This window comes from Carica papaya, chromosome 3, assembly GCF_054855325.1.
Source record: "Carica papaya isolate Zhongbai chromosome 3, ASM5485532v1, whole genome shotgun sequence".
Taxonomy (NCBI): domain Eukaryota; kingdom Viridiplantae; phylum Streptophyta; class Magnoliopsida; order Brassicales; family Caricaceae; genus Carica; species Carica papaya.
In genome coordinates, this window is record NC_142311.1 from 14,198,180 (window position 1) to 14,267,802 (window position 69,623).

Genomic DNA, 69,623 nt, shown 5'->3' on the forward strand with positions numbered 1-69,623 from the left:
TCAGCACCCAGGCAGGTTACTTCAACCATTACCGATCACAGAGTGGAAGTGGGAACATATCACCATGGACTTCGTGACAGGGTTACCTAAGGCACGCTCAGGACATGATGTCATATGGGTAATTGTTGACCGGCTTACCAAGTCTTCCCACTTCTTGACCATCAAGATGACCGATCCCTTGTACAAGTTAGCAAGAATATACATTCGAAAAATAGTCAGATTGCATGGAGTCTCAGTGACAATGGTGTCCGACAGGGACCCCAAGTTCACTTCTCGTTTTGGAGTAGCTTTTAGCAAGCCATGGGAGCGAAGTTGTCCCTCAGTACTACCTTCCACCCTCAGACTGATGGACAGTCAGAAAGGACAATCCGTACACTTGAGGATATGCTCCGAGCTTGTGTCCTTAACTCCGGGGGCCATTGGGACGACCGTCTACCCCTGATAGAGTTCGCCTACAACAACAGTTACCAAAGGAGTATTGGCATAGCTCCGTATGAGGCATTATATGAGTGCCCATGCAGATCGCCGATTTGGGAAGAAGTGGGCGATAGAAAATTATTCGGCCCGGAGCTGGTAAAGAAGACTACGTTTAAAATAGTTAAGATCAAGAAGAATATTCAGACGACTCAGAGCAGACAAAAGAGTTATGCGGACACTCATAGGAGAGATTTAACGTTTGAGGAAGACGACCGGGTGTTCCTTACGGTCACTTCTTTTAAGGGAATCAGTAGGTTTGGCAAGAGGGAGAAATTGAACCCCCGATTTATTGGACCATTTGAAGTCTTAGACATGATTAGTACTATCACCTACAGACTAGCACTGCCTCTAGAGCTTTTTAAGGTCCACAATGTGTTTCATGTGTCCATGCTACGCAAGTACAACCTGAACCCCTCTCATGTCTTGGCTCACGAACCTCTTCCACTCAAGGAGGATTTATCCTACGAGGAAATACCAGTCGACATTGCGGATTGAAAGAGCAGATTACTCCGCAACTGGGAGATATCCTTTGTGAAGGTCATATGACAAAACCACACACCAAAGGAGGCCACATGGGAGGTAGAATCAGACTTTAGAGCCCAGTACCCTCAATTGTTCGATCGAGAGTAAGAGGCAAATTTGAGGGACCAAATTTCTTTTAAGGGGGGGAGAGTTGTAACACCCAACATTTAATTATTTTTATTTTTATTTAATTATTATTTTTTTATATAAATATAATTATTATTTATATGATTTAAATTTACATTATTTTATTTTAATTTGATTTAATAAAAATAATAACAATAATAATAATAAAAAGGGTAAAAAAATTGGTTAGAGATTTAATTGAAAACAATTTTGGGAAAAAGGGGTGAAAATTTGAGTTATGGGGGTATTTTTTAAAGAAAAATCAGAAACCAGGGGGTCAAAACGTAATTTAAAAAAGTTACATCACGTCAGCTGCCCGGTCAGCAACTCCGACCAACCAGGACACGCCAGGTGGCAGAGGCGCTGACGCGAGAGGCCACGTGGGGGAGCCACGTAGGCGATCCGTGTGCACGCGATCGAACGGCTGAGATCCGTTCCCGTGCGCACGAATGACCCAGATTGAATCGCGATGAACGATCCAGATTCACTCCCTATTTAATTGTGATCGGACGGTTCAGATTAAAAATGATGGACGACCTAGATCAAAAGTGGATGGGTATAAATAAACCAATCCGCACCCAAACCCTAACCCTAGTCGCCAGAGCCCCTCGCCGGAGAAGATAGTCCAGTCACCGGGGAGCCGACCGCCGCCACCCACCGCCATACCGGAGCCATTTTCGACCGCCAAACGAGGTAAAAAATTTTTTTCTTGCACGAAATTCAATTTTAAACCCGCCCATGGCCAAATCGGAGTGAAAGAATCGGTCGATTGGCTGAAAAATACCGCCACAGAGTGTTTCAAAAAATGCCTCCGATGAGGCCCTTTCCGATTCACGTTCGATGTGATTTTTCCACCATTGTGACCATCGTTTCCTTCTTTACAGGTTGACCGAAGTAAAACACCCAACCGCAACGTGAGCTGGAGGAGCCGCCGTACCGGAGAGCCCTACCGCTAGTGAGTTTCAGTTTTTTTTCATTTTTTGGGCCCACCGAAGACCTTAAGTGTGTTTTATCGCAGGAACCGGTGCAAGTTCGGCTGAATTCGGTCGAAAACAACCAACTTGAGGCGGATCGCCGCCGTGCTGGAATTCCGAAATTGGTCGAGTAGGCCTTGGGTCTAATTTTTGGGTTTATTTAGGACACTTGTAGGTACCATAAGTGCATTTTAGTTTCTGAAGAAAAATTCAGGGAACCTAGGGACCGCTCGTAGGCGCAGTAACCATCTAGTTTTTGGCGTTGAATCAAGTAAGGACCCCTCACCCTATTTTCTATCATGGAATTAAAGTTCAAATAAATAATAATACGGTTCTTTGTACAAATTAAATAGATGTGCTTGATTAATTACGGATTGCGAATAGAGCCCAAGTCGGACATTGTTTTCTGTCGATTACTGTTGATTTATTGTATAGTCTAAAAGCATGATGATATCTTATTTATATATTGTATGGTCTAAATACATGTATTACTGTCTTACTTGACTACTGTTTGATTTTGAGAATCTAAAATATGATTGCATTATTGGATGCATGTTGCTTGTTTATGTATTTATGTTTTATTTGGTGACGAAGACTAAGGACAAATAGGAATGGGATGTGATTTGATAAATGGATAAGGTGACAACCTCACTAGATATCCTGAGAGATGGTGGACGGATCAGGTTCATAGGGAACCCTACCGTGAACGTTGTCTTATACCGGACGGGATATGGAGACTTGGTCATTTGGCGTTCATACTGGACGGGGAATGGGGGCGGCCTGCTTCACCCTCATACCGGACGGGGTATTGAGGTTTAATGTCTTGGTACTCATACCGGACGGGTATGGGAACGGAATTGGAATCAAGATTGTTAAGGAAAATGGTTCACGTGTAGCAGGGACACCTCTATGGATCCCTATGGATACTAGTAGGCTAGTGAAACGAGAAGTGGTGATGATTAATTATTGTTAATGAATACGAATTTATGTTATATTCTATGTTACTGATTATGCATGAAATTGTGATTCGTATGATATTATTGCTTCTATAAATTGTTTTTATAAATTTCCTAATTGTAAGAAAAAGAGTAAATGGTTTTATTTTAAATAAATGTATTGGTTTAAATCTACTGCTTCATTAGTTGTTTTAATTTTCTACCAACCTTTACTTCTGTGACGGCGATAGTGTGATGTCCTTATTGGGATAGTGTAGCTCACCCTTTATTTAACCATTTCAGATCAGGAGGATCCGGTTCCCGAACATGATCCGTAAGAAGGCTACGAGTAGATACTAGATACTTTTTTTTTTTTAATTTTTTTTATTTTTCGTATTTCTTTCAGAGAATTTGTTCTGTGATATTTATTAGTACTTTTGAGTTATCGTGTAAGGGATGTTAACCTTAACCTTTATTTCGCTTCTGCATTCAAATTATTATAATTTCTGGGATCTTTACATGGATATTGAGTATAAATAAAGAGGTTATATTAACATGTGTTTGTCTGGTGACAATTGATTTTAAAAAATAATATAATTAAATAATGAATAGAACTTAAGAGTGATTATTGTTGAGAATGTGTAATGATAGTCGATTTTGGCAAGTTACAATATATATATATATATATTCATATTAACAACCCTTATTAAATTTTTTTTATATAGAACTTCCTATTTTATATGTTTATATTGACACATTGAATTAAATGTGCTGTTAATAGATTTAATTGATAATATATGATGCGTATGCTGATAAATAATTTCAAAATCATATATCTATATAATGTTATGCAGGTAAATGATAAATATTTATTTGAACAAAATTTAAAAATACATATTACATTAAATTAAAAAATAATGCATGAACGACTTGAATAATTTTATATAGTATAATAGTTTAGGAGTATATATCCCGAAATAAGATTATATTATTTTTATTTAAAAAGATTAGCACACATTATTTATTTAAGTATATTATTTTTTAAATAGTATTTTTATTTAAATAATGCATACTTTAAAAAATTTATATAAATTAATAGCTTAGTTAAGGAGTAAATCTATTTCCTCAGTCATTATATGCCTTTGTTTTTTAATTTATTTTTGTGCCAACTTCTGTAGTAGTTTCACTTTATCTCCTCCCGCAACCATCCCTTGGTTTTTATTTATAACCTTATTTTCTATAATATTTATATCTTACTACTACTATTACTAATAATAATAATATAATTTCCTATAATAATAACAATAATAAATGTAAAATCAACTTGAGCTTCTTGGTCCAATAATAATAGACATTAAAATATATTTTTTGGGATAAAGATTATGTTATAATTTGCAAATCACTATGAAAGTATAATTAGGCCCAGATTACTTGACAAATTATATACTTTGTATAGTTTTCTAAAAAAAATATATATATATACACACAGTATGTATAGTAGTAACATAATAATTCTCTTAAAATGAAGTTTTACAGAAAAAAAAAAAAAAAAGAGAAAAATGAAGTTAAACTTTTCTGTGTTTGATTCGTTCAACATTAAAAAATATTTTTTTGGATAAATATTATATTATAGTTTGAAAATCAGATTATTAAATTAAATTTTATTATATATAATAATATGCATATGAAGAAAAGGTCTGATAGTGATAGGGCACAAATGGCTAAACCAAAAGTGATAACTCGCTGAGAAAAATCATAAATAACATCAATCAAACAGGTACCATGCAAATTTATTTCATTTGATTCGATTTGCAGTGAGATTGCATTCATTAATTTTCCTCTCTTCATCATTTTCAATCTTTTTGTTGCTCGAATAAAAATTTTTATCTGCAAGGCTCTGACATTCAGACGACAGAAGCTGCCATCCAAAATATACCGACTGTAAATTTACCAAATCAACGTCCAAAAAGGCGAAGCAGTATGTGAACAAGATAGAATATCCATGCCGGCAGATTTTAATCCATAACAAATGATGCATATGCTTTATTTCTGTGTAAACTGCTTATTGTTTTATCCACACATTGTTATTTGTACGTGAATCGCGTCAAAGTTTAGTTGCTTGCTCGCTTGCTTTCCCCCTCAACACTGATGCTTTTTTTTTCTTTAATCTCATCCTCATATGTGTGACGCCATTGTTACTCATCCTTTGAAAACTAAGCTTTCTCAGCTGCCCAGGAACAACGGAAAGTGGATATATAACAGAAACTGGAAGGCGCCGATCCCTGTGTGGAATCTGAAAAGTGAACGTTTAAGATGGCTATGGATTCAACCAACTCTCAACGTCGCCTAAAGGCCATTAGCGGCCACCTCATCCCTGGCGTTAGTCGTCCCTCTCTCCTCCATACAAACCCAACTGCTGGCGAGTTCCTTCTTGGTACTCTCTCTCTCTCTCTCTCTCTATATATATATATATTATTTTTTTGTGTGTATGTGTGTAGATGTAAATCCTTATCTAGTGTAGTTTTTCTTTTTTGGTCGTCAATTCTTCTTTACATAATCTCGTCCGCGGAAATGGATTATGACACTTGTTACCATTTCTTTTGCAATGGAGATCTCTCATTTCTCCTTTCCTTGGTCTGTTGCGTTCAGGTGTTAGAGCTTTTCTTTTCTACAGAATGTAACTAGAATATTCCGCTGAAGGTCTTTAGTTGGAACTTATTGTCAACGTAATTTGAATGGCCTTTTCCTTTTGTGGCTTATTTGCTCTTCGGTGTATTAATTGTTGGTTGTTTCCTATTGGTAATAATCGGATAACCGCAAGCTCTAGTTTATTTAATTCTACTGGATGTCAAATGATTGATGACATTAAAAACGCGTCTTCGTTGGTTTTTCCATGATATGGTTTCTTGGTATTCTGGACTAGTAAAGCTATCGAGACTTGGCTTTTACATGCGTATATATATGCATGGAGCCCTTCGGCTGTTTTTTTTTTTCTGAGAAACAGGAAGCTAATGTTTCTGGGATCTGTTTTATCCTTCTTTTTCTTGGAATTTTTAACTTGATAAAGAGGACGCAGAAGCTGATACTTCGCTCACTGGTCTCATCCCATCAGGGTAGTAAATGAAACTGTTGCTACTCCTTGAGAACCAGAGGGCTCTCATTATCTGATAGAAAAAGGGCGAACTTTAAGAGGGAATTCGTGTAGGCAGTGGATTTGTCAAGCATATCTTAATGAGGAAGTGTTTATCAAGGGCAAAATAGCCTTAAGTTATGTTTCAGGTTAAACTAAAACTTACTTGGCTTATTTTGTAGGTTACTTCTTCTTTGAAGGTCAATTCTCTAATTAGTGTCAAAATTATCTATTCATTTTGTATGACTAGAGAAGTGGAACTCACAAACGAGGGATAGATCTTCTTCTCAATGGATTGGATGAAAATGCAGTTTATTCTCTCTATTTTTCTTTTTTTTTTTAATTTTTTTGTTCTTTAAACAGTCATCTGGTTCATACCTCTTATACTGGTCAAAAGCAAGAAGCAATATGTTCTGGGATAGTTTGGTAAAGAAATATGATATCTAATGGGATTTACTTGTTTTATTTTCCTTTTCGCCTTATGCTCCTTGCATAGGGATGGATAGATTTTGGACCATATAAATGAGGCTTATTTGTTTATTATCTATCTGAACAGAGCAGGGATACAGTGTTGTGCTTCCGGAGAAACTGCAGACAGGAAAGTGGGATGTATGCAGGTAGGTGGCAACCAATGTTTTGTTGATTGCTCGAAAATTCCCTATCAATATTTTAAGATTATTTCCCTGCGTTCATGATGCAGATCTGCTCGTTCTCCATTGAAGCTTGTTAGTAGATTTCCTGACTCTCCTGATATTGGTACGCTGCATGATAATTTTGTGTGAGTATCTCACTAGTTTTTGGCTAGATTGTACATAAGGTTTATAGTTTATGCATCCATATAATGTTATTTTTCATGTTCATAAGTATTTGAAATGATTCCTCTATTTTCATGAATGTCAGGCGCTCAACTGAAATTTTTAGGGGTTACAAATATCTTGGAACAAGAATTCAGGCTGATGGAACAGTTGGAGAGTAAGTTTCTATTTGTATAGAAAAAATTAATAATTTGTCGAATTTACCTACTCTTACCTTTTGTATCTGACCCTTAAAGGTACAAATGGATGACTTATGGAGAAGCAGGTATAGCTCGAAAGGCCATAGGTTCAGGCCTCATGTATCATGGGGTGCCAAAGGTGATAATTTGAAAACAAATTAAAATTTTGAATATTTTGATGCTTCAGTAAACCTTTTCCAAGGACTGGTGTATTTTCTGATTAATATTAGCTTTGGTTTGTCTGTAACAGGGATCTTGTGTTGGATTGTACTTCATCAACAGACCAGAATGGATCATTGTTGATCATGCCTGTTCGGCATATTCTTATATTTCTGTTCCCTTATATGACACACTTGGTCTCTCTCTGGTCTAGCATTGAACCTCTAACAGTGTTTATCTAAGCTTGGCTTCTAGATTTTTAAGTGGAACTTTGTGTTTCTTCAGGTCCTGATGCTGTTAAGTACATTGTAAATCATGCCTCCCTGCAAGCAATATTTTGTGTGCCACAAACATTGAATCCTGTAAGTTCAACCTTTTTGCTTTTTGGCTGCGCTTGCTGAAATGATGTAAGCTTAGGAGAAGATTACCTTCCCAGTGTCTGAACTTCTTATTCAACCTTATGGACTAGTAGTTCCATGTTAATTCTTACAGTTCTGTTAATGCCTTCGTAATTTTCGGATATTAGAGTCTGGTAACTGTGAGGTTATGTGTGTAAAGCATGGTTCAGACGCTTTTAAAAAAAGTGCATTGAATTATCAGTTCATTGGCACAATGTTTGGAACAAATAAATCCTTCAAAGAAATGGAGACTTCATTTACAAATATAATATCTTTGTCGTTAGAATATAGATAAAGATATAGATTTATAAATAAATTCCACACTTTTTATGAAATTCATTTATATTCCAAACATAGCCCGAATGTGGATGGGACTGAAAATCATCAATCCATAAGGTGGCTGGAAATCCACATGATGTTCTCTATAGCAAAATTATTTCATCTTATTTTGCTTGAAGAAGAATGCGATCTTATATTCAGAAGTCTTGGAGAAAAAACATATAATTTTTTACTGATATCTAAGCATACAGAAAAAAATATCAATTTTAAGATTTGATCTTAAAGTTCATAGTCTTTATTTTTTTTATTTTTTAATTTTTTTTTCTAAGAAGGTCATATTATTTATTGAATTAGTTTTCATCCATCCCTTTTTCCAGCTCTCTTTCTCAACCTTATGGCTTCTCCTTCCATTTTGTGCTTAAATCAGGAGTCAGATGGTTAACTTGCACAAATAGTTTACTGGAAGGTGGAGAAATATTTGAGCTGTGCATGTCATAGCAATATCTTCCCTAGTTATGCTTGCAGTGACTCTGATGCCTTTTTGTTTTCTTGAGAATGTTTTGTTGTTTCTTCTTTCCTTTGGAGTGTGTAAAGTTTCCTCAAGTTTTTTTAACAAAGTCAAGGGTTTAAAATTTTGATGGTCCAGAACATAAAATGTCGATGTTTCTCACACAGTAACATGTTCTTTTCTTGTTCTTTTTCTTTTTTCCTTCTTCATCTAAAAAACATTTACCTATAATTGTATTATCCTGCATTCTGGTGGGTAATAATTGTAATTCCTTCTTTCACTTTTCAGTTGGGAAAACCAAAATGATTTAATCTTCTTGTGAAACATGGTATTTGGATGCTTACAGTATATGTTATGAAAAGCCAGTTCACTTTTTCAGTGACATTTAGACCATAGTATAAATATTTATATCATTTTAAAAATTTTTAGTTAATCTATTGAAATTTAATTGTCTGATAGAAATGATACCTGCTATGTTATCTCTTGGAATTTACAGTTGCTAAGCTTCTTGTCTGATATTCCAACTGCACGCCTAATTGTGGTATGCTTAACTGCCTGATCTTTTTTATCTGAATATTTTATTTGGGACGAAAATTGCAGCTTTGACTGAATCCTCCATTTTATCAAAATTATCTCTATTTCCTTTGTTTGAACAGGTTGTTGGAGGGGTAAATGACCATTTGCCTTCACTTCCAACATCAATAGAAGTCAAGGTTGTAACATATTCAAAGTTCCTTAGTCAGGTATTACAAATGCTTCTATATCGTGTCACTTAACTTCTACAGCAGAATCAAGGTTTTAGTGCTTAGGAAGGCACTAGATATATGATTTTGCCTGGATAACTGGAATGGGATTATTGTTGTGGATGTTCGTGGTAGTCAATGCTGAATATGCCGGATTTCATCTCCACTTCCTCTCTGCAATTTTTGCTGTTGTTGTGCATTTGATTGCATATGTAATTATAGAAGAATAATTTTATTAGTGATGCTACAAGCTTCTGTCTTAGATTCCTGCATTCATTTAACCTTCGTTTTAGCAACATCCTGGTTGACATTAAACACTTGCAGACACGTTCTTATTCACGTTGTTATGCTCCTGCTCTGGAATCTAGACTTTGTTTTCTACAAGTTGAGGTCAACATAAAATTATGTAGTGATGTCATAGAATGCATTTTTAACTGAGTGAAATTGGTTCTTCCTCATTTGAGTGGTTTCTTTGTAGGGTCGCAGTAGTCTTCAGCCTTTTATCCCACCAAAGCCTGATGATGTTGCAACGATTTGCTACACAAGTGGTACAACTGGTATACCAAAGGTATCACTTAACGACTAGAAATTCCTAATGTTAGAGCCATAATATGATTTCTGCAATTTCCTTTCCATAATTTTGTTAAAATAATTTCGGCTTGTTTAGTGATAACTCAAGGATCAAGAACATTGTCTGATCTTCTCCATCTACTTTTTTCCACCATTAAAACTTTATAAAAGTTACAAATTATAGATCAAATATAACAAATAATTTCAATAATTAGAGAAAAGCTAAGATAACTAACTCAGATGGAAACTGACATAACTGAAGATTTAAATTTAAAATAAAACTGAAACAAAATTAATTAAAAGAAAACTGAAACAAATTTATTATTATAATCGTGTAGGCATACTAAAATTTTTGGTAAGTGTAGCTAGTAATTGGAGTTAGAAGCCTCAATCAGCATCCACAAACGCTGTTGCCAACTGCATCACTGCCTGCTTTGTAAATTTTGAATATTTGGGAACCATAGGACTTACACTAGCTTGATCATTTATCCAGCTTCTGGTTGCATGCTATGTCTTTCCCTACTAGAACTACCTTCTTCTCTCTCTCCTTTTTATACGCACTGACGCCTGAAAACTTTATGGACATCATGTTCCACCTTTGCTGTTATTCTTAATGTTTTGCCTTGAAAACCACATGATCTTGCTCCTTTTCTAGTCTATTTTGTGTCAATTCTCCCAGCGCAAGTTGAGAAAAGTCTGAAATTCTTCTTGGAGCAAACTTATCAGGACTGTTCAACATCCCCACGATCTATATATCAAATTCTTCGAACTGGTTTTTTGGTGCGGTTTCACTTGGATTCATTTTAGTTCTTGGTCCAGATCTCTAAAATTAAGGATCCAAAATCAAGAACTTGGACAAGTTGGTATAGTAGGATACTAAAGATAGTGAGGGGTAAAAGGAATGGAAGGAGAGAGTGAAAAGTATATATTCTAATAAAATTTCTTTCAAAATTGAGATTAGTTACAGGATTCAGAAAAAATGGAAGAGGTAGGGTGTCCAAGTGAAGAATAAGAGTCTATCAAGCGCAGTTTCGTCTTTGGAACTTAAAATATATTGATTGTCTTCTTTAAAAACTGTTGGTTGTGTGTTATTGGCTGCTGGCTGTGTGTTTGGAAGAACAGAAACTGTTGAGAACAAAAAGCAACACAGAAGCTGGAAAAACCAGACAAACAGAGAGCAAAGAAAACAGTAGAAGAAGAAAATTTAGGCTTGAATCTGCTGCTTCTTCATTGAAAACACCTTAACTATCTATTTCTGAACTTTAGAATTGGGACATTGTCTATTTATGGTCCTTAATTTCTTACATTCGTTATGTATCATACCTCTTTACAATTTTTTTGCTCATTATAGTCTATAACATCTGGAGGACGTCATTCCCTCATTTCTTTGTACTTTTTCTTCTCTTTATCATAATAAATCTTCTTCTATCAAACAAGGAATGAAGCAATACCAAGAGTATCATGGCCGCTTAGAGGAGAAGCAGCACAGGCTTGCCACTCTAATTGAAAGCATCTCTTAAGAACTGCTGACCACAATAAAGGAGAGTGCTGATACTAGCAGCTTTCGAAAAAAAATGACAAGAAGCTGGCCGACTTTAGCAACTCTACAGAAGGGGGAAGTATGATGCTCAGTTGACGACTTTAGATTTTCTTAGATATGATTACTTAGCCGATCTGCTGGGGTGGATTAACATGTGTGAACATTTTCTCTGATACTAGAGGACAACTGAAGAAGATAACATGGATTTAGCCTCTTTTCGCCTTGAAGACGATGCACAACTATGATTTGTAAAGTTTCTATTGAAAAAACTATGGTTCTTGAAGTTAGAGCAAGAGTAACCAGAGTTCTCTTGGGAAGAACTTAAATCTTATTGCAAATTTAGTTTCGATATGTCAATGTGCAAAAATAATTTAGGAGAACCGGTTAAGTTGAAGCAGGAGGAAATGGTTAGTGAGTACCAGCAGCGCTTTGAGTAGCTTCCTACACCTGTATAAGCCCTCACTCCGAGCAAGAAGTTGAGATCTTCATTAATGGCCATCATGAATATATCGTTATTAAAGTCAAGCTGCTACAACCACTTGATATCACTGCTGCTATGATTTTGGCAAGGCTATATGAAAGGAGGGGCAGTCGAAGGAAATTAGAGGACAACAACAACAAACGAGCATCTAACTTGCCCCAGTTTATCAAGAAATTGAGCAGGGACGAGATGGAAGACGAGGAAGAAGGGCCTCTATTTCAACTATGAATGAACCATTTGTTTAAGAGCACGTTTGTGCAAAGCAATTTTAGTTGGAATTTTAGAACCATGAGATTAGAGATAAGAAGGATGCAAGGGTTATGAGTTAAGATGATCAAAAGTTCCACTTTGGCACTTATGGGAAATGCTTCAATTTGAGGAGGGGAAAAATGTTGCAATTGCTAAAAAAGGAGGTATGGGACACATGGAAGCAGCAAAAGGAAGGAGATTAAGTCTATAGTTAGGCAGGAGGTTGGTTTCTTTAAGAAACTAATAAGAGCTAGAATTCTTTAGTAATTTCATTTAGAATCCTTTAATAATTTCTATCTAGTATTTAGATGTAGATTTAAATTTAGATTAGGAAATTGAGATAAAACTAGGACTATGTGATAGGTCTCAATCGATGCCTCTTATTGCTGCAAATGAGTGTTTAAATACATAAATTTCTAACTGAATCTGCCGATAACTAGCGAAAAGAATTCAAAAAAATAAAGATAAGCTTAAAGATAAGATTGAGCTGATTCCGGCTAACATATTTCTACACGTTTTCTTCCTCTTCTTCTGCACGTTCTGCACATGTGCTTTTACTCAGTCCAAATACCGTTTGGGTTTGATGGTGGGGCGTTGTGGCCTTTAAGGTTTATCATTATCTCCCCCTTTTTTTGGAACCTTGTCCGCAAGGTTGAGGTTGCCAAAGTGTTCTTGCAGTGCTTCAGCATTTTTCCATGTTGCATCTTCTTTTGGCAGTTGTTTTCATTGGACCAAGTTTTCTTCTATAATGCGGGAGCCATGCTTTGCCCAACGAGCATCAAGGATGGCATCTGGCTGTAAAATGAGGTCCCCTTCATCTGTCATTGCTGGTAGTGCATCAGGCCAACTGGGGGAGTTTCCTATTTTCTTTTTGAGCATAGAAACATGGAAGATTGGGTGTTTCGGGCCTCAAAAGGTAGTTGTAATTTGTATGCGACTGGTCCAATCTTTTGTATGATTTTGTAGGGTCCATAGAAGCAACAGACCAATTTTTGAAAAGCCCGCTTGAAGGCTGACTGCTGTATGTGGGATTGTAGCTTAAGAAATATCCAGTCCCCTTCTTCGAATTGAAAATTGCGTCTCTTAGATTTGGAGAACTGTTGTATTCTGTTTTGTGCTGTTTGCAGATTGGCCTTGAGTTGTCTGAGTAGCTCATCTCTAGCAGTTAGCTGAACATCAACTTCGACAGCAGAGGTTGCACCTGGTTGGTACTTGGGAATGACTGGTGGTAGGCAACCGTAAAGAGCCTGAAATGAGGACATTCCAATGGCTGAGTGATAGGTAGTGTTGTACATGTTGTACCAAAATTCTGCCGATGGAAGTATTGTGCTCCATTTGCGAGGTTATTGGGGACTAAAGCAGCGTAAGTATTATTCTAGCAATCGGTTGACTATTTTCGGATTGTCCTTCACGAGTGATAAGATAAACTCATCTTTAGCTGAGTTCCTGAGAGTTGAAGAACTCTTACCAGAAATGACTAATAAATACTGGGTCTCGGTCGCTTACAATAAATCTCGGCATTCCATGCAATTTTACTACACTATCCACAAATCTTTCTGCTACAGTCTTGGCTGAGAATGGATAAGATAGAGCAACAAAATGAGCTGACTTACTGAGGTGGTTGACTACCACAAATATGACAGTTCTCCCATTGAAAGGGGGGAGTCCTTCAATAAAATTCATGGTGATGTCATCCCATACCTGACACGGAATTGGCAGAGGCTGAAGAAGACCTGCCCGGGAGAGAGTTTCCACTTTTGTTCTTTGGCAGGTGTCACAGGCCGAAATATAATGGTGAACTGTTTTGCGCATTGCGGGCTAGTAAAATTGTTGGGCTAGACGTTTGTAAGTTATGAGTACACCTGAATGACCTCTTAATGGAGAGTTATGAAATTATTGGAGTAACTGTTTACTAATATCGGTATCTGGGGGTACCACTACCCAACTCTTATAGTAGACCAGCCCATTTTTCTTGGTGTACGATTGCCCTGGATTATCGGATGCTAATTTCTTAAGTTTCTACATATAAAGATGCTCGAGTGCTGCCTTCTGAATGTTGTCCTAGATATTATAGTGAGAAGCGGATAGGTGATGCAAGATGGGACTTCCTTCTTTACGAGAGGGCATCTGCAGCAGAGTTTTCTTTTCCTGGTTTGTAGAGAATTTCATAATTATATCCGAAGAGCTTGGACATCTATTTCTATTGTTCTGGGGTAGTGATGTGCTGCCCTATAAGATACTTGAGACTTCTCTGATCTATCTTGATAAAAGATGTATGGCCAAGAAGGTAAGGTCTCCAAAATCGTACAGCAACGACTATTGCTAACATTTCTTTTACATAGTCGAACCAAGACTACTTTGATATTCCGAGAGTCCCGCTCATGTTGAGTGAGGACAACCCCAGTTCCCTCTCCTGAAGCATCTGTCTCAATAGTAAATGGCTCTTTGAAATTAGGTAAAGCCAAGGTTGGTGTAGTGGTCATAGCTTTCTTCAAGTTCTCAAATACTTTCCCTGCTTTTGATGTCCATTCAAAAATTTCCTTTTTTAACAGGTTGGTCAGTGGCCTGGCTAAGAGTCCATAATTGCACGCAAACCTTCTATAGTACCCGGTTAAACCCAAGAAGCCTCTGAGTTCGGTGGTGTTGATTGGTGGAGGCCAGTGAGTCAGTCTGAATCTTTTTCTGATCAACTTTTATCTCGCCAGAGGTGACAATGTACCCCAGATACTCAATCTTTTGTAGCCGAAACTCACACTTCTTTAGCTTGAGAAAGAATTGATTCTGTGTTAAGACTTCTAGTACCTGTCTTACATGATCAAAGTGGAGGGTCCAAGTAGTACTGTAAACCAAAATATCATCAAAAAATACTAGAACAAATTTACGGAGGTCGGAACATGTTATTCATAAGAGCCTGAAATGTGGAGAGGGCGTTATATAGGCCAAAGGGCATCACCAAATATTCATAATGGCTACTGTGAGTTCGGAAGGCCATCTTGTACACATCAGGAGGATATACTCTGACTTGGTGGTACCCAGCTGTAAGATCCAATTTAGTGAAAAAGGCGGCACCATGTAACTCGTCGAACATGCCATCCATGGTTGGGATAGGGAAGCGATCTTTGATGGTAACCGCATTGAGAGCCCTATAATCGGTGCAGAATCACCAAGGCCATCTTTCTTCCGTACTAGTAATACTGAGGATGAAAAGGGGCTGGTGCGATATTGTATGAGGCCGGTCTTGAGCATTGCATCCACCTGTTTCTCTATTTCAGCCTTCTAAAAGTAGGCGTACCGGTGTGGGTGGACATTCACCGGTTCAGCCCCTTCGCGAAGGTTGATGTGGTAGTCAATTTTTCTGGCTAGTGGTAGTGAATCAGGTGTGCGGAAGATTGCTTGGAATTCATCGAAAACAGCTTGCATATCAGGCCTGACTTCGGCAGTGGGTGTGGTGGAGGCGTCGGTCTTCACACAGAGGGCAAACAGAGAGGGTAGTTTGCTGAGTTCTCTGGCCATGGTGTTGCTGGAAGTGGATTGTATTGGTTCGGTCTGCATGCCTTGCAAGCGGTGGAGCCGGCGGTCTCTGGTGAACTCCATCGTCCCAGCTTTCCAATCACAACAGACCGGACCCAAGCTTTCCAGCCACTATATGCCTAGAACCAAATCCAACCCGATTAATGGTAAAGCAAAGAGAGTGAGTCAGAAGGGAATACTGTTTAGTGGCACCGAGATATCCTCAAAGCAGCTCGGCATCTTATCAGGTCGCCATTTGCGACCTTGACCAGGAAGGGAGGTGTCGGCACCACTAGGAGCTGCAGAGAGTTGACGAGTCGCTCACTGATGAAGTTGTGAGTTGATCTGTTGTCGATGAGGGCAATAGATTCTTGTTTTTGAATGGCAGCGCGACCTTCATGGTTTTTGGAGTCGACCACCTCGTGAGGGCATGGAGGGAGATTTCTGGCTTCTCGGGCCTTGCTTCCTCTTCGTCTTCTTCATTCCCGCATTCAAGGAGCAAGAGTTGCGGCCGTTTGCACCGGTGGCCTGCGGTGAACTTCTCGTCACAATGGTAGCACAAACCCTGTGCACAGCAGCATTGAGCCTCCTTCTACGAGAGTCATCAGGGTGGAACGTTTGTAGCAGTTAGGGTTTCTAGTTGACCGGTCGGGTTTCGGGGAACCCGGATCAACCTCCTCTACCGGTTCAGCTGTTCCTCCCTCATGCGGGCCAGGCTTTCAGTGTTTTGGGCCTGAACATGTGGATACCTTCCACGATTTCGGGCTTAAACCCGCCGATGAAAGTGCCCACCAGCGCTTTCTGGGTCCAGCTCTGCACTCGATTGCCCAACTTCTCAAACTCCTTCTGGTATTTGCATAATGGGCCAGACTGCTTCACACGGGATGGGGCCTTATCAAAATCTTCGCACACCGTCGGCCCAAATCGGGCCCAAAGCTCCTCCTAAAAGCTCATGTGACCTCTTTCCCTTCTTCTCTGTATGTGCGGCGAAGCCACTGCCACCGCTGGTTGGCTTCGCCCGTCAGATAGAAGGCGGCTAAAGAGACCTTCTAGCCGTTGGCGATGTTCTGGAAGTCGAAGAATTGCTCGGCTCAGTTACACCATTCGGTCGGATCGTCTCCGTCGAAGGTGGGAAAGTCCAACTTTGTGATTTTAGACCTGAACAGCGGTCGGCCCCCTTCGGTCCGTTCGGGAACTTCTTCGCGAGGCGGATGCGATTGCCCGGGATGGTCGGTGGTGTTGCTGCTAGCACCCTCCCTATTGAGCATCAGGGAGTCAGTGAGTCGTCGGACGGTATGCTCGAGCTGAAGCTGAAGCATGCGGTCGACCAGGTCGACCTCCATTCGGCTTAGATGGTCTTGCATTCCGCCCACACTGTTTTCCAGGTTTTCTATTCTTTCTTTGTTGGTGGGCATGACTCTGATACCAATTGATAGGTTCCAATCAAAAGCTTGTTTAATTGATAAGCAAATTTTTCTCGTTTGGGTGAGAAGAACCACAATTTATTTGCAATTTTTCGATGCCTCTTATTGCTGCAAATGAGTGTTTAAAAATATAAATTTCTAACTGAACCTACTGATAACTAGGGAAAAGAATTCAAAAAAATAAAGATTAGCTTGAAGATAAGATTGAGCTGATTCCGGCTAACATATTTCTGCACTTTTTCTTCTTCTTCTTCTGCACGTTCTGCACATGTGCTTTTACTCGGTCCAAATACCGTTTGGGTTTGATGGTGGGGCATTGTGGGCTTTGCGGTTTGTCACTATGATTCATTGAGTTATAATTAGATTTGAATTAGGAATTAGAATCAAAGAGAAATTGTGATTCCTAGAATTATTATAGGAATGTAATTCAATTAGCTTTTCCATATATACGGAGATTAATATGAATGAAAGCATTAACAATTAATCCAAAGGATTTTTCTCGGTCAGAGGTTCTCTTAGATGAGCCTCATCATAGGCCAAGAAGGCTGGAAAGCTAGGAAGCAAATAGTTTACTTACTTTGGGACTTCATGTTAAAAGGCCCTGAGATCATATGCAGACCGTGACAGCTAGATTTTTATAGACAGTAGTTTGAATCTGAAAATTGTTTGCCGAATAGTTATTGTGCTCCTGAAATGTTGAAATGTTACACTTTGTCTACCTTTTATAGAGATTGGCTAACTACATGTGCTGAGCTTTGCTGGATTTTCTCCTTTAATCCAAAGGATTTTTGGATGGTATCTAATTCTCCATAAGTTGTAGTTCTCTTTCTCAGTCTATAGTATTTCTTTCCTAGAGAAAAAGAAACAAGAAAAACTATCTCAAGTTCCTATAACCAACAACTCTAATGCTATAATAAGTTAACAGGTTTAGGGTCTGTTTATGATTTGGAAATTGAGAAATCATAAAGAGGATTTGCAAAATGTTATTTTTGCGACTTCCTTCCTACTTCGCAACTTCCTTTCTATTCCCCACTAACACTTCATGTAGTTATTATAGATAAGTAAGAAAGTTTTTAGATTGCAGTCTTTTTAGGGCAAAATAAAGTTTTTAGATTGCATTTTTTTTAGGGCAAAATATGCTTAAAGCAAAATTTTTTTATAAAAAATATCATAACATAGTAATTTCTTAACATACAAAAAATGCTAAAAAATTCAAGCCCAAGAACCTCCTAGGACCATTTTTTTTGTTAGGGAACTTTTAGCAAGTTGCGTTAAACATGGCCAATATATTCATTTCCGAAATACTAAATTTCAATCTAACATAAAAAAAGATCATTCTTCTGTCTTCTTCACTGTTACTCAATAAAAAGTATTAGGGGATAAAAAAAAATTGGGCTGCCACCACTGCAACCCCCAAATTAAAAGAAAAATAGGGGGCTGCACAGCCAGTGATTTTTTAGTTTTTCTTTAAAGTTTCTTTTATTATAAATAAAATTGATTTATTGAAAAGTTAATTAAATATTAGTAAATTCATTTAAATATCTTTATAATATAATTAAGAAAATTAAAACTCTTAAATGGATAAAAATAGAATTGTTTTTAAGTTTTTATGATATAAAGATACTAAAACATAATTTTTCTAATAAAAAAGATAACTAGTTGTTATTTTTTGTCATATAATTAAAATTTTAGATTAGAACTCATTAATTTGCTTATCATTTTTTAACTTTTTAACTCTGATAGTCAGAAAAATAAGTCAGTAATCTAAATATTTTTCAAACTTAAACTATGTTTAAACTAAAAGCTATATGAGCTTAAAGCGCCAATTAGAAACAACTGTCAAAAATTTATTAGAAAGATCTGACATAAACAAACTTAAAATAAAACTAAAACAAAAGAATAGTATTTGCTGATTATTAAGAGATTAGCATATACGTTGTAATTATCCACTTAATTATTAGGATCATTACATATCAGTTCACTTGTTATAGAAACTAAACTCTTTTTCACTCTTCTGGCAAACAATTTGCAAGGGTGCTATATTGACCCATGGAAACTTGATTGCAAGTGTTGCGGGCGCAACTCTTACTACTAAATTCTACCCTTCAGATGTGTAAGTGCTAGTGCTTTCATTTCTTGGAAGTGTATTCTCATAATTTATTATTGCATTTGTTGCCTGTTTCTATTTAGTGTTATTGAAATTACATAGTATCTTTTCAGTTACATATCATATCTTCCTTTGGCACACATTTATGAACGCGCAAACCAAGTCATGGTAGTTCATTACGGTGTCGCTACTGGATTCTACCAGGGGGTAAGAGTATGAACCTTCTAACGTTCTCCTCTCATATCTTTGAAACAGCATCAGCATTACTATTTTATTTAGATTGGAAAAGAAATGGTTTGACCTTTGTTCCTACCTTTGTTACTATCTTACTGATGTTCCATTGGACGCTGCTTCACTTTAAAATTAAAATTATTTGCATTCTTCCTGATTGTGTGTATTGTTCTGCATTATGATGGATTTACTAAATATGCTATCTATTTCAAGGTTAATGTTCGTATTTATATTGCAACTGATCTCTAATTGTTATTAATATATATTATCCTCTACATTTTGTTTTGAAGATTATTAATGGCTCTAATTTAATCATGTAGTTTGCAGATATTTGTAAACTAGTAGCTTTTGATATCCTATTATGCTCTCTAGGATACAAGGAAAAGTTTGTTCTTTGTCCTTGAGGGTAATCCTTATATTTTTTTAAAAAAATCTATGTCCAGGATAATATGAAACTGATGGATGATTTGGCTGTTCTAAGGCCCACCATATTCTGCAGCGTTCCTCGACTTTACAATAGAATATATGCTGGGTAAATGCAACCTTTTTTTGTTTTTGAAATTAATTATTTGATTGCTAACCAGTCTTTTGGGAAACCATCTATTTAAATGTTGTTTCTGCAGGATCACAAATGCTGTGAAGTCTTCTGGTGCTGTCAAGGAGAGGCTATTCAAGGCAGCCTACAATGCTAAGAAGCAAGCGCTGTTGAGCGGTAAAGAAATCATTTAAATGCCTCTGATACATAATGCATGGAAAATTTCAAGTGCAAAGTCTATTTCTACCTTATATACATGAATTTAAGTTGTTATTGGTGGCGGCGGTGTATGACTTTGTTACATGACAGTTTAATGTAGTAATGTCTTGCATCATATTTGACATTTCAAAAATATTAGAGTAAGGTACACTTTCATATTCTATGATTTGAACTTTTCAGTTTTAGCAGATTCAATATTTGTAATCTGATCTTTAATTAGTTAATGTAATAATGTTAGTTTTAACGCGTAGATAATTTATATTTGCAAAAATTTGACATGTGGATAACTCATATAAGACTATCCAAGAAAAAAAAGCCACTAAAAGTTTTAGTAGCATGATATACAAAAACGTTCTGAGTGCTCCTCTAGTTTGATTTTTCTTTTTTTCTGTACTGGAAGTTTTTGTTTAGCTATAATTTTTAAAATCTGTTTAAATTTTAGTTTATTTAGTAGATAACTGTAAAGCATGCCAATGTAGTTGAGTGGAGTTGAATCCTGAATTGCAAAAGTTTGCTAATTACAAATGTAATATTTTTGAGCGAGTTAAATGACATGTATGGACCAGAGCCAAATACTGTGATTCGATGACTAGTATCAGTGCAGGATCATTGGACAAGAAAGATGGTTTAGAGGTGAGTAGAGAACCGAAGAATTTAAAATTCTACATGGTTTTGCATTAGGATGTGAGTCTAATTGTATTGACAGAGAAAACAATACATCTGTATCATGCTCTGCACATGCCAAGAAATAGTGTGGTGTAGGATAGATAGGGTTTGAAACTAACTTATCATATGGAATTGGGGGAAATTTACTGGAGAAAACAGAAAGTAAGAGAAAGACACAAAGAAATAGATGATTAAGGTGAAAAATCCAAGGATGAGAGAGATTGAACAAAGTAGGCTAAAGAGAACAAGAACTATAGGAGAGAACATGAAGGAGAAAATACTGTAAATTTATGTCAGGGTTAATAATGTAAAAGCAAAAAAGAATTCTGGGGCTAAAATCATTGTAGTTTTGGCTTAGATTTCTTTTAAAAATTATTTAGAGATAAGAAAGTTGAGTTATTTAGTAATAAAATAAAATAGTAAGTTGAGCTATTAAGGAATAAAATAGAATAAGAAATTTGGCTGCAATAATGTATGGAATGAAATTAATACATCCTGAATGTGATTAAAGTAAAGTAACTTGGTAGAGTGAGTTAGCCTTTAAAATTTTGGAACATACATCGAAGATTTGTATATGGTAGGAAGGGTGTTATATTACGAATGTATCGTTGCAATTTTCACTTCACAGGAGAACTTCTAAATCTAATTATGTGAGTGCATTTGGTACGTGTACCTTAAGTTTTAGCTATTGCTCTTTTACAGGTTGGTTGCGTTTTAAAATGAACTTCAACTGCATCTAATAATTTTCTGTCTTTGAAGTAACCTTATTGTATTGCTGTTTATTTTTCTTGTATTTTTCAGGAAAGAGTGCATCTCCTATGTGGGACAAGTTGGTATTCAATAAGATAAAAGACAGACTTGGAGGACGTGTTCGTTTTATGACTTCTGGTGCTTCACCTTTGTCTCCTGATGTCCTGGAGTTTTTGAAAATGTAAGCTGATTTCTCATTGCAGGTTCTATACCTCTTTCTCACTCTACCAACAATTATTTTTTACTCATTTGCAGCTGCTTTGGAGGACAAGTCCTGGAAGGATATGGAATGACTGAGACTTCATGTGTTATAAGCACCATGGATGAGGGTGACAACCTTTGTGGTCATGTTGGCTCTCCTAGTCCAGCTTGCGGTGAGCTACTTTGTTTTTTATCAAAGTGATAGAGTCACTACTAAGGATTGGGGGTGGTGAACATAATCACTTAAATTCTAGAATGCTTTTGTGTTCTTTTACCTTTACCTGTTTTGGATAATCTTTTAAGTGCTTGGTGAGAGAGAATACTTTGATTATTGAATAAGGAACTACTCTGTTACGAACCTGATACATGGTTTGGATTTAGGAGGAAAGTATTTTCGGGTTTATGAGAGACAGAGAGAGAGAGAGAAGAAGAGAGAATGAACCACATATTTGAGTATATTTTCATTATCTCCCACATATTTTCTTCTTTTTCTCTCTCCGTTTTCTTCCTTTTCCTCTCGACAGTCTGCTGGGAACTAGCAATCTCTCTTTCTGGACTTTCTGTGAGTTCCCAGCAGACTGTCGAGAGGAAGAGGAAGAAAACGGAGAGAGAAAAAGAAGAAAATATGTGGGAGATAATGAAAATATACTCAAATATGTGGTTGTATATAAAGAAGAGAGGCTAAAATGCTTTGAATCTACCTCATTTGGCCAGAAACTTGAGAGTCATGTTCAGAGGAATTTCGAGTGGCTGCAACGCATCCGTTGGGTACTAGAAAATCCTAATCTTAATCTATCTTAAGTACCCCTGCAGATCTAATGGCCAAGATCTTCTCCTCAAGCGACACAAACGCGTGTCATCTTTGGTCGGAAAGTGCCATGCATCCTACTTTCTCCCCAATTACACTACGTGTTTTAATCTTCTAGAATATTCCTTGGTACGGTTTAATTCCCTGCAGATGCTTTCACCGTTTTCCTCATGCACCATTCGCGACTCTCCGTTCTACTGCTCATTTTCTTGTGTGTGCAACCGGTTCTCAATTATGACATTCATAAAGTATTAGATAGAAAAATGTGATGGTGGAAGAGTTTCAATATTTGAAAAATTAAAATGAGATTGTCCTTGGTTCTACAAGGTTTATGTGAGACAATTGAAGAAAGATATCGTGAGGGTATGAGAGAGTCAAAAAAGACAAATCTTCATAATAGAACCTTATGTGAGATTTTTATGAGAGTGGATGATAATGTTTTGCGAGAAATTGCTGAAGAGAATTCAACTTCAATTATGTGAAAGAAACTGTATGTAACGCCTCGTTTTTTTTCTTTATTTCTAATGGCGTAATTTACAACAAATTCATGATCAAATACGAAAATTTCTTTTCAAATCAGTCATGCACATAGAAACACTATCACAATCTATTGTTTAAAGTCAAGATAGACCTGCAATCATACATGTAGCATCACGTGAAATACAACCGTATACTCTATCAACAGACACACTATCTACTCTACTACCAATTTTTATACATTCAATTCTGCCAATAAAGATCCTTATTCTGTTGCTCTATACATTAGGTTCGGAAACCAGCAACTTCGATCCCGACTTCATTTCTACATCATCTGTGAATAATAGAGAGTGAGTTCATATAACTCAGTACAGTGAAAATTAAATTACAAATATGATATGCACAAATATAAAACCTAGTATTTCTATATGTGCTCCATCACCCAACCTAAGTCCTACCTTATTATCACTATGGGACTACGCAGGATTAAAACTTACCCCAGTACCTTAAATATCATGCATACCATGTGTGACCGTCCCCCAACGTCACCCCAAGCGTACAAATATTCTCACTCATCACCAGTATCGGTGACCACCAATAAACCGCCTATCTCTCGACCTCTATAGGCCACACACACACACACAGATACCATCATTTTCCGTCACCAATATCGGCGACCAAACCCCTTCCGACCATCACCACTATCGGCGATCAACTTGCTTTTTCTAGGTAGCGACAACCAACATTGGCGTCTCCCAATGCTACCAACTCAAACACAATATCATCCTGTCCTTACCCCTCCACCTTATCTTGAAGCTTTCTTATAACTTTAACCTGTATACCTAAACTACACGCGTCTCCCCATAAGACACGCACTAACACTTAACACACTCACACCTGTAACATTCCCTTGCCAACTACCAAATTTACAGCAGCTATACCAACCTATATACAACCCATACCCTCACACCACACAGCTACACCACTCATCCCCTCGCCCTACACAGAGACACCCCCACACCTCTATTCCGACACTTCATTCCCACACTCTACGGCCTCTCTTTCCTCCTCCCAAATTTTCTACATCCACGCACACTACTTCCTCCCTTACACACATCCATCTCACTCACCAAATCCCTTCTTCTCTCTCTCTTCACGGCCTACTCTAGATACTCCACTCTCAAATCCCGAAATCACCTCTCTCTCCTCCCGTGGTCCCCTCTGTAAACCTCCATTCGTACTCACACAACATCTCCTCCCTCTCACGAACCTCACTCACACACTGCACATCTTCCTCCCGCGGCCCCCTCCATACGCCTCCATTCACGCTCACACAAGATCTTCTCCCCCTCACGAACCTGACTCACACCACGCACTCCTTCTTTTCTCTCCTTCGCGGCCTAGCCTCCTCCATACGCCCCTGTTCACACACAACATCTCCTCTCCCTCAGACCGCACTCACACACACCGCACTCCTTCCTTTCTCTCCTCCCGCGGCCTAGCCTCCTCCATACCCCCCCGCTCACAAACTACATCTCCTCTCCCTCACAGACCGCACTCCTTCCTTTCTCTCCTCCCACGGCCTAACCTCCTCCATACGCCCCGCTCATACTCGACATCACCTCTCCCTCACAGACCTCTCTCCCACGCCACATTTCTTCTTCTCTCTCCTTCCGCGGTCTCCTCCACACACTTTCACTCACACTCACACTCACACAAACTCCTCCACCAACGGCAAATTTTCAAATCCACATCAACTAACGCATGAAACTTAAAATTACTGTACCTCTCATTTCTATCTTCCTTCCTCCCGCTTCTCGCACCGTCACCGTCTTCTTTCTTCTTCTCTCTCACTTCTCGTTCCTCTCCGCTCTGGCTCCTCTCTCTCTCTTTTTCGAACCTTCTTTTCCCCCCCGCCTCTCAGTTTTCTCTGTTTTCTCTTTTTTTTTTCTTCCCTCCCTTTTTTCCTCTTTTCTCTTTTCTTTTCTTTTCCTTTTTTTTTTCTTTCCCTTCTCCTATTTATACCACACCTGCCTCTCAGAACGACGTCGTTTCCTTTTTTTATTTTTTTTTTATTTTTTTTATTTTATTTTTTTTTCAATTACTACATATACTTCTCCCCTAAAAAAAAAATTTGGTCCCTCAAATTTTGTTATCTTACCTCCGAACAGTTTCGGATAATTTCGTCTCATCTCGTCCTCCTATTCCCATGTTGCCTCTTCATTCGCGTGATGTCTCTATTGTATCTTCATCATAGGTATCACCCTACTTCTCAACTTCCTTTCCTGTCGCTCGAGAACTCGGATTGGTTCCTCTTCATAAGACAAGTCCTTCTCCAATGGTAACGATTCATGCATTATAATATGATTCGGATCCAGGTGATATTTCCGTAGTAGGGATATGTGGAATACATTGTGAACCCCACTATACCGAGGAGGAGGCACTACCCTGTACGCAACCACTCCCACCTTCTCCAGAATCTCAAACGGCCCTATGAAACGGGGACTTAACTTCTCTTTCTTCCCAAACCTCAATAAACCCTTCATGGGAGATACTTTCAGGAACACATGATCCCCTACTTCAAAGCTTAAATCTCTTCTGCGATTGTCTGCGTACCCTTTCTGTCTACTTTGGGCAGCTTGTAAATTCTGCTGTATCACCAGCACCTTAGCCGTGGTTTCCTCTACCATTTCCAGTCCCAACAACTATCTTTCTTCCACTTTACTTCAACACACCGGTGACCTACAGGGTCTACCATACAGAGCTTTATAAGGAGTCATTCCGATGCTAGTGTGATAACTATTATTGTATGTAAATTCTATTAAAGGCAGTATATTCTCCCAATCTCCCCCCATGTCGATGGCACAGGCTCTCAACATATCCTCCAATACCTGTATCATCCTCTCTGTCTGCCCATCCGTTTGTGGGTAAAAAGCTATGCTAAAACTCAATTTAGTACCCAAAGCTTGTTGTAAACCTCTCCAAAATCTGGAGGTGAATCGGGAATCCCGATCGAAAACAATCGATACGGGAATGCCATGTAACCTTACTACCTCCTTGACATACAGTCTAGTCAAATGCTCCACTGAATCAGTCACCTTCATTGATAAGAAATGAGAAGATTTAGTTAGACGATCAACTACCACCCGAATACTATCATGTTTCTTGCGGTTACTTAGCAACCCGATCAGAAAATCCATGGAGACATGTTCCCACTTCCACTCGGGTATGGGTAAGGGCTGTACCAAACCCCCAGACCTCTGATGTTCCGCTTTCACTTGCTGGTATATCAAACACCTTGACATATACTCGGCCATATCTCTCTTCATGCCTCTCCACCAGAAACTTTTCTGTAAGTTTTTATACATCTTAATACTTCCCGGGTGTATGAAAAATTTGGTGTCATGTGCCTCATTGAGTTTTTCTTCTCGTATCGTACAATCATTGGGAACGCACATTCTGGTTTGAAATATGAGTATCCCACCATCTTTCACCTCAAAATCTCTCACTGTCCCCTGTTCTACCCCCTTCCGAATCCTCTGCATCTCGGTGTCCACCAACTGCCCCTCTCTGATTTTCTGAACCAAGGTAGGTTGTGCCCTCAAACTAGCCACATACCTTCCATTGCCCCCTTCCTGAATACATAATTGTTGCATGGCTTCCCGTAAACACCACTCAGATACCATCAAATGAGCTAGCACCCCAGTACTCTTACGACTGAGGGCATCTGCCACCACATTTCCCCGTCCGGGGTGATACCTGATTCTACAGTCGAAATCTTTCAACAGGTCCATCCATCTCCTCTGCCGCATGTTCAATTCCCGCTGTGTGAACAAATACTGTAAACTTTTATGGTCTGTGTAAATTTCAAAGGTTTCCCCATATAAATAATATTGCCACAGCTTTAAGGCATAGACCACTGCAGCCAGCTCAAAATCATGGGTTGGATAGTTCCTTTCGTGTTTCCTTAACTATCGAGACCCATATGCTATAACCTTCCCCTGTTGCATTAATACACAACCCAATCCAACATGAGATGCATCGCTATACACTGCAAAACCACCTTCTCCCGACGGAATGGCCAATATTGGTGTAGTTGTCAGTTTGCGTTTCAATTCTTAGAAGCTACCCTCACACTTCTCATCCCATTCAAACTTCACATTCTTTTTTGTCAACCTAGTAAGAGGTGTCGCAATACTCGAAATCCCTTGCACAAACCGACGGTAATACCCCGCCAACCCTAAAAAACTTCTGATCTCTGTTATAGTGTTTGGCCTTTCCCACTTTACCACCGCTTCTACTTTCGCTGGGTCCACTGATACCCCATCTCTCGACACAATATGACCCAAGAATGCTATCTGATCCAACCAGAACTCACATTTACTGAGCTTTGCATACAGTTTGGCTTTCCGAAGCATCCCTAGCACAATTGTCAGATGTTCCGCATGTTCCATCGAATCCCTTGAATAAATCAATATGTCGTCTATAAAGACAATGACATAGCGATCCAGTAGGGGTCTGAACACCCGATTCATCAAATCCATAAACACTCCAGGAGCATTCGTTAACCCAAAAAGTATCACCAGAAATTCATAATGCCCATACCTGGTGCGGAACGCCGTCTTAACGATGTCTTCTGCTCTAACCCGTAGCTAATGATGTCCCGAATGCAAATCTATTTTTGAAAATACATGTGTCCCTTGCAACTGATCAAACAAGTCGTCGATCCTGGATAACGGATACTTATTTTTTATTGTTACTTGATTCAGTTCCCTATAATCAATGCACATTCTCATAGTCTCATCATTTTTCTTAACAAACAGTACCAGGGCCCCCCATGGTGACACACTCAGCCGAATAAATTTCTTATCCAGTAGCTCTCGTAACTGTTTACTTAACTCCATTAGTTCTGACCTCGCCATCCTTTATGGAACCTTAGAGATTGGCTGGGTGTCGGTTGGAGTTCTATAGTGAATTCGACCTCTCTATTGGGTGGCAGTCCCCGAAGGTCGTCCGGAAATACTTTTAGAAAATCTCTTACCACTGGTATCTCCTGGAGTGTAAGCTTCGTACCCTCGTTCCCTATCAAAGACATAGATAACGTTGTAATTAATGCATATATTCTTTCTAACACATTATTTTAACGTAAAACTTATTTATTCATTGATTTTTCCCATACAGAAAAATGTTATTCATTAGGAATCTTAAACACTACCATCTTGCAGAAATAGTCTACATGAGCATGTTGGGCAGCAAGTCAATTCATTCCCAGTATTACATCAAAGTCTTTAATGTTTAGTAAAATTAAATCTCCCTTTAATTTTCTCCCCTCTATTTCTACTCTATAGGAATTAAACATTAGATCAGTACATAAAGCGCTATTAGTTGGCGTAGATATTACCAATACCCGGTCTAACACCCGAGGTTTTATCCCTATCCTAGATGTAAACCTAGGCGATACAAATGAATGTGTGGCACCGGGGTCAATTAGTACTCTAGCAGGAATATTTGAAATGTAAAGTATACTTTGTATTACTTCTGAAGTAGCGGCTGACTCCGGAACTGTTGTGGCAAACACTCGTCCTTGAACCAACGGTCTACCAGGCTCTCTCGGCAGGGGGCAATCCCGTACGAAGTGTTGAGTATTCCCACACCGATAGCAGCCCCGACCGCCACTCATACATGGCCGATCCCCATGGTTTTTACCGCACCGCTTACAAATCGAGTTACTCAGAGCCATCTGACGATTTGGGGCTGCATCTTGTGTCATTCTCTGCCTCTTCTCTGTTTGGCCGGATGATGGTGGTGGTCGTCTATAACTGGAAAGTCTTTTATTATTGTCAACATGTTCCTTATACAGTGCCTCTACTAACTGTGCCTTTTTCAATACCATCTGATATGTAGGTAATGCAAACATAGCAATCTGGTGATACAATTCCGACCGCAACCCCTTCTCGAACCTTCTGGCCTTCGTGGTCTCATTCATCATAACCTCGGGCGCAAACCGGCCCAAATCTATATATTTCTCGACATATTCCACCACAGAAAATCTTCCTTGTCTAAGTACTCCACATTGAAAGCTTCTAGAAACACCTCCCAAGTGATTGGGGAGAGCAGAGCTCCTCTTTTCAATTTCTACCAGCGCTCAGCAGATCCTCTTAACATGAATGCAGCCAGTTGTACCTTCTGTTCCGTGGTCACGGTTATCACTTCAAATAATTTTTATGTTTCCTTTATCCAATCTTCCGCCACCAACGGGTCAGAACCCCCATTGAAGGCAGGGGGTTTAGCCTTCGGCAGTTGTCAATGTTGCTTGTATCCACTACACCTAGGTGAATTCCCTGTTGTGGCACCGATGCTGACTCCGACCGTAATTCTCTATCTCGGATCATAGTAGGTAGGCTCTCAACTACTCTGCATAGCCCGTTAAAGTCCTCTTGTTGCACGCTGGACTGCCCCGCATGGGTTGCAAATGGACCAGTAGCGGATCTCGGCTATGCGGTAGGGGGCACGGCGTGGCACGGGAGCGGCCCTTGAAATGCAGCGAGTGGCACCTGGGGAAACCCCGATGCTCGTCGTGGAACCCCTGGTGAGCCCTGCGCCCCCGGAGCAGATTCATGACGGGGTCGGCCCCTTCCCTTCTTCGTCACCTCCCTTGGTTTACCTGCAGAATAGTGACACCCGTTAATAGTATTCTTAATTTGCTCTGATATCAACTGTAACACCCCTTTTTTTCTATTTATTTCTAATGGTGTAGTTTACAACAAATGCATAATCAAATACGAAAATTTTGTTTCAAATCAGTCATGTACATATAAATACCATCACAATCTATTGTTCAGAGTCAAGACAGACCTACAATCATACATGTAACATCACGTGAAATACAACTGTATACTCTATCAACAGACACACTATCTAGTTTACTACCAATTTTTACACATTCAATTCTGCCAATAAAGATCTTTATTCTGTTGCTCTATACGTTAGGCTCGGAAACCAGCAACTTCGATCCCGACTCCATTCCTACATCATCTGTGAATAATAGAGAGTGAGTTCATATAACTCAGTACAGTAAAAATTAAGTTACAAATATAATATACATAAATATGAAACTCAGTATTTCTATATGTACCCCATCATCCAATCTAAGTCCTACTTTGTTGTCACTATGGGACTATGCAGGACTAAAACTTACTCCGGTACCTTAAATATCATGCATACCATGTGTGACCATCCCCCAACGTCACCTCAAGCGTACAAATATTCTTACCCGTCACCAGTATCGGCGACCACCAATAAACCACCTATCTCTCGACCTCTAATAGGCCACACACAAACACAGATATCATCATTTTTCGTCACCAATATCGGTGACTGAACCCCTTCCCGTTGGAGTCTCCCGACCATCACCACTATCGGCGATCAACTTACTTTTTCTAGGTAGCGACAACCAACATCGGCGTCTCCCAATGCTACCAACTCAAATACAATATCATCCTGTCCTTACTCCCCCACCTTATCTTGAAGCTTTCTTATACCTTTAACCTGTATACTTAAACTACGCGCGTCTCCCCATAAGACACGCACTAACACTTAACACACTCACACCTCTAATGTTCCCTTGCCAACTACCAAATTTACAGCAGCTATACCAACCTATATATAACCCATACCCTCACACCATACAGCTACACCACTCATCCCCTCACCCTACACAGAGACACCCCCACACCTCTATTCCGACACTTCATTCCCACGCTCTACGGCCTCTCTTTCCTCCTCCCAAATTTTCTACATCCACACACACTACTTCCTCCCTTACACAAATCCACCTCACTCACCAAATCCCTTCTTCTCTCTCTCTCCACGGCCTACTCTAGATACTCCATTCTCAAATCCCGAAATCACCTCTCTCTCCTCCCGTGGTCCCCTCCGTAAACCTCCATTCGTACTCACACAACATCTCCTCCCTCTCACGAACCTCATTCACACACTACACATCTTCCTTTCTCTCCTCCCGCAGCCCCCTCCATACGCCTCCAGTCACGCTCACTCAAGATCTTCTCCCTCTCACGAACCGCACTCACACCACGCACTCTTTCTTTTCTCTCCTCTCGTGGCCTAGCTCCTCCATACGCCCCCGTTCACACACATCTCCTCTCCCTCACAGACCGCACTCACACACACCGCACTCCTTCTTTTCTATCCTCCCACGGCCTAGCCTCCTCCATACGCCCCTGCTCACACACAACATCTCCTCTCCCTCACACACCGCACTCACACACCGCACTCCTTCCTTTCTCTCCTCCCGCGACCTAGCCTCCTCCATACGCCCCCCTCATACTCGACATCACCTCTCCCTCACAGACCTCTCTCCCATGCCACATTTCTTCTTCTCTCTCCTTCCGCGGTCTCCTTCACACACCTCCACTCACACTCACACAAACTCCTCCACCTACGGCAAATTTTCAAATCCACATCAACTAACGCATGAAACTTAAAATTACCGTAACTCCCATTTCCATCTTCCTTCCTCCCGCTGCTCGCACCGTCACCGGCCTCTTTCTTCTTCTCTCTCCCTTCTTGTTCCTCTCCGCTCCGGCTCCTTTCTTTCTCTTTCTCGAACCTTCTTCCCCCCCCCCCCCCCCGCTCTCTCTCTTCTCTGTTTTCTCTTTTCTTTTTCTTTCCTCCCTTTTTTTCTCTCTTCTTTTCTTTTCCTCTTTTTTTTTTCTTTCCCTTCTCCTATTTATACCTCATCTGCCTCTCAAAACGACGTCGCTTCTTTTTTTTTATTTTTTTATTTTTTTTTATTTTTTCAGTTACTACACTGTAAGAGTTATACTCTGTAAAATTATTAATGAACCGCCTTTATCTAAAGAAAAGACTGGACAATCTGAGAATAAGTAAAGATACACTCATGAAACAAAATCTTAATGAGTTTAATTCTTTAATTATGGACTTGAATGATATAGATATTAAGATTGAAAATGATTGATTGTATTGTGTTCATTACCATCTTCTTGTAAGACTTTTGTTGATATTCTACATATTGGAAAACTAGTATTTCACTATATGATTTTAGCAATGCACTAAAATCAAAAGAGTTGAAAAAGAACTTAACAGAGTATAGAACAAAAAGAGAAGGTTTGGTAAGCAGGGGAAGAGCACAGAGAAAGGGCATATCAAAATCTTGAAATAAAAAGGAAATTTGTTTTAAGCATGGGGAGAATGGTCACTTTAGGAGAGATTGTCCTAAACTTAATAAAAGAAAAAAATATGAGAATTCTGCTCATATAATCGACATAGATAATTCTGATGATAGTGATAGCAGTATTAGGGTAGTTCTATCCGTGAATTCATAAAAAAAAATTCATGAATTCTTGATTCTGGTAGTACATTCCACATGTGTCCACATAGGCATTAGTTTGCTACTTACAGGTAGATGAGTGGTACTATGTATATAGAAGATGACAGTTTGTTATCTGTAACTGAAATTGGTATGATCATATTAAGAATGTTTGATGGTGTCATCAAAAATGATTGATTATTGGTCTATTTCTCATATGAAGAGGAATTTAATTTCTCTTTCTACATTGATGTCTCAGGGTTATAAATATCATAGAAAGGTACTCTTAAAGTGTGTAAATGCTCCAAGGTACTCATGAAGGGCAATTTGGAATCGAACTTGTATGTTTTTCAAGGAAATGTAGTTTTAGGAGAAATTGTTGTAACATCATGGAGTAGTAATAAAAATCAGTTGTGTTATCTGCGTTTGGGTCATATGAGTGACAATAGGTTATCTGTTTTAAGCAGGTAGCGTTTGTTGAATGGGTATAAAGAAGAAGTCATGTGTTTTTATGAACATTGTTTGTTTGAGAAGTATACCAGAGTAAAATTCAATAAGAAGGTAGTGCACAAAACTAGAGATAAGTTAGATTATGCTAATTCTGACTTATGAGGTCCATACAGAGTTCCCTCTAAGAATGATGCCAGATATTTCATGATATTGATTGATGACTCTAGAAAGGTATAGATGTATTTTCTAAAGTTCAAGGAAGAGATATTTTCAACATTTGTCAGATGGAAGGCCATGATTAAAAAGCAGAGAGAGAGGAAGATCAAGTGTTTTACGACTGACAATGAGTTTGAAATTTTGCAATAATGTGTTTGATGATTTCTACAATACAGAAGAAATAGTGAGACATCACACTTGTGTTGGGACACCACAACAGAATGGTATTGCAGAATGTATGAATAAGGTGCTTTGTGATAAGACACGAAAGATGTTGTCTGATTTAGGTTTAGGACAGGAATTTTGGGCTGAGGCTATGAATACTGCTAGTTTCTTGATAAATAGATCTCAATCCATAGCTATTAAAGGTAAAACTCTTTTTGAGGTATGGTCTGGTTCACTTGCTAATTACTATGAGTTGAGAATATTTGGTTTTCCTGTTTATACTCATGTTAGAGACGGTAAACTTGAGTCGAAGGTAAAAAAATGCATATTTGTAGGGTATACATATTGAGTGAAAGGTTACAGGTTATGGTGAAGTGATTCCAAATCTCTAGAGTTGATTATCAATATATATGTGAAATTTAATTAGTCTGTTTCACTAGACAGTCAGAAGGGGAAAGTAATAGCTGAATCTGATCACAGTATCAAAGAACAAGCAAAGTTAGAAGTTTAGTCCAATAGTTCGGGGAATGAAGTGCAGGATCTTAATAAAAAAGGTGATCGTGTACTTGATCAACAAGAACCATATAGTATTACAACAGACAGGGAGAGAAGACAAATTAGACAAGCACATAAATATGAGAATTTGGATGCATATAACTTGTTAGTTACAGGAATAGTTGATTTGCAGGAACTAGTGAGTACAGATGCAGATCAGATAATTGGTGTTGTGTGTGAAGAACTTGATGACATCTGTCACTTTATTTAGGGATCATATAGCAAGTTTAGGCGCGGTCTATACTTGGATGGAGTATGTGATACTCAATAGCATCCCAGTGGGGACATTTGGCAAGATGGTGCGATAAGACAGTCAGTTGCTTTGATGATAGAGGGAATTCAAGTCAAGGGGAAGATTGATTAATGTGTCTTGAATTTTGGTGATATTTATCTATATTCTAGAGGATAGTTTATGTTTATTATACCGAGATATTTTTGTATTTATTTTAAAAAATATTTGATATATATTTTAGAGAGCTTTTATTTGAGAAAAACTATATTAGTCTTTTTATAAATAAGTTTGCTAATCTATTGATGATGTACTTTCAAATTATCATAGTAGAAAATTTTCTTGTTGGTCTTGTTCGTGAATGTAGGCACACTGTTTAACCACATAAAAAATTTGTGTAATTTTTTTTTATATTTTTATTTTGGTGTGATTGTGCATGCTTTATGAATTTATTTCTCCAACACAACATTTGGCCATATTGATGTGAAACCTTGACATGTGCTCAAACATCCTCATAAATGCGTTAGATATTAATTTATTATTTTGTAGGAGAAAAGAAAATTTTTGTGTGATCCATAAATGAAGGTGAGACACCTCCAATTCTATCCTTACCAATCATAAACCAATCTTGGGCCTTGTTATTCATAATGACTTCAAACGAGATCGAAGATAGGCAAGGTCGTGTAATTAACACTTGGGCTGATATTATTAACCGTGCTAACCTTGGTATGGAAGTTATATATGAACGTAATGCTCACAACTTCCCTCTAGACCTAGCGGCTGTTGAAGCTCCATCTACAAATGGATAAGACTTTTGTTTTAGTGGAGACCGACGCGTTTTTGAAATAACTAAATAAAGGAGCAATAATCAAGAAAGTTGATCATTGCTCCTTTATTTAGTTATTTATTATTATTTAATAATTTTTTCTATTTTCTATTTATAGAATAAAATCAAAAAAAAAAAAAAGAAACAAAAGTTTTTATGCTCTCAACATAAAATCATAATCCAACTCCTCAATCTATGTCCATGGCCCTTGCATTCCACTATTAAATCCAAGGAAGCCCAATTAACCATGTTATATGCCTTTTTAAAATCTACTTTCATGATCAGCCATTCTTTTCTTAGCTCTTCTCATATATTCTACTAATTTGTTTGTTATGAGAGACGCCTTCAAGATTTTGTTCATCATCCCTTAAGGCCATTTTGGTTTGGTGATATAGTATCACCCAGAACCTCACTAAAGCATATAGACAACACTTTAGTTATCATTTTGTAGACGCTAATCACCTAACTCATAAGACGGTAATTCGAAATCCTTCTAAACCTGTCTTTTTTTTGGAATAAGGGTTATAAAGGTTAAGTTCGTACTTCTGCAAATATTTTCATTCAAATGCCACTGTGGAAAAGTTTGACCATCTCGTTCCTAATGATGTTCCAACAAGATTGGATAAATACTCCTGTAAAACTGTCAGGGTTAGGGGCTTTTTTAGAATTCCTTGCCCAAAGAGCTTTCAGAATCTCCTGTTCCTCAAAGTATAGCTCAAGTTATTTGACCTAGATTAATACTAATAGGCTGTCAATCAACTCCTTCAATAGAAGACCTAGATACTTCTTCCTTGGTGTATAACTACCTGTAAAACTCTGATTGCACGCCATTTATTTCTTATCTCGCTATAGTCGCCCTTCCCCACTCCTCCCCCTTTTAATTCAACCTCCTAAATCTCATTTCTTGTCTTCATACTATTAACTACTCTATGGTATAGCTTAGTATAAGTATCATCCTCCTTAACCAACTTCAAATAGCTTTCTATTTCCAGTTTTACTCCTCTTTAATCAGAATCTCCTCAAGTTCATAACTGATTTTATCCATCCTGCATATTTGGCTTGGGGAGATAGTTTTTTTAGACGCCAAATCATCCAAAAACTTCTACTCCTCTAGGATGTCTGCCTTCTTCTTCTTATATCATTAGAGACCTCTTTATTCCATTTTTTCATCTTATCCTTAAGTAACTTTGTTTATGCATAAATTTAAACCCTTCTCACTTACTAACTGAATCCTCTTACCGCTATTCCTTCATTTTATCCGTAAAATTAGGATGTTGAATCCACAAATTCTCAAATCTGAAAGGTCCTACCCCATTTCACCTGTTGGAAATCCAAAAATACGAAAGTGATATGATGTTGGACGTGGTAAAATTTTCCGTACTAAGTCAGGGAATATATCCTCCCAACATGATGACACTAGAAATTGATCTATGTGCGATAAAAATCTTTTTCTTTTAACCATAGTCCAAACGAATTTAACGGTACGCACTAGTAAATCCTGTAACTCGATCCTAAATGAAGGCATTAAATCCTCTCATTGTTCTTGTCTCCTTATCCTTCCTAACTTTCATGGGAAAACGTACGAGCATTGCAATCAGCTCCAATACACCAATGTAGATTGCATAACCCTGAAAGATATGATAGTTCCTCCCAGAATAGACTTCTATGTTGTGGAATTACAGGCCCATAAACACAAGGTATCCACATGATCCTTTTGCTTTTAAATCCAGTCGAACAATGGAAAGGATCCTTCAACTACATCCACTCTGCTAGCAACCCTGATATCCCCCACCGTGAGTACACCTCTTGAAGCACCTGAGGACGGAGCAATTATCCAGCCCTTAAAAACTTAAATCCAGTATACTCCTGATGATCATCCTATCAATATGCTATTTTTTCAAGTAATATGTCAGGACAACCCTATTTGTAACTTTTTTTATTTTCTTTCTCTTAATCCCACAACCCAATCCATTAGCATTCCAACTAACTTTCATCACAACCCTTACTACTTCTTTTACCGTTACCCGTGTTTCCCTGATTAATTTTGGCTGCTATTTTCTTAATTCCCACTTCTACCCCTTTTCTTTCTTGGCACATAGGTTTCCAGCGACATTGCTACCCTTACCTCTTTCTTCGCACTAGTTTTGTTCAGATTTCTAGTTAAATAGCCGCCTCTTTTATCTACGCCTGCTTTATCTCCGTAGTTACATTCTTCTACAAATATGTGCAGATTTATTTCTGATGTATTCTATTAAATTTATCCTAATATCAAATACACATAAAAATAAAATGTCGAGTCCATGTTAATGCCTATATCAGATTGCAGATTCTAAGTTTTCCTCCTTTGAGAAATCTTGAGAAGAGGTTTTATCTTCGTAGTTGTAGGGCCCTTAACAGAAAATAGTGAGTATTGATTTAACAATTCCATTTCTAACACAAACCTAAATAAATTGTGTTCTTTTCCTTCTCCTGGGATTAGATTAGCTTATCTAGAAACAGGTTTTTCTCCTATGGTTTTTCTCTTCTCTCTTGGCTTTATTCACAAGTTTTCTTTATTTAACTCTTATGTTTATTACTATTTTTTCCTGCTACAGAAATAAAGCTTGTGGATGTCCCAGAAATGAACTACACAACTGGGGATCGGCCCTACCCTCGTGGTGAGATCTGTGTTAGGGGTCCTACCATTTTCCAAGGCTACTATAAGGATCAAATGCAGACGTACTCACTTCATATCTGCTGGTTATACTTTTCTTTATTGACTATATTAATTCCTAAAACATCTGATTAAAGATTAAAATCTACAGGAGAGAAGTAATTGATGAAGATGGATGGCTCCATACTGGAGATATAGGGTTATGGTTAACTGGAGGTCGTCTTCAGATTGTTGATAGGTGAGATTGTGGTGCCTTATCTATGGTCTTTCATTTAATTTGTTATATCTCACAAAGAGTTTTAAAGATGGTGGATTAGTAAATCCCTTTTGTTGAATGAAGAAGGGAAGTATTGCCACCTACTGGATTTATTGAATGTGAATAATTTGCCATCTTCCCCTACAGGAGAAAGCTTTAAACTTTTGCACTACCTTGCTTCTACCTGCCTTGTGCAATGATGTGTTCTTTCTGTAAACATAATTCTGAAGTTGGCAGGTTTTCTCAGTAAATATTCTTTGCATTTGTTGAACGCAACTGAGAAACTGCGAATCGCGTGAAATTATTGCATATGCACTGTTGCCTTTCCCAGGCAATTTTTCTTCAACTGGGCACCGTTTATTTATGATATAAAAGCCTTTTCCAATAAAATCTTTTTTCATGTAATTTCTAAATATTTCCAAAGGTCATCTTAAAATATGTTGGGACCCCAGGTGGACTGCAGAGTTAACATCTACTTTTGCTGGATTTCTTTCATGTCAAGAGATAATGAATTTCTTTCAATTCTGTGATGAACTTTGCTGGAGTATATTCTGTTACTTTTTCCTCCATAGATCATGAATTTAACTGGAGCTTCTTCTTTTTGGCACAGAAAGAAGAACATTTTCAAGTTGGCACAAGGAGAGTATATAGCTCCTGAGAAAATTGAAAATGTGTATGCTAAATGCAAATTTGTAGCCCAGTGTTTTGTATATGGTGAGAGATGAGGCTTTTTCTGTCACCTTTTGTTGATCTTTTTCTCTTCCATGCCAACTCATGTTTAATTTTGTTCTCAGGTGACAGTCTGAATTCTTCTTTGGTAGCCATTGTCTCAGTTGAACAGGAAGTTCTGAAAGCATGGGCTGCATCTGAAGGCATAAAGGTAGAAACCTTCATAATTTTTCCTTCTTTCTTTTCTTGTTTTCCTGAAAACACCGTTTATAGTTTCTCACTGTTGATAGGTGTCCTATTAGCTGAATTGGTTACCTTGTTGTGACTGATTGGTGGTTGCAAATGGACTTGCATTTGTCTTCAATTTTCTTTTAATTGTGTAACTAGATGTTTGTATATTTGGAAGTCCAAAAATCATTGTTTGAACATCTACAATCGAATAGACCTGAACCAAAGCATAATGATCAAATCAGAATGCTATACTTCTTAAATCTGACTTGTCAATTGGCATATCTTCGGTACATGAAGACCTTGTTCGACTCCCTAGTGTCTATTGGCTATAAGCTCTCTGAAGATGATTCAGTTTTTCGATCATGGAAGTTCTTCCCATTTATTATAAAAATGTCATCGTCAGCCTAAGTTTTCAGAAACTGCTACACTCCATCAAACTTCAAACTACCTTGTACTTCAAGGAGGTTTGACTTGCACGGCATCAAAAAGGACACTTCGAGGCAACAAAATTTTTTTGCCTTTGTTGCTGCAAATGCTTCTCAGCAGTCTCGTTCTACCACAAATTAGTCCAGTCAAAGTGGTCGTAGGCAATCTGTTTTTAGTTATAAGGGACACATGGGATCATGTGGCAAATGCTGCAATCAACCTACCACTCAATCCACTGGTTTTCTTATTAATGGTTTTCACATAGAATTCTTGGTCCCTTTCCTGTAGACCAACCTTCCAATCACTTCTCCACATGTTCTCAGTACCATTTTTGTTTGAGATATAATCATATTGTCTGAGAATGTCCTTTACTATTAAGGTAGGTGTCAACAACCCTGGATGCGGGCTAACTTAGTCTATAGGTTGTTCTCCTTATTCCAATTTCTGGAGCCCCATCAAACATCCTGGTTACTTGATATTGGAATACTCTCTCATATGACAGCCACATAGTATTTTCTAATTTTTTTCTCTCACAAGTAATTGTATGTGTATTTATTGGATATTCAGACAATTACAAAGGTTACCATTGCTTTTTCCAAAATGTTGTTTTTTCGTGTGCAGGATTTTTATAATGATAAGGATTTGATTGCTTTCTCTCCCTCCCCTCATCAACTAATGTTATTGATTCATCTCAATTCCAAAATCTCTTCAATTTATGAGACTATTCATTATCTCCAGTCATCAATTATAAGTCTACTGTCACAATTTACGATTCTCAAACCAAAACTTTTTATTACCATTCCGATGGAGAAATGAAATCCACTGCTCAAACTCCTAGCCATTACTGTTATTGTACCCTCCAGTGCTTTTGGGCCTACTTCTTCCAGTTGTGCAGTTAGAGATGATCCATGAGTATTGAATTTGATGTTCTTCTTGCTAATAAAATGTGGTATCTTGTACTCCGCCACCTAGTGCTAATATTGTTGGATGCAGTTGTCTATAAGGTCAAACAGAAAGCTGGTAGTTCTCTAGAAAGCTCAATTTGTTGTATAAGGTTTTTGTCAACAATCAAACATCAATTATGATAAAGCTTATGTCCAATTATGAAATTCGTAGTTTGTCCAATGTTGTTTCTTACCAGTGGCCAATTCATCAACTTGATATCAAGAATGTTTTTCTTCACGATGTTCTTAAAGAATTTTATGTGAAGCAGCTTCGGGTATTTAAGAACTTTGACTATCCGTCACATATTTGTGAACTGAATAAGACTACATTAGGTCTTAAATAAGGCTCTCGAGTTTCGTTTCAACGTCTTACATCTTTTCTTTTTGCTCGAGGCTTCAACCTTAGGTCATGCAGACATATTTATGTTTATCTACAAGCATTGTTCTCATTTAGTTATAATCTTGTTGTATGTTGATGATATCATTGTAATTGCACTTTTATTGATTTGTCACAGTCTCCTCTCGTCAACTTGAAAAAGGAGTTTTTTATTACTATTCTCCTTTCTTTTCTAGGTATCTAAGTTTCTCAAAATAAGGGGGGTCTCCTTTTGACCCAAGCGAGTTTGCTTTGGATTTATTGCGTCAACGTGATATAAGAGACTGTAAACCCCTAGGTAGTCATGTCCAGTTAAGATTTGATACATAAATCTTAACTGGACCCATGTTAAGATTTCCTTTACTGTCAACCAAGTTTGCCAATGAATACATAACCTCATGACGACCATCTTTATGCTGTAAAGTGAATATTACCTTACATATGAGGTACTCTACATTATGATATTTAACTTTTCTTTGACTGCCCTACACGTTTAGGCATACTCAAATGCAGGCTAGAGATGATGGCTTGACACCCATTGATCTAACACGGTATTTATTTTTCGCGGCAACAATTTGATCTCTTGATGTTCCAAGAAAAAGACATGATTTATTGTGTGCTTAGGCTGAACATCATGTTCTCCTCACAGCAGTTTTTGACATATCCTGGTCAAAAAATGCACAAGGAGATTTATTTTGCTTCATAAAAACCTCTTTTATTGTAAAATGTTAATGCTTATTTCTATGATTTCTAATTTAGTCAGTCATGCTCATTTTTAGTATATTGAATTGGAAATTCACTTTTTTAGATAAAAAAATATTGGCAGGGTAGTTAGTAGTACAAGATGTTGTTAGTCAAGGTCAATTAGCTAACAATTTTCATGGAGAGACTTTCTTCTACAAGATTCAATTACTTGAGATCCAACCTCTTTGTGTGCAGCACACACGGTAAAATATGCTCATATAATCTACTATTAAATCTGCTAGTATTTTTTCATCGTTAGGACTTTGCAACGTAATACCTCATAAGGTGGACTCTATAACTTAGGGATGAATATTTCTCATGCCTATTTACCCCCTACCAAAACTCATGTAAAAAAGCAATCAAGAAGCTTAGTACGTTCTAGTTTTTGGTCGTGATATATTGGCGACTTCAGCTTAAAATTTGCCTTTAAGTTGGTAGTCTAAGTGTTATACACTCAACTTATAGTAACTGTCCATGGTTTAAACAATAATAACATTTTCTTTGATTCTAGCCGTTGTCGGGAGGGATCTGTTGTTCTAGCTATTGTAGGAGGGAAATTGCTTTTCTAATCTCTCTGCTTTTCACCCGAAAAAAAGCATATAATTCTGATTCTGCTCAATCTAGTTGACGAGAAGAAAGAGTTAAAAGAAAATTGTGGATGTTTCTGCACCGTAAAATTATTATCATGCTAAAATTGTGTTAAGTGCATTTCATCTCATTGAAACTCATAGCTCTTATTTGGTGATCCCATTGGTTCTGTTGAATCTTCTTCCCAATGTTCCATGTGCAGTATGAAGATTTGGGACAACTGTGCAATGACCCAAGAGCAAGGGCTGCAGTCCTGGCGGACATGGATGCTATTGGAAAAGAAGCTGAGGCATTGCATAAAATGAATTTGATGTTTATATTCTCTTTTAAACAAACTTTCCGGCAACTGATATTTTATCCAAATAATGTCTTTGCAGCTGAGAGGTTTTGAATTTGCCAAGGGTGTAACTCTGGTGACTGAACCTTTTACTACGGAAAATGGTCTGCTCACTCCAACATTTAAGGCAAGAAAATTCTCTGTTCTTTTCTTTTCTTTTTTTTTTCTCTGAATGATCTAAAGATATATTATCTAAAAAAAGTGAACTAAAGAGACTTTAAACACTAACTTGAAATGTGTGTTGTGAACTTACTACTACCAGATCAAGAGACCTCAAGCAAAGGAATATTTTGGGAAAGCAATATTGGACATGTACACTGAACTCAGTATTTCTGAGCCCTCATCAGCTAAACCATTCTGAAAGTTTTTGAAGAAGCCGAGATATCATGTAAGTGAGGACTAAGTGTTTGAATACTGAGATTCAACATTCTTGCAACTAAGTTTATGGAGATAATACATCAATAATGCTTTCAATTTCATAGTCACATAAAGGAAAGCTCCATTTTTCACCACGTTCAGATGTGTTTCTTTGTTTCTCAGGAAGATCAGTGTGGTGTAATAGTTCGAGTTGGAATATGTTATGATGCTGTCCGTGATAATTTGCTTTCTTGTCCCCTTAGCGGCAAAAATTTGTATATATACATATGATCTAACGTATTTCCATAAAACTGTTGAACTTCAAATTGTAGATCCCGTGCTACCGCACCAAATAGGTGCTGGGAGAATCAAATTTTTGGGGTTCAGAATCTTATAGGCAGTTTCCTCAAAATTACAGGATTAAACTCTGGAAAGCAGTGTAATTTTACATTTGGTGACAGAAAAAAACTATACTTTCGAGGAACAACTTTTTTCCCGAGAAAATAGTGGAACTATTTTGTACCATAATAAATCTCAAATTTTCTTCCAAAACTAAACATATTCTTCCATCGATATGATAACACTATCTTAAATATTTTTAAATAAATATGATAAAAACGGTGTTTCTATCCTTTTGCAATATATATATATATATTATATCTTATTTGACCTTCTTGAATATGTTCTTAATTTGATGGCAGAGTAGGTTGGCTTGTGAATAAGATTGTTTACGTGTTTGGTTCAAATGTGGGTGTGCTTAATCTCAAATATGATTATATTTTGATAGTATTTTTGATTTGACGTAGAAATCACTCAATTTTTAAATAAAAGTAAATTTTAACAAATTAAACAAATAATCAAAGTTCTATTACGAATCATTGGTTTAACTGAATAACTAAATAAAATAGATAGACATTTCTCTTCGTCTCAGGTCGATGGATCTTCTCAATTGGAAGATCTGCTATATGGATAATACACATTCCAGTTGACCAAACCTAATTCTAATTATTTTGTTCCGAAGCAAAGATATTCACGGGGCGATTCGTCCTATTCAGATATTTACGACCAAGAAGTACTGGATTCTCTTTCGGATAGGTTCTGAAAGGAGAAGGAAGGTTGGAATGCCACCAGGCGTCTATTATTGAATTCACCCGACCCGATAGTACCAATTTTGTTTTGGGAACGTCCAGTGCCAAAGTCACTGAATGGGTAAGTCGCCAATCTCTAAAACGGACTGTGTAATGTACTTTATCTGCTGGGTTACGGGGGGGCATTTTACCAGAGGCTTATATTGTATCAATCTACCCTTTTTCGCTATTATCAGCACCTGAAGATAATTTTAAAGGGAGAATACTAAAAGTCAAGAGATCTTATACTCTTTATGCTTCCACGGTTGTAGAAATTCTTAAAGTTTTCAAAGAAATTGCTATGAATTTGGATTTGATTGTTTGGAAGTTTTAATTTTAATAACTAACTCAAAATTTGACTGCTCGAGAACTTCAATCACTAACTCGTCATTGATTTTGATTTTACTGCTTGAAAGGCCTTGGTACAAAAGAGGATTTGAATGCTTAATTACTTGATTACAAACTTTCAAGAATCGGTGTTGGGAGGAAGCGTTGGATGCGGAAGAGATTTACCTTTGCTCTGGAAAGGAGGGTTGCTCTTGGCCCTCACTCTACAACTTTTTATGTTATCTTTCTATCATTCTTTCACAATTGATGGTGAAAAATCTTACAGGTAGTAAAGTAGTTAAGGATTATTTTTCAAAAAAAAATGTTAGAAGAACTATGGCGGCCATACATTTTCACTGTCTTATGGAAGGCTATTTGTAATTAAAAATAAGTCCACAAAAATTCATATTAGCCTAAATAAATGATGGTTTTGTTTTATTGCTTTAGTATTTAAATTATTCATTTCTTTTATTTTCATTAGTTAATTAATTAAGTAATATCTTTACGATATTGTAAAATTTTGGTGTATAAACTTGACCTTGTGGTAGGTTCCAAAGTGCTCATTAGTGTTATGCTTAGATCAAGAACAATTCTCTTTTCTATAGACCTATAAAATAGAAGAAGGTTTAAAACCACAGTTTGAGACTTGCCTTTATGCATTAATTTTTTCAAGTCAGCAATGGAGCTAAGAAGTAGTAGATCGAGTGAAAAGAGTAAAGGGAAGTGTTTTTGGAGACTGAGAGGGGTGTTATTTTAGTACTTCGAGAGGAAATTTATTTTGTCTTGTGCAATATATCAGATTTTCACTTAAAGGCAGTTGTCCAATAAATATTACAAATGAATTCATTTGCACTTATAATAATAGGTTGGCACGGTATGTTCAGTCCAGACTTACATATAACAGCACAATTGCTAATTATATGATATTAGAGATATTTGTTTTCTCTCGTCAAATCAAATCTTCACTTTAAAAATGATTGTTTGATGATTCAGAATTCTTCGATTTCAAAATAAGACTAAATAGTATTTGACCTCGTTTTTAGTCCCAAAAAAAAAAAAAGTAATGTCTATTTTCAATTTAATATTTATTTTTTTAATAAAAAATTATTTAATTTTTTAACAAATAATTCTATTTTATGTAACTATAAAATCTTTTGACAAAAATGATAAAAGGTTTTGCTCATATGCTAACGAAATATCTTTCTAAAGCACAAAGTCCTGCCAGAAAATGAACAACTTTTTTAGCAAACCTTATTCCACAACCCAGAAATTAAGCATTTAAACATTTTTGTCTTAAAAAGTAATAATAACAAAAGCCTTAAAAGAAATCTTATTTGTAACTTGTAAAAAAGAATATTTGTATGCCGTGTTTTTTTAACTCCGTTAAAATTACGAACGAGTAACATATCCCCGTTTAAACTCTGATGTGATTCTACTCCCCTCCCCTCTTTAAGACAAATATATTGCCATCTCTGCTGCACATCCTTCCCATTTACACCCAAGCCAATCTTCATAATCCATTTTCCTGTCACTTTTAGAAGCAACAATAACATATAATCGCATCCTAATGTACCAGTATTTATGTGTCCCCAAAGAGCTCCATCAACTGCCCTGCCACATCTGCATCAAACAGTTGCCACATACTCAAATAACTGCAGTATTTCAGTTAGAAATATATACTTGACTACTTCAGAAGTCAACCTGTTTAATGGCATAGGTTCCGTTTAACAAAAATATTCAGCATAGGCCAATAATCATACATGTTAAACGAACAAAAAACCATGTTGTAAAAATTAATTTCAGACTGAAAACTTGTTGTCGAACCTTTTTTTTTCCTATTTTTAACAATTACACATTCTCACAAAATTAAATGATTATTACCACTTTGGTGAAAATAGTTAATTTGGTACCTTGTAAAATCGCTGGGGTTGTTTCAAACTCTTGCCAGATATTCTGATAGGGTGTAAGATCCCAGTTAAGAAACTTGGCAGCAAGGTAAGCAGCTCCAGCAGCAATGTGATGGGGTTTAAATTGAAGCCATAATGAGCTCCGAAGCCTACAAAACACAAACTCGAGTCTTCAGGAAGATATAGGAAAAACAATGGCATTGCCATCCTTCATTATGAAATGATAAATGAGATCGAGAATCAAACCAGCCATCTGGAAGCAACACTAAATACGAACTGCCACCATCATGCACAACTAAGCATATATTGTGACAATGCTCAAAACAACATCAACTACCAAACTACAAGAAACTAATCAAAACATTGCTTTCAAGAGAAAAAAAGACAAGTCATTTCTTCTTACCAACTAAAATAGCACCAACCCAGGCAGAATATTTTCCAAGAATCTCTGCATCATTGCTGATAGAGTACCAAAACTATATAGCAAACATCTTATACTCATCTAGAGAACACATCAACTCCCAGGCCATACTCTGCTGCGGGGGATTTTAACTCCAGAAACATATGCAATCAAATAAGAAACTAACAGCAGAGTTGTGGTAAATTTGTTAACAGTAACTTCTCAAAGCAAAATGCTCCAAAACTTCTCTTCATCCGTTAAATCTAGACAGGATTGTCAAATCTCATGCTTCAATGGGCTCAGAGAGCATGGCATGCCATTCAATTATAGAATACCCACCAAAATCCTTGACTGAAAGCCATACGGTTAGGCATAAGATAAACTACAAGTGACATTTGCATCTGGTGTATGGAACAAATTGTACAATAAATATGCATCTTCGAAAATGTTAATATGTTACAAATCACAGATAACCATGCTCAAGGCAATGCTTGCTTCTTAGATATAGAAAGGCGCCTATGTACTGTACAAACAATCAAAACCCGGAGGAAATGCATCCACGTCTGCAAGTGATCAGGATCTCAAAAATATTACGAACTGTAAGAGAAATATGTATTGTTGAAAAAGTTTGAGCAACTTAAGGGAGAGAGCAGTTTAACCCAACTAAGCTTTAATCCCAAACTAGTTAGAGTTGGCTTCCATGTTCATCAAATGTGATCACTTAATACTGGCTTTCAACCTACTGCAACCTTCACCCCATCCAGGCTTGTGACCAGTTTGGCAAAAGAGAAGACAGGAAAATTTGCAGTCAACAAATGGGCAAATATTACACGCACACACACACATATATAGAATTGCAAGAATGGAGCTAATACAAAAACAAATGTTTCTCTTCTTCATAAGTTGGTCATGCTAGGGCCCATATTCAAATTGAGGAATGACCCAAAAGGGGGAATATACAAAAAGAAGCCTTTCAATATTTACATGTGTTAGAAAAACAAAAATGAATAAGAAAACAAAAAACCCATTCTTATACAGCTTTATAACTGTCTACCAAGTTCTTTTTTTTCAGATAAAAGTGAGTAATAGTATTAAGTAGAGCGCCGAGGGGGCAAACCTATGTACAAAAGATAAGTATTCACAGATCAGTAAGTATATCTACAATGTAACCGTCTACGAAGTTATAACACAGTCACAACGGTAATAGAACTAATCGTGGCAACAACAATAATAAAGAGCCAAACCCTAGTGTGGCACAACTTTTTTTTCTCCAAAATAAGTGACACAACTTATTGAGACTCTTCATATATAGTAACATCTTTAACTTCCTAATTCTAAGTCCCATGAAATGAATGCCACTGCCACATTGATCAGAGACTCTTGAGCATATCTTAAGTTCCAGCTAAGCTGACTAATGAGGGATGTGAAGTCTAAGGGGTCCTTACAGGGTAATGCACTGCTTACCTTGAATTACACTGATGATGAACAACAACACGAATGTCATATATGCAGATAATGCAATTCTTTAGAAGTTAAAGGAAACTATATAGCTTACATTTTATATTTTCAACCATCGTACATGTATTTGAACTAAACAAAGACGGATCTCAATTTAGAAGCCATGCCTACAGCAATGCCTCCCAACGAGATCTTCTAGTGTAGGTAGGTTTTAACATCATAGAGTTTTGATCTTTCCAGCAATTAAATCTTTTATTCCTGGGTTTTACCAATTGAAAATTTGTAAAACTGCTATAGGAAAATAAAGAAAAGAAATTAAAGCAATAAACTTTAATTCATTATTTAAATGGATTTACAAAGGTAGCTTTCCCAATAATAATGTGATAAGATGTAGTTTGATAGCAGAAAAGTACTAGTGACATTAAGTTGACAATGGATCAACCATCAGACACTTCTTAATAAACTGTAATGCACCATAAAAGTCATTAAATCATTTTATGTATAATTTTAAATTATGCATGATATATATGCCCCAAGAAATGCATAAAATAGATAATGGCATACAGGTTTAATATAGCATGCCAGAAGTAGAGACGACAAACTCACCCCAATTGACTAGACAGACTCCAACTAGAAACCTGAGCAGACCTAATCTGACTTCCCCAAATAAAGTTGACAACTCAAAACCTGAATAACTCAAACCGAATTGATATTCAGACAACTTGAGTTCTCGAATTATTGAAAATCCAATGATCAGATGCTCGAATGGTTTATTACTTGAAAAACCTAAAATACAAAGTTAAACTGAAACCCCAAATACAAAGTTAAACTGAAACCCCAAACAACTGAAACTTGAAAGCAATCTGAAGCCAATGAACCTACTTGACAAGCCAGCTTGAAAATTTTAGATCTATGGTGACTCACAAATATTTTATAATCAGGATCACATAAACTAAAAAATAATTCACACAATAAGATGACACTAATAATAACAGGCTACCATAGTCATCCTGTTCAATTAATTAAATACAAGAAAAAAGGTTTTGGATAACTCTTGAGTAGCTATATATAGAGATTTCTGGCTCTTTCCCCCCATGTTTCTCAATCCACACCTATTCTTTTCCAAAGTTACCATCCTATTCCTAATAGAGAATACCATCTTCTACAATAAACAAATGAATTTTTACAAAAATAGATTTATTGATATAAGAACTAAAGAGAAAACAAACGAACTAACTTGGTCCTAAAAGTATGATTTTGTTTACGTCACCCTCCCTGGAATGGTTTTCTTTCACTGTAAATCTATAAACTAGATAATAATGCCTATTATTATAATCACAATGGCATATTTTTCAATACTACTAACAAATAAGGATAATAGTTGGAGTGCAATATGAAGACCAGATATATTATTTGATTAATGATTTCATATTATCTCATCCTTCATCCTCAAGACTTTCTCCACATTTTTTCTTAACGTGAATACTAACTTTTTTTCCTTTTTTACATTAGAATCCAAGGGATTCACAGTCTTGGACATCCGAACTCCAACTTGTGAAGGTGAATAAGTACCACTTGCCAATGGCCAAGTGTGTTGACAAGAGTACCACTTATCAATACACGTGTGTACATATGTATAAACATAATAAATGAAAAAAAGAACAAGTATTAAAGTAGAAAGTGGTAAATTTTACAACCTAAACCAGTAAGCCACATCAAAAAACAACGATATAAAACTGACTAAGCAGAAATAACACATTTTTCCAGAAGAGAGGAAAAGAGAGAGGGAGAGAGAGAGAGAGAGAGAGAGAGAGAGAGAGAGACAGAGACAGAGACAGAGACAGAGAGAGACAGAGGACTGAGAAATATTGCCAACTTAGATCCTTGAGTTGAACTGAGTGATTGTGGGTCAGAATTATTGAGATCTGGGCTCAGCAGTGTAACTGGACAGATAAGAAGTTTACTTCTCCAATAACCTTGAATACCTTACTGGTTATTTAGAAAAGAGAGAAATAAAAGAGTGTATGAGAAAATAGTTTTTCCTTCTCACAAAATTAGCAGGCTTTGGTTTAAGATCTCGCATTTTTTTTTTAAGGGTCACCCTCTTAATTGTTATTCGAGGGTACCTAATTGATATACAATTGAGCTGTAAATTCCATTTTTATATTCGGGTCACACCACCTTATTGCTTTTTTTTCATATATCATACACTTTTCTCTCCAAAAGACAAATATTTTGAAGCCTAAAGACCATATTTGTCAACAGAAAATTCCAAAAACTTACTTTAAAAAATTAAAAAAAAAAAGAAACAGAAAATTCCAAAAACATGCACACCATAGAATAGATGCAACTGTTTTTGGTAACTCTGATAAATCACCTTTTGTTAGGTTGGTTAGTACTTCCCCTCCCTACCTGAAGGAGTGAATTCAAGCCTTGGGCTATGCATCCCGTGTAATATAGCATGAGAGCAAAAAACAAATTTCAATAGCTCCCAATTCACAGCTTATGACTAGTCTAATAACTGGGCAATTCCAGCAGAAAAAAAGAATAATATCCATCCAGCCCAAGATCTTTTTTATCCTTTCTTGAGAGCAGACCACGAGAGATAGATAACTAAGGGCATAGAGGAAGATAAACCACATATATCAAGCTAAGCCTAGCTCGACGCCCACACACATTATTTCAATGTGGTGGGCCATATCCTCCCTCTGATATACAAACCCATTACTTACATGTGGTGCGGCCATGTCGACCTCAACGGTAGATGTAATTGGGTATAGTAATTACTAGATATGCTTTTTCACAGCCAACTATTTGTTTCTTTTACCTTCTACAGAATATAAATCCTCTATCCTCGAGGATGTAATGACAGAATGCATCTCATCTTCAAATTTTCCACACCAAACTTATGAATTCTTGGGCATTTAATCAGCCTAAAACTTATTGCTATGAAATTTTTCCATGTGCTAACCATGCATAAACTCAAAATGAACAATAATGATATAGAAAACCAAATAAACATTTTGCTCATGAATTAATATTTGAACTTTTAAAATCTTACAATAAGGAAAGCTCTTGAAAAAGGTAATTTCATTAAAATCAACTAAATTTAGAAAGCTTTTTGAAACTAGCTTGCAAAAGGAAATGTGGATAAAATTTTAAAGAAAAGTCAGAAAGCACAGAAAAAATATTGACAAAAAAAATAGATCAAGACAAATATGCAGATTTTAAAAGAGCTAGGGGAAAAGTCCCTTTTGATATTCGACATAATCATCCTGGTCGAATTGATGGATAAGAAGGTGAACGTCAAAAGATTAGAAAATTGCGCAATAGAACTTCAAGAAGCTCAAGTCAAATAAAGAAAATGGGATTAAAAATGATTATGGAGATGCAAAATGACAAATCTGTAGGTTGTGAGGCTATCTTTCACGGCAAGTGGCCAACTTGATGCAATATATAAGTATATTTTTTAGAAAAAATGGCTAACAGAATTTTGCCATTTCATGTCAGATGTTAAAGTAAAACTTTCCATGAACAGCATATCAATCCGCAGCTAACAATATCATACAGGCGAGCACGCTATTCTTGTGAAGATCCTGCAATTTTATGTCATGCCAAAGAAATCAATATCCAGTACTAGAATAACCACGCAGACTAGCTTTTCTGAAGAAGTTAATTTTTGACACAAATAACATTTTTTAACCAAAAGAAACAAGAAATGCATGTCTGCCCTCTTGAACACCCCTAGTCATTTATTACATGATCTGGAATATTTTGGCTGTACAAATCTATTAAAAGACATCAAACATACCAACCGTATGACCTCAACTTTGAAACTACTCAATGAAATAAAAGCAAAATGCACAATAATACCTGACGAGGGAAATGAACCAAATTTTATAGCATCATGATGACATTGGACATAAAGTAGTTAGTTTCACCTCTGAAACTAAGTGAAATATTAATGATAGATATAACAGACTTGTTAAACCACCATCAACCACAATATAGCTCATATTGTTAAAAGTATTAAAATAATAAACTCACCCTTCACTGACCAAGTTTAAGGCCAGATTCACCAACACAGATTGTGCTAGACCTAATTTGTAAAGAACAGATGTCAAGGGAGCATATGGATGCTGCACGTTGAGTTCAAAGTTTAAAGTTGTCAATATCATAGTCTCTGCTTCAATCACCCGTTCTCGATACTGCTCAAACCAATCCTGTTTACAACATAGCCACATAACAAATTTAGAAGCCAAAGGGGAGTAGAAAAAAGTGACTATACTGAAGAGCTTTTGAAGATACTTACAACAGGTAGCAGATAGGACAAGAAACTAATGTCCTGCTTATGAAGAATTTCAGCAGACGCTCGCAACATATTGTTCAAAGGACGTGGAGTCTCCTCAGACTTTGCAGCAAGAAAAAGAGCAGCAGTAGCAATCAACTGTCACATATTCAGATAAAAAGCACAGTAAGTACTTAATCAGGTATACAAACAAAAGACTAAAAATCATGCAAAGAAGTTGTCCTTAATTCAGGAGTAAGAACAGATCAAAGATTCTGGAGCAAGAATGAGAGAGAGACTCACAAATCTATCATGGCAAGCATGTGATCGTCGAACAAAAAACCGGTGGCATATAACCATAGCCGTGCCAATAGTGGTTTGTGGCCTGCAACAGACACATTATAGTTTCTCATTGTATCACATAACTTTAACAAAGAACCATAAATATCAACTAGAAGATGTTTAAGCAAATATAATCAATAACTGAAATGAGTTAGCAACAACTGATGCTTTCCAGAATGTGTCTTAATTCAGCAGGACAATTGCCTAATTGTGAAATAGTTAAGATAGAGAACTTACAACTCAAGACGCAAACCAAGATTCTGAATGAAGCCACAGTATGAATACCGCAAGTAAGTTTCACGCAGAGCATCAATACCATCTTTCCTAGACGGAGAGTATCTTTCAATCTCATCCCTTGACAGAAAGACAGGTTCATCATCTTCCACCTTCGAGCAGTCAAATTTACAGCTGGTAGATGTAGAGGCCTCTGCATTGGACCTTGTTGGAGAATGGACTCCACCGTTCCAATTTGATGGAACAGGAATCTCATACAAGCTGGGCAGCAGATATTGCTTCCCAGTATCTTCCCATGTAGAAGCTGAAAACTTTCTCCTTTTGAAAGAAGGAGGTCCACTAGGCTGAGACAAATTTGAGTGATTAACATGCTCCCTATAGTTCCCAGGAAGATCATGTTGATTGTTATGATTCCTAACATGATTGTTTATCCAGTTTCTGCTTCTGTTTTGGCTGTGGAAATTGTATCTATTGGAAGAGGGCCAACAATCTTCATGTGAGATGCCTCTTTGAGGAGGGTAATTCCGTGCAAAAGACATTTCCAAAATTCTAAAAGAAAAAAGTAAAAGATCAAAAGATAATTTTTGCAACATTAGCCACAACGGTAACAACAGTTTGTCCCTAAAAAGCATTAAGCATGAGCAGAAAAAGGAAACCATTACATCTGGAAGATTTAAAAAGAACCTCTATTCATTATTTCAAAAAAAAAAAAGAACCTCTATTCATTGATTGACTTTTCTTGGGGTAGGCAAAGACAGTGGTAAATTAGCTTGGACCAAACACGAGAAACCGAAATCAACATAATGGACCTGATCCCATTTGAGCTGCATGACTCAGGTGTTCATTGCATGATTTTATCTCAAAAATCATAGCACTATTTTGTAGTGTTTGAAAAAATATATCAATATCAGATTTTAAAAGACTTTAGGCAATGTTAAGTTCAATCTCATCTTATTCCTTTAACCAGACAAGAATATTCTTATAAGTAAAACTAAATTCACAAAATTACGTATTCCATAAACAATTCAATCAATTCTATCCCTACATTAAATTTCTTAAAAAAAATGACACCATTCCAGAAAATCTCTCAACAGATGCATGATTGTATGACTGGAAGTCAAGGCAATGGTTACAGGGAGGAGATTCTATGGAAGGAAAAGTCTAGAATCAAGTGGATTGTTCATAGAGACAGAAAAATACGAAATTTTTCCGTCTTTCCACCACCATTTAGAGGAAAGGAATCATATCGAAGCACTTAAAGATAGAAATGGAAACTGGTTTACAGATAAGATGAGATTACAGCTCTTTTCAGTAGGTTTTTTTAATAAACTTTTTAAAAAACTATAATAGTATATATTTATTTTATTATAATGTTTATATATGATTATGGTGGCTAGCTTATTCAGGAAATCTTAACTATAGAGTCATTTTAGTATGGGTTTACTATTTCCTATTAATTAGGATGCTATTATATATTTATTTTATTATAATGTTTATATATGATTACGGTGGCTAGCTTATTCAGGAATTCTTAACTATAGAGTCATTTTAGTATGGGTTTACTATTTCCTATTAATTAGGATGCTATTTAGTTATTTTTCTATTATAGGTAAGTTAATTATTTAGATTATTTTAATATTTCCTAGATGTCATATTTTCCTAGTTCCTTTTTTTTAGCTTATTTTTCTTATTTTTCTAGATTTCTATTTTAATTGTATTTCGGTGCCTATAAATAAGGTCTCCTGATTTAGTTGTTTAATATTCGTAATTATTATTCAACTACTGAAATATTGCTTTAATTAGTGAAATCAAAAATCCCCAAGTTTTGGCTCTTAATAAAGTTTCTCTAAGTTTCTTCTTTAAGCTCTCGTTGTCCTAGACCAAAGACTCACTTACACAGACCAGGAAACCTTAACGAAGCCAGTTCTAAACTTTATCCTTATTTACATTATGCCTACTTTCTATTTAACCTCCTAAGATAAATCAAGAACTGGGTCATTTGGTGAGGCATCAGGAAATCATGGCCCTCCAAGCCAACTCTACATAAACGCACACACGCACAAATGCACGCATGCGCACACACATATATATTAGTAGTTTTTCCCTCCAAAATTTTTTAAAATAACATATGGCCTCTAAAAATCTTGTATGAATATGTATAACCCTGTAAAAGTATTTGTACAACTTCATATATATACCGTATGTATTATAATATTCACTCTTCCAACATATAACCCCACAAATTTTATGTAAAATACATATAACCTCCCTAAAAATATATATATAAATTAACACATGTACTGTACATATTTATTCTCTATTTTTAAAAAAATACATGTAAATTAATATTATAGAAAATTAAATTTAAGTAATATAAAGTTAAGATATTAATAAATATAAATATACTAACTTAAGAATAATTAAATAAAAAACATACATATTTACATCAACCGTTAAATCAATATGAAATGCAAGCTTAATTTACTATTTAAGATTTTCATACAAAATTTTAAAATTAAAAAATATAGTTAAATTTACCATACCACAAGGCGAAGCACCCACATTCATTTTCAACAAGTGTTATTATTTCACCCCCTCCCCCTGCTAAACTTCTGATTCCACCACCGCTCACAGTTATAATCCAGTTAGTTGGAATAAAATTTATTATACTCCCAAGAATTCAGAGGAACGGGGCATCAAGTTGATGCAAACTAGTATGATAAATCCTCACTCCTGTACCTACAAAATTCACAGTTTATTCAAGCTTTGCCCAGGAGTTCTGACTCTTTCCTCTGGAAAGGTACTCTTAAATCCAAAAACCTCTTACAGGGGCTTGGAAGTTAGTAGGAAACAGAATAACAATCAATATCTGGATGGATCCACAGTTTTCCCAACTTCCAGGTCATAAACCCTCCCATTGTAGTGTCTCTGGTTTCACCACTGTAACCCAGCTCATTAATAATAGAACAGGAAACTGGGAGATGTCTAACTTACAAACTCTATTTGCACCAGAAATTAGCCAACAATCACAAATATCAGACTTTTGAAACCCAGTTCCTCAAGATAAATGGGCATAAACTTCAGAACCTAAAGGGAAGTTCTTGGTGGAGTGCTTACCTAGCCAGTCTCGGCCGTGATAATATCTCCCAAAAGTCCAGCTAGCTTCTCTTTTTGGAAATCCCTGTGGAGTACAAAACTATAGGAAACACAGAAGCTTATTCGACACAGATTTCTAAACAAAAGTCTTCCTGGTATTGCAAATTCCTTATCAGGCTTTTATCTCTGTGGTAATGGAACTGAATCTCACTGGCATCTGTTATTCCAATGTGATCTTGCTCGATTATTTTGGTTCAATTCAAGATGGGGCTTAAAGTTTGAAGCTTTCAGTCTGAATAACATTTATGAATAGATTGAGTTCCTGCTCAAAAACAGAGGGATAAATCCCCAATTGGTCAGATATGAAAGGAAATTTTATTCTATGCAAACTTCATGGCAGGTCTTATTTGGTGCTGGAGAAGATAACGCATCAGACTGTACCTTCTCCTTTAAGATGCATCGAAATCCTCACCTAGTTCTTAAAAAAGCTGCTCCGATTCTTCTTCAAGATGACCTGCAGAATTGGAAACATTGTTCTTTTATATTTGAAAAAAAAAAAAAAAAAGCTTTGATGAGGAATTATCTGATATCTTTCATAGTGACGCTGCGCTAAGAGATAAAGTAGCTCACGTTGCAGTTGTCAAATTGTCTTCAAGCAATTATCCAACAGAAGCCTGGGCCAAAAAAACAAACTTCTCCAATCTCCGGATATCGGAAGCAGAGGCAATCTTTTTAAGCTCACTCAACCAGATAGGTTGATCGAGGGGATTGTGGCTGGAAAGAAATTAAGCCCGCTCAGCTCTATAACAGGTATTATTAGTTCATCGATTTATAAACAACCATTAGAAGACAGAAAAGAAAAGTCAAAATTCTTTGGTATTTTAGGTTTTCTAGATCCTGACATAAACACAAAGAAATTCTACAAAAACCAAGCTAAAAACAGCAAATTCATCGTAGTAAGTAAAACTAAGAATTAATTGTTTTAAATATATATCAAGTAACTGCATATCAACAATAAGAAGAACAATCCAAACTTCGGTAAGCGAATTCAATACTGACCTTATTATCAGCGAAAATCGTGAATTGAAAACGTCCTGATCAGAGAAAGATTTAAGATGAATGAAGATCAAACCTAGGGTTAGGTCTAGAATAAAAAAACTGAAAACGTAAAGGTGATTAATGGAACAAAAGAGGTAAGAAAGGTAAGGAAATTCCAGGGGAAGAGAGGTGCAGATAGATAGACATAGAGGGGTTAAGGTAACGTAACGTAAGTGAAAGGGAAAGGTATATCACGGACCAATAAGGTGCGGACTTATGGGCAGTGCGGTGCCTTTATGGACCAACTGAGCCCATTTTCAATGAGCCCAACTGACCTCGGCTAGGTAGTTAGTGGGTCTTGGATTGGCTTTATTCATATCAGTCTCTTCGTTATTAATTTCTCTATTTAAACTTAGGTACTAATTTATTACGTATATTAATTATATATATTTAATTTTTTTATTAAATTCACCCTCAATAATATGTCAAGATTTACATGTGATTTAGATCGTATTACAAATTTTGTAAAAAATATCATATCAATCTATATATTAGTTAATTTTTTATATTGAAGTTTTTATATTAAATTTTAGTCTATTTTAACTTATATTTTAAATTTTTACTGAATTTACACTTAACATTATATGAGTTTTTAGTATTGAATTATATCGCTTTACCTTTTTTTTTTACATGAGCTAATCTAAATTAATAAATATTATTTTAACGTTTATCTTTTCTCTGCTTGTTCATTAACGAATTCTTTTAATTGTTTCGAATAGTAATGGATAAGGAGATAACGAGAAGATCACATTGTTCTAATTTACGTAATTAAATTTTTTATTTTTCATTTTCAAAGTTTTAATCTTTAATTGGTTTATCCATAAAAGTTAATTATAATGACATAAATGAGGGGATTGTAATCATATGTTTAGTTACACAACTACAAAATATTAAATAGGTAGTGGCTATCGGATATTAGACAGATTTTCTCTTGGGAGCAAAATATTTCCTTGGATAAGAGAGTGATTTTTTTTTTTTTTTTCTTGTATAACTTTTAAATATAATTATGTTTTTCTAAATTAGAATATTATAATTTTTTCTAAGAAATATATTTACTTTGAATAAAAGATACTACAATAAATAATTTTATTATTTTTTCTGTTTAAAATTTGAGAAAGTTATGAAGTCGGACCCTGAGCCCAGGAAGTTGGTGCATAGTATTTGAAACTAATTGGGTTCCGCAAATGTGTCTGTATGCTTAAAAGTTCAAAGGCGATCATTATAATTTAATTAATGTTTTAAAAAGATTATTTTATTTTTATCAGTACCCTTGAACAAAATTGTAAAAAAAAACATTTAAAAAAAAATAACTAACATAACATACATTAATGTCAAATTTGTTTATAAAAGCATAAAATTTATATTCTGATAATTTTTAGGCATTTTAAGAAGGAAAAGAGAAGGAGAAAGAGGCGTCTTTAAGAAAGAATGAAGAAAAAAATAAGAGGAAGGTATGGTCTTGGTAACATCCCCGCGGTTGTTGGCAGCAAGATCCCAACCATTTTCCTGCCAAGTAGTTTTAGCGACTGTTCTAATACCTTCATTACAACATCTGTTGTTAATTTTTGTCCATTTTTCTTTTTCCAAATTTTCTCCCACCCAACATTTTTAGTGACGGCCATTGCCATTTTTAAAATAAATTTTCCAACCTAATGCTTTTAACAACATAATCCAAAGCTATTGGTAAAATTGTCAATAATTCTCATCGCGAAGACCATTGCAAATTTACCGATGCATTCCTCATGTTTTCATAATAATTTTTGCGATAATTATCTCTACCGACAGAGTTATGTGCTATTACCTTCACAGACAATATTTCCATGAATTAGTTGCGAAATGTTACAACGGAATTCGCAATGGTGGAATTTACTAAGAGTCACCGACCATCACAAGAAGCGATGCTGGTTTGATATTAGTATAGACTTGAAATTATTTTATTTGGTGTAAATACTCTATTTTTTTTAAGTAACTCTCGATTTTTTTAATGCACAATTTTTTTAATAACTTTCAATTTTTAATTTATTTAAATGCTTAAAATTTCTTTACTATGATAAAATAATCATATTGAACTTAAAAAGAATAGATAATAAGGAATATTGAATAAGAAGTCAACTTGTAGGTCTGATAAGCTAGGATGCTTTACATTTTCCCTATACTATACTAAGTTTTGAATTCTTAGTTATTATATAACGGCTCGTGAACTCCAAAGAAATAAATTATAAATTTATTGCGGAAGCGAAATAAATAGTTAAGGTTTACATTACTTACAAATTATTCAGATTACCCAATAGGGATACGAAAATAACCATTTCAAAAGAAATAACGAAAAATCAAGAAAATAAATGGAAAATAAACAACTGGATATCCTACTCGCAACCCTATTGTGGATCAGCCTCTAGATCTTGATTCTCTAGATCTGAAATGATTAATGAAAGAATGAGCTACACTAGTCTAGTAAGAATATCATACTACTCACCGACACAGAAATGAAGGTTGGTAGATATTATAAAAATAACTAATTAAGCTCTTAATTTAAGTAAATTCATTTATCATAAATAAAAACTATTTACCGCATGCTTACTGTAGTGAGATTTTCAAAACCAACCTATAGAATCAAGAACATAAACAATACCATAATCTCATATGCAATCATTCAGAACAAATTTTTTTCTCTTTTATCAGCCTACTGGTATCCATGGGGGTCCATAGGGATATCCCCACTACACGTGAACCTTTATTCAACATTTTCAAATGACGAGTCGTCCCCATATCCCGTCTGCTATGAGTGTCAAAAGATATCATCTCTCAATACCCCGTCCGGTATGAGGGTGAAACAGACCATCCTCATAACCAGTCCAATATGAGCGCCAAATTACCAATCCTCGATACCCCATCCGGTATGAGGCAACGTTCACGATAGGGTTCTCTATGTACCCGATCCGTCCACCATCTCCTAGAATATCCAGTAAGGCTATCGTTCATCAATCTACTTAACCAGATAATTTTCTGTTTACCTTTAATTTTCAGTTACCTAATTTAATCGTAATCATATAAAACAAGCAATCCATGCATCAAAAAAATACAATTGCATCATCATACCAATTCTAGTGTATTATCATGCATCCGAAAACTTTAAAATCAGGCAATTAGTTAAACATAGCAAACAGTAATAAGTAACTGGTTCTGGCCCCATTAGTAACATGTAGTTAATTATGAATATTTTTTAAATTACACAAAATATCGTACTATTATTAATTAAACTTCAATTTCATAACAGGGAATAAGGTAAATGATTCTTACTCGAATTGGTGTACGAACGCTAAGTTTTTAACTGCACCTATTGGCAGTCCCCGAGTTCCCTAAATTTTCTTTTATGGATTAAAACACCCTTTAAGTATCTAGAATTACCCCAAAAAATCCAAAATCAGTGTTAGAAACTCTTTTTGGCCAATTCAGAAATTCTAGTACGGTAGCTCAACCGTGCTCCGACGATGGCGGTTTGCCTCGGGTTGGCTATTTTTGGTTGTTTTCGGTCGGTTTCGGCTGGTTTTGTACCAATCCCTACAAAAAAATATATTAAGAGGCCTCCGTTGGCTAAAAAAATTAAAAAATCGAAGCTTACCGATGGCGAGGTTCTTCGGTGCGGCGGCTCCGCCGGCTCACCTTCGTGGTTAAGTGTTTTGCTCCGGTCAACCTCTTTTGGCAGTCGAATCCCTTCTCGGTGACTGGCTCTTCTTCTTCAGCGGGGGGTCTGGCGGCTAGGGTTAGGGTTTTGTGTGAAGAGGGTTATTTATATCTGTCTCTTTTTAATCTGGACCGTCTATCGCGTTTGATCTGAACCGTTTGATCGCGTTTAAGCAGGGAGTGAATCTGAATCATTCATCGCTATTTAATATGGGCTATCCGATCGCATTTAAATCTGGACCGTTTAATGTGATTTGATCTGGGTTGTCCGATCGTATTTAAAGGGGGAATGGATCTAGACCGTCGGTGCGCGGGGGAATGAATCTGTATCGTCTGATCGCAGGCACGCATATCGCCAATTTGGCCCCCTGCGTGGCACCGCGTCAACATGCCTTGCCAAACGACGCGCTCTGCTTCGTCGGGGCTACTAACTAGACGTCATACGTGGTATAATTTTTTTAAATTACTTTTTTGTGTAACACCCCAACCTTTTTCTTTTTTTATTATTATTATTATTTTATTTTAATTTTTGTAATTATTATATGAATATAATAATTTATTATATAATAATAAATTGTTTTAATTTAATTTGATTTATTTAAATAGAAATAATAATAATAATAATGGGTAAAATTATTTAGGGATTCAATTGAAAATAATTTTGAGAAAATGGGTGAAAATTTGGGTTCTGGAAGTATTTTTGAAAAGAAAATTAAAAACCGGAGGTCAAAACACAATTTAAAAAAATTGCGCCACATCAGCAGCCCCGGCCAACCAGGACACGTCGCATGGCAGAGACGCTGACGTGGGAGGCCACGCGAAAGAGAGTCACGTGGGCGATCCGCGTGCGCGCGATCGAATAACTGAGATCCGTTACCGCGCGCACGGATAGCCGAGATCAAAAACGCGCACGGACGGCCCAGATTGCACGCGCACGGACAGCCCAGATTAAATAGCGCACGGACGACCCAGATTGCATCGTGATGAATGGTTCAGATTAAAAGCAGATGGTTATAAATAATCTCATCCGCACCCAAACCCTAACCCTAGCCGGTAGAGCCCCTCACCGGAGAAGACAGCCCAGCCATCAGGGAGCCAACCGCCACCACCCGCCGCCACACCGGAGCAATTTTCAGCTGCCAAACGAGGTAAAAAATTCTCCCCTTAGCTCAGAATTCGATGTTGAACCCACTTATGGCCAAATCGGAGCAAAAACACCGGCCAATTGGCCGAAAAATACCGTCGAAGCCCAGCGGCTCCGCTGTGGGTTTTCTCAATTTTTGCCTCCGATGAGACCCTTCCCGATTCCCATTCGATGTAATTTTTCTACCATTGTGACCACCGTTCCCTCCTCCACAGGTTGACTGGAGCAAAACACCAAATCGTAACTCGAGCCGAAGGAGCCGCCGGTAAGTTTTGATTTTCGGTGTTTTTTCGGTCCACCGAGGGCCCTAAGGGTGTTTTCTCACAGGAACCAATGCAAGTTTGGCTGAATTCGACCGAAAACGGCTGGAAACAGCCAACTCGAGGCGGATCGCCGCCGCTCGTTGTCGGAGCACGACGGAGCCGCCGTGCCGGAATTTTGAAATTAGCTGAGTAGGCCCTGGGTCTTATTTTTGAGTTATTTGGGACATGTATAGGTACCATAAGCACGTTTTAGTTCCCGAAAAAAAAAATCAGGTAATCCAGGGACTGCCCGTATGCATAGTGAAAATTCAGTTTTTGACGTCGAATCAGGTAAGGACCCCTCACCCTATTTTCTATCACGGGATTAAAGTCTAATAAATGATAAAACTGTATTTTGTATAAATTAAGTAGATGTGCATAATTAATTTCAGTTGCTAATGGAGCCCGAACCAGACATATTTTTCTGTCAGTTCCTGTTGATTTATTTTACAGTATAGATGCATTATGGGATCTGTTTTATTTATTCTATGATTTTGAATGCATGAATCACTGTTTACTTCACTACTACTGAATTTTGTGAATCTAAGATATGTTTGCCTTGTTGGATGCTCGTTGCTTGATTAAGTATTCATGTTTGAATGGATAATGAAAAACTAAGAAAAAAATAGAAAAATGGTGTGAATTGATAAATGGATAAGTTGACAGCCTCACTAGATATCCTAGGAGATGGTGGACGGACCGGGTCCATAGGGAACCCTACTGGGAACGTTGTCTCATACCGGACAGAGTATGGAAACATTAAATGTTTTAGCGCTCATACCGGACGGAGTATGGGGACGACCCACTTCACCCTCATATCGGACGGGGTATTGAGGTTTATTATTTGGCGCCCATACCAGACGGGGTATGGGGACGGCCTTGGAAATTAAATTTGTTAAGGGAATGGTTCATGTGTAGTAGGGACCCCTATGGATCCCATAGATACTAGTAGGCTGATAAAAAGGGGATAACTGTTGTTTGAATTCATGATATCTATGATGTTATTATTTCCATGGGTCGTTTTTTATAAATCTCACTTAAGTAAGTGGACGGTAAATGGTTTAATTATTGATAAATAAATTTATTCAAATTTGTGCTCCATTGGTTGTTTTTGGTTTTCTACCAACATTTACTTCTGTAATAGTGATAAAGTGTGATGTCTTTACTGGAGTAGTGTAGCTCATTCTTTACTTAACCATTTTAGATCAGGAGGTTTTGGTTCCCGAGCCCGATTCACAAGAAGACGGCGAGTAGATGCCTAGATGTTTATTAGTTTCCTTATAGTCTTTCATTTCTAGTATTTCCTTTAGAGGACTTATTTTTTTGATATTGTTAGTACGTTTAAGTTATTGTGTAAGGGATATTAATCAGAACCTTTTATTTCGCTTCCGTACTCATATTCTTTATGTACATTTCCTTTTAAATTTCTAGGGCTGTTACATTTTGACCTCCCTATTTTTTATTTTTCTTTTAAAAATATCCTTAAAATCCAAATTTTCACCCATTTTCCCCAAAATTATTTTCAATTTCATCCTCAAATTAATTTTTTTCTTTTTTACATTAAATAAAAATTCAAAAACTAAAAAATTATATTTATACATAAATTTTAATTACATTAAAATTAATTAATTAAGGGTATTACATACTATGAATAACATGACTTCTTGTGAGGAATTTAGAATCAAAAAATTCAAAATTTTCTATTCTAACCCTTATCCAAAAAGGGAACTCCTACAATAAGTCTTTCAGTTGATCAACTGAAAATCTTCATACCTTTTAAGGTATCAAGTATAATGGTATGTGGACACGATCATCTTAGTTGTTTTTCAAGATCTACATTAATATCCAGACACATATATATACACAAATAAACACATGTATGGACACTTATTTTCTCTCACATTTCCTCTTTAAAATTTCCCTTAAATGTCGTCTTACTTCATGTTTAATGGTTCTTATTATAAAATAACGTTGTTTTCTATATTCATTAAAGTTATAATGTTAATGCTTTTAATCATTATTAGTTTAGGAATATGTTCATTTCTTATACTTGCAAGAATCATATTGTCAATGCTTTTTTTTATTCCGGAATAACATGGTGAAAGAATAATTTTTTTGAGTAAATTACCAAATTAGTTCTTAAATTTTTGCATTTATTACAATTTAGTACTTAGGGCATGTTGGATTATGATTCAGTAAAGATAATATGATTTTTTCATGATTTTTTTTTTGTTTGCATTTTTAAACACATAGTATAATTTTTTACTAGTTGAATCATGGAACTCAATACCATGATTTTTTTCATTTTTTCAAACTAACAATTCGGTAGTTTTATGATAGTTAGATTATTTTTTCTCATTATACCCTTAATTTTTTTTTATTTACTAAATTACCCTTGCTTCCACTCCAATATGCAACTTTCCAATTTTTTATTTTTTTTCTCTCACAGATTCTCTCTCTCTCTCTCTCTCTTTCTCTCTGGTCATTTTTCTGCATGCAAACATTTCCATGTATGTAAAATTTTAATTATATATATATATGTATATAATATATTTACTTGTATATATATATATATCTTTAATTATATATATATATTTTATGTATATATTTGACTAGATATATTTATATATTTATATATTTAACACTATTTTTTTAATATTTTTTATTTATTAGTATATACAATAAAGTAGAGACAAAATAAATAATTTACTCAAATATACAAGTACATCATACTGTCAATCCAAACAAAAACAGCTGCCACTATCAGACATTAATAGATTATTATCCAAACATGGTTAACTTTGAACATTAATAAATATTGCATATACCGAACCTTACCCAACATTAATGAATTATTATACAAATTATCCAATCAGACTATTAGTGGTTTCTCATCAAGTTAGTCTTTAACATTTTCTATTTGTTCTAAATATCTAGTTTCATTCCATTCTTAACGGAAAAATCTAAAATAGTTAAATTATATTTGGATACTTTAAATAATTTAAATAATGAATTTAATTAATTATTTAAATTAGTAATAATAAAAATAAGTGTAATATTGTTATTGATTTATTAATTTAATTAATATATCAAATTCATTTTTTTAAGTTTTTTTTTAAGACCTTATTTGGATGATGGTATATTAATGTATGATATAATTCTTTATGGTTTTACTTATTTATTTGTATTTTCAGACACATGATACAATTTTTTTATGGGTGTTGCATGGTTCAAAAGTCACTATTTTTTTATTTTTTCAAACCACCAAATCAATAGGTTTGTGTGGTTTGGATAATTTTATTTTCCTTTATACCCTTAATCTTTTTTATTATTTACATTTATACTAATTTATTTTCTTCTTTATGCAATGCTTCCTCTTCTTCTTCTCAAAAATAAGGTTTTGGATGATTATTTATTTAATTATATATATACATATATACAATATATTTAGTTATATATATACATATATAATATATTTAATTATATATTTACATATATCTATATATTTAATTATATATATAATATTATTTAATTATATATTTTTTATTTTTTCTTTTTATTTTTTTATTTATTATTATATACAATAAAATATAGACAAAATAGATAATTTGATCAAATATATAAGCATACCGTTCTATCAATCCGACAAAAATAGCTGTCATTATTATACATTAATACACAATATTTGCAAATATGGTATAACTTTAACATTATCATACTCTACACTTACCATACAATACTACATATTGATGAACCATCCTTAAAGTTATTTAAACACATCCTAAGCATCCTAATATGGTCTTTTCATTTTAACTTTTTCTATTAGAAAATGTAAGAAAACTAAGTATTTGAAATAAATATAAAGCATAAGGAACAAAATTATATTTAAAAAATATGAGAGAGTAAATTGTAACAAATACTAAACTTTAGAAATTAATTTAATAACAAGTAACAACTACCTTTCTTTTTATCATCATCACATATTTTTACTAATCCACTGTTTGCTTTCTATTTATTCATATGATCTTTTTTATAAGTGATCTCCATAACTTGTAAAATTTTTCCCTTAATTCCTGTAGAATCCTAAGGTATAAAGCATGACCTTTCTTGTTCTCCACCCCGTGTCCTAGATCATCTTGAATATCCTTAATTTTTGCATCAATGTGTCTAGCATATTTTTAATATACTATTATTTTATATAAAACTTAAAATTAGTGATCACATCCACCATTAGGTGTTTATATATTTTTAATAGAATGATAAAAATCTAAAGAATAGTGATATAAAATAAGACGCACACAATAAATTATCTTAACCTCTATTAAGATCAGAATTAAAATTAGTGATATTTTTTGTTGTACATTCTGTTATAACTTTTTCTGTCTTTTTTCTCTTTTGTACAATTATTTATATTTTTCATTACATCATTCATCAATGAGAAAAATCAGCAGATTATTCATTCTCTATTTTTTTAATATGGTATAAGAGTAATATTGTTCTTGATTCGCTGCCAAATCGCACCACGATTTATCTCGCCAAATGGCCAGAGGTGGTGATTTCAGTAACCCCCAATCAGATTCTTCCACCGCTCACAATCCGCAAGCTGGTCAAGCTGCAATGAGCGACGACATTCATAACCCCTTGTTCCTCCGCAATGGTGATCATCCGGGATTAATCCTGGTCACCCACGTCTTGAATGGAAACAACTACAACACTTGGGAGCGTGCGACGCAGATTGCATTGAACGCGAAGAACAAGCTGGGTTTCATAAACGGTTCGGTGCCACAACATGACAGTACAGACTCCATGGCAGGAACATGGTCTCGCTGCAACTCCATGGTGATTTCATGGCTTCTCAATGCAGTCGCGAAGGACATCACATATAGTCTGCTTTACCTTGAAAATGCTCAAGTTATTTAGTCTGATTTATAGCATAGATTTCAATAAAGCAATGCACTAAGAATATTCCAGTTGAAAAAATCCATGAACGCTTTCACGCAAGGCTCCCTCACTGTGAATGCATACTATACCAGAATGAAGACTATGTGGGATGAACTAAAAACCTATCAGCCTGCACCCGTATGCCATTGTGGTGGAATGAGGGCTTGGAACGATTACTAAGAACAAGAGTTGGTGATGCTCTTTCTGATGGGACTCAATGAATCATACACCGGAATACGCAGCCAGATTCTGATGATGGAATCTTCTCCTCCGATTACGAAGGCCTTCAACTTGGTAGTGCAGGAGGAGCGGCATTGCTCTATAGGAATCGAAGGGGTGCCTTTTGGTTCAGAAGTAGCTACAGGTGCGGGCACTGTCGCCCTAGTACAAGGTGGAAGACGAAGGCCCTTGTGCTCTCATTGTGGGCTCATGGTCCATCTTGTGAACCGTTGTTATAAGCTCCACGGTTACCCCATCGGTTATAAGCCCAAATCCAGGAGCTCACTCACTGAGGCCCGTGCCACATCCTTTCACAATCATTCAACTCAACATGAAAATGGGCCTAGAGGGCCTGCAGTCCATTATTTCCCTCAGCCCACTACTGAAACCCATAAGCAGCAGCAGCAACCACAACCCATTCCCAAATCTTCTTAGGCCCACGTGAAAGGGCACAGCTCGGGGTCTTCTTCCTCAGTCACGTCCGTGACAGCCCCTATTTTCGCTGCGTCTCCGGCCTCTGACTTCAGCTCCGCCACTTTTATTGCCATACTTAGCCCATCACAGATACAGAACATAATAGCCCATCTAAGCGCACGCCTCTATGCTCCATTCTCTGCCTCTTTCATACCGGCTCCGGAAGTTGCCTCCACCTCTGCCTCCATCGACACCTTCAAGTGTGATGTATGGCTTCTTGACACAGGAGCCATACATCACACTTGCTGCCTTGAATTCCTCTTTATAACCCATAAGCATGTTGAACCCCTCCATATTAATTTACCTCATGGTAGCTTCGTGATAGTCAATCAAGTCGGTAGTGTGGTCTTGACAGAATCCATAACCTTATCCGATGTCCTGTATATTCATGAATTTACTTTCAATCTCATAAGTGTTAGTAGTTTAATCACAACTCATTCCTGCACTGTTAATTTTTCCCTTAATTAATGTGTCATTCAGGATCTCACTCAGGGATTGTCGATTGGGAAGGGTAACCGTGTTGGAAATCTCTACTACTTAATTACTAAGAATTTTACTTGTAATTCAGTTAACTTTGATCATGTTAATGCTAAAAGTTGCCTTTGGCACTTTAGAATGGGTCATCCATCTCTTGTTAAACTTTAATATTTAAATAAAAAAATTACAACTTTATGATGTTTTAAGGAATGTTCCTTATCATTGTAAAGTTTGTCATCTTGCAAAACAAAAATGTTTATCTTTCATTTCCACAAATAAATTATCTGATAATCCTTTTGATTTAATTCACATTGATATCCGGGGTCCTTTTTCTGTTCCCACTACGGAAGGACATAAGTATTTTCTCACCATTATTGATGACTGCACTTGGACTACATGGGTATGCCTTCTTCAAAATAAATCCGATGTTCACACCATATTTCCTAATTTTTACATTTTTATCCTCACACAATATAAAATTCCAATTAAATCAGTGAGGTCTGGCAATGCGCATGAACTAAGCTTTCAGTCTTTTTTCAAATCCAAGGGAATCCTTTTTTTCCATTCCTGTGTTGAAACTCCACAGCAGAACTCAGTTGTTGAGCGTAAACACCAACAGATTCTGAATGTTGCACGTGCTTTGCTCTTTCAATCTAATGTCCCACTAACTTATTGTGGGGATTGTGTCTTGACTGACGTATACATCATCAATCGCACTCCATCACTTTTACTCTCCAATAAAACACCTTTTGAGTTACTAAATAATAAGAAACATTCATATGACCACTTACGCACTTTCGGTTGTTTATGCTACAGTTTCACACTCGAGAGCTACAGACATAAATTTTCACCCCGCTTTCGTGATTGTGTCTTTCTTAGTTATCCCTTTGGCTATAAAGGATATAAGCTCCTTGATCTTGAAAGCAATCAAATCCACATCTCATGACACGTCACATTTCATGAGGATATATTCCTTTTTTCTTCCCTACCACACACTGACACCCACAATGACATCTTTCATGATAGAGTTCTTCCTACTCCTTTTGACAGTGGGATTTCACCGCCCATTGATACACCACTACCCCCCCCCCCACCCCACTCTTCCCATTACTTCTTCTTGTCCTCAGTGTGTCACTAGACCACCGTCCCACTTGTCTTACTATCACTGCTACCACACTACGACCACCAAAACCCATCATCCCTTATCTTCATTCCTCACCTATAGTAAAATCAAGCCTCATTACCTTAATTACATATTTTTTCTTTTTTCCCACACTGAGCCAGAAACCTTTGTCGAGGCATTCCGGACACCAGTATGGCGAGATGCCATGAACATGGAGTTACGTGCTTTAGAGAACAATCATACCTGGACTGTCGTTTCTCTTCCACCAAGCAAGAAATCAATTGACTGTAAATGGGTGTACAAGATCAAATATAAGGCCGATGGATCCATTGAACGACACAAGGCACACCTTATTGCGAAATGTTTTACACAATAGTTTGGAATAGACTTTACTGAAACTTTTTCTCCTGTTGCAAAATTGGTTACTATGAAAATTTTGTTGTCTCTTGCTGCTGTATTTAATTGGAGTCTTACTCAGCTTGATGTTACTAATGCTTTTCTTCATGGAGATCTCGACGAAAAAGTTTACATGTCCATTCCTCCAGGATATTCTCCTCGAGAGGGGGAGATTTTTCCACAACATGCTGTTTGTCGATTG

General features: G+C 36.4%; 2 protein-coding genes and 2 long non-coding RNA genes across 13 annotated transcripts; 2 read left to right on the forward strand and 2 right to left on the reverse strand.

Moving 5' to 3' along the window:
- The first annotated feature begins 4,864 nt into the window (after positions 1 to 4,864).
- On the forward strand, positions 4,865 to 42,871 carry LOC110821705 (long chain acyl-CoA synthetase 6, peroxisomal-like). 4 transcript variants are annotated; one of them, XM_088216020.1, is made up of 25 exons: positions 4,865 to 5,012; positions 5,270 to 5,468; positions 6,721 to 6,781; positions 6,865 to 6,942; positions 7,065 to 7,136; positions 7,216 to 7,297; positions 7,409 to 7,514; positions 7,603 to 7,679; positions 8,999 to 9,043; positions 9,159 to 9,245; positions 9,724 to 9,813; positions 19,053 to 19,132; positions 19,240 to 19,339; positions 19,801 to 19,889; positions 19,981 to 20,069; positions 21,579 to 21,708; positions 21,783 to 21,901; positions 37,398 to 37,521; positions 37,608 to 37,694; positions 38,323 to 38,426; positions 38,507 to 38,592; positions 41,893 to 41,979; positions 42,068 to 42,154; positions 42,290 to 42,415; positions 42,568 to 42,871. In XM_088216020.1, the coding sequence occupies exons 2-24, from the start codon at positions 5,348 to 5,350 to the stop codon at positions 42,386 to 42,388; spliced, it is 2,100 nt and encodes a 699-aa protein (XP_088072146.1). In that variant the 5' UTR covers positions 4,865 to 5,012; positions 5,270 to 5,347; the 3' UTR covers positions 42,389 to 42,415; positions 42,568 to 42,871. The 4 variants fall into 4 exon arrangements, with proteins under 4 accessions (XP_088072146.1, XP_088072149.1, XP_088072148.1 ...); XM_088216021.1 differs by lacking the exon at positions 4,865 to 5,012 and having other exon boundaries at positions 5,124 to 5,468; positions 19,240 to 19,333; XM_088216023.1 differs by lacking the exons at positions 4,865 to 5,012; positions 41,893 to 41,979; positions 42,068 to 42,154; positions 42,290 to 42,415; positions 42,568 to 42,871 and adding an exon at positions 41,185 to 41,779 and having other exon boundaries at positions 5,110 to 5,468.
- Positions 12,448 to 16,475, reverse strand: LOC110821708 (uncharacterized). The gene is made up of 2 exons (XR_002541107.2): positions 13,787 to 16,475; positions 12,448 to 13,656 (listed from the first exon to the last, which is right to left on the reverse strand). It is a non-coding gene; the product is annotated as an uncharacterized LOC110821708 (long non-coding RNA).
- Positions 42,872 to 43,217: 346 nt separating the features above from the next.
- Positions 43,218 to 44,276, forward strand: LOC148266736 (uncharacterized). Its single transcript, XR_015817486.1, has 2 exons — positions 43,218 to 43,593; positions 43,928 to 44,276. It is a non-coding gene; the product is annotated as an uncharacterized LOC148266736 (long non-coding RNA).
- An 869-nt stretch (positions 44,277 to 45,145) lies between these two features.
- On the reverse strand, positions 45,146 to 56,833 carry LOC110818249 (cyclin-T1-5-like). Of its 7 annotated transcripts, none has more exons than XM_022047063.2 (10): positions 56,623 to 56,831; positions 56,194 to 56,337; positions 56,036 to 56,077; positions 55,585 to 55,885; positions 52,471 to 53,016; positions 52,195 to 52,276; positions 51,916 to 52,050; positions 51,651 to 51,826; positions 45,749 to 45,894; positions 45,146 to 45,458 (listed from the first exon to the last, which is right to left on the reverse strand). In XM_022047063.2, the coding sequence occupies exons 5-10, from the start codon at positions 53,004 to 53,006 to the stop codon at positions 45,418 to 45,420; spliced, it is 1,116 nt and encodes a 371-aa protein (XP_021902755.1). In that variant the 5' UTR covers positions 53,007 to 53,016; positions 55,585 to 55,885; positions 56,036 to 56,077; positions 56,194 to 56,337; positions 56,623 to 56,831; the 3' UTR covers positions 45,146 to 45,417. The 7 variants fall into 7 exon arrangements, 6 of the variants coding, with proteins under 6 accessions (XP_021902755.1, XP_021902738.1, XP_021902747.1 ...); XM_022047046.2 differs by having other exon boundaries at positions 56,005 to 56,077; XM_022047055.2 differs by having other exon boundaries at positions 56,005 to 56,077; positions 56,194 to 56,364.
- Between the last annotated feature and the right edge of the window lie 12,790 nt (positions 56,834 to 69,623).

Coding starts and splice junctions, on each gene's coding strand:
- LOC110821705 (XM_088216020.1), top strand. CDS start 5,348: ATGGCTATGGATTCAACCAACTCTCAACGTCGCCTAAAGGCCATTAGC. Junction 20,070..21,578: donor GAAGCAAGCGCTGTTGAGCG/GTAAAGAAATCA, acceptor TGTATTTTTCAG/GAAAGAGTGCATCTCCTATG. Junction 38,427..38,506: donor AGCCCAGTGTTTTGTATATG/GTGAGAGATGAG, acceptor TTTTGTTCTCAG/GTGACAGTCTGAATTCTTCT.
- LOC110818249 (XM_088216024.1), bottom strand. CDS start 53,006: ATGTCTTTTGCACGGAATTACCCTCCTCAAAGAGGCATCTCACATGAA. Junction 51,827..51,915: donor TGTCCTATCTGCTACCTGTT/GTAAGTATCTTC, acceptor TGTTGTAAACAG/GATTGGTTTGAGCAGTATCG. Junction 45,895..51,650: donor TTAAACTTGGTCAGTGAAGG/GTGAGTTTATTA, acceptor TGTGTTTTGTAG/GCTTCGGAGCTCATTATGGC.